Here is a 67,604-nt window from a genome sequence, read left to right on the forward strand (position 1 = left end):
CACCCAGACAACTGTTCATGAGGGACGGGTTAACCTCTGGTCTACAACAATACACCCAGATAACTGTTCATGAGGGACGGGTTAACCTCTCGTCTACAACAATACACCCAACTGTTCATGAGGGACGGGTTAACCTCTCGTCTACAACAATACACCCAGTCAACTGTTCATGAGGGACGGGTTAACCTCTCGTCTACAACAATACACCCAGTCAACTGTTCATGAGGGACGGGTTAACCTCTCGTCTACAACAATACACCCAGATAGTCTGTTCATGAGGGACGGGTTAACCTCTCGTCTACAACAATACACCCAGTCAACTGTTCATGAGGGACGGGTTAACGGTAACCTCTCGTCTACAACAATACAACCACATATGGACGGGTTAACCTCTCGTCTACAACAATACACCCAGCGACGAGCCAATTCAACCCCACCAACGTTCTAGGGTAGACCCGCCTCACCATGTGTCTGATTGGCTCCCGGGAAGGCATAGTTTTACTGAGGTTAGGCCGTGCAGGTTAGGTTTAGGGGGGGGGGGGGGGGGGGTGCATACTTAGTTTAGACTAGTCATTGGTTAGACATAATTTCCTCTTATGAATGGAAGCTGAAAGTGATTTATTGTGTTTAACATCCTCTTAGCAAACCTTGCAAACTGTTAAAAAAGTATTCAATCCATAAATTCTAGGATAATATTAGAACAGACAGATGGAGAATATATATAGTAATAACAGTATATGATATTGTGCCAATAGGGAGTTAAGGCAGCATTATCCTTCCCTCCAGTCCCCTGTAGAGAGTGCAAAGCAGCACACATACTCGAAGCTATAAATAGATGCCTGTTGAGAAAGCAAGTGCACTTTACATGAAAAAAAGGTCATAGTATGAATGGCTGACTGCCCAGACCTACAGTACCAATACAACATTGAATAATTAGCACATCGTTACTTGAAAGTGATTTTTTTCCCTTCTCTCTCAATGGAGAAACAGTCAAATTACATTTTATTACACAGCACTAGGCTATACTGGTTAAACTTTTCTGCAGATATTATGCACGCACTTATCTTAATCCCCTAGTACCGGTACTATAATACTGCATTTCCCAACTTCTTTATTTATATATTTTTTACATTTTTGAAACAATAGCTAATACCCATTCTGGGCGGGAACCCCTTTTGATGTTTTAAACATTGTTATAATTTAGCTATTGAAAACAATCGTGAAAATATTTATTTCAGAAAACTGGAGGATTTAGAAGATTTTTTTTTTTAAATGTTGAGGTCAGGCCTAAATGGGTTAACATGTGGTACTTGGGTTGTATTATGTATCAGTCTCCATCAGCCCCAGGCCATCTCTCATTCCACCCATCAACCAGTCAGCTTTTTACTCCCCTTTTTTGTCTTTATTATTTACGCAGGGTAGCAGCCGTTACTTAGTGTTGTACTGTATGTAACCTAGATCTGTTAAGTCTATTAGTGTTTGTCCCTTTAAGCTTTTAATTTGTGTAATTATGGGGAAGGACAGGAGAACTATAGGTAAGGTTTGGAGAACCCCCTCTAGCTGGTTTTCTATCATTATGTATTAGTAGTGACAGACACGCATGCAAATGTGGGACAAATGTCAGGGGCACAGCAGTCAGTTTATAATAACGTGGATGAGCCACAGGACACCATCACCCTTCACTTTGAAACGCAGCGGTTGCATTGGAAGTAGAGCGATTCTGTCAGCCTCATCAGTGTGGATGACACAGCGATCACATGCTGCAGTGACTTGCACACAAACACTACTAGAATGAATGTCGCACATCGGCTTTTATTATTTATTCACAGACAGCTCTGCTGCGTCCAGCGTGTTTGTCGAGGATTTCACTCCGTCTGTGTCATCGTCATTCCTCACAATTAGTTTTACGGCATCATTTTCCCCCTGTAAATTAACCCATTCTGACCGGGCACCCATTTTGGTGTTGGCATCATGTTATGCTTTAGCTATTGAAAAATAGCAGATCTACAAGCTCATATCGCGCCACCGAGTGGCGCGATACGAGCTTGTAGGTCTGCTATTTTTTTTTAATTCGAAGAACGACTGACATTTTTTTAATCTGATCTCAGGTCAGAATGGGTTAATCAGACCAGTGTGTGTCCCGTGGAAACCTCATATGAATCTGATCTCAGGTCAGAATGGGTTAAAGCCCTATACTTGACCATACTACAGCGTCGCACAAAAGCATCAGATCCACAAGCTCGAAGCGTGGCGTGAAGGGACACATTTTGAGCTTGTAGATCTTCAACTTTTGCCTTTTTGAATTTGAATCCTGAGAAGTAACAGTTTTGGACATACAAGGTTAGGTTTCCACCCAACAGAGACGATATTTTCCACATACAGTACAATGTGTTTTATGCTTTTGGAAATATTTAACTTTCATTTTAGAATGTAACTCAATTATAAGCAAGCTAAGAACCTAATAATTATAGAGTACTACATATGTAATGTATACTCTACATAAAGTACGTATGTCTACATAAAATGCCATGTGTTGAACCACTAATTTGCTATTTGCAGCTATACTTCTGACATCGACCAGAACTCTGACAATGCATTAAAACACAATATATAACATCACCAAAAACAAGAACAGCAGTCAGTATTTAGGTCAATGAGCCTGAATTTAGAGTGCTCAAGCCAGTCTCAGCCTAGTTGAATGAATTGCATAGTATACCTCACTGAAATGAACACTGTCCAATCGGCATCCTCGCAAATGAAACAAAGCAGGGGGGGGGGGGTGCTTTTGGGAGAAAAGGTCGGCGGTATAACGTCAAGCACACGGTCAGTACTAGATCATTATCAGCACTGGGCAGGATATTGAAGTGGTTTTATGAACACCAAACAGCAAGCTCTGCAGGGAGCCACTCCGCGTCGACTCTGGTTAAAGGGGCAATAATGACAGCAGCAGGCGGCAAGACGCTTAGCAGTGTTTTTTTTTTTTTAATAGCTGATCTACAAACTCACAACACTGCAATGTGAAGCCTTGTGAGCTTGTAGATCATCTATTTTTGGCTGGAATGGCATGCCTAAAAAACAGGGATGTTTTTTCATAAATTAACGCAATACTTGATCGTACTACAGTATCACACAAAAGTATCAAAAGTATCAGATCTGCAAGCTCGAAATGCGGCGCTAAGCTTGTAGATCTGCTTCTTTTGCTATTTTTGAATTTGAATCCTGAAAAGTACCTGTTTTGGACAACATATAATAAAATATTCAACAAATGAAAAGTGTGTGACTAAATAACTAACACAGGTTATTTTCCCCATTTCCTGAAAAGTAACGGTTTTGGACATATAAGGTTTGCCCCCGACAGCAATGATACGACTATGATTCATTTAGTTAATATAATAATATATGATTAATCACATTTTATATCGTTATTATTGGACTAGACTCCACTTTCTTGGCGTTGTAAAACATTCAAGCATTTCCACAGATTCCAACCAGCTGTAGCAACATTTCCTATTATCCACCTGCTCAATATTTGTGGAACGCAATGTCAACATAAAAGCAATCTTCCATTATTGAAATGTAGCTGGTATAATATTAGACTGCTGCCTTACAAAGGCCACTCAGTGACCATTCAGCCATTTCCATTGATGTTGTTAGCAGCACGTCCTGCGTCTTATACATCATTCATAAAAGCGATGAGTCCAGGAGGCAGGGCTTGACGTACACTAACAAAGATAATGCTACATTGTCTATTAACCCATTTGGTGTTTTAAGCATTATGTTATACTTTAGGTATTGAAAAAAATAACAAAATTAATTAAACAAATCATGAAAATGTGTCGCAAATCTTTGAATATATATTCTTTCGGAGCGAAAGTTTTAAACTCAAATCTTTGAGTTAAAAACGAATCTCTCAAGACCTGACGATGTAAACACTAAAGACTTTTTCCGTCCTGGATCAGAACGTGGATCGGTGACATGATAGCCAATCTCCGATACGTGAATTAAATCATATCGGAGCATCTCTAACGTGTCTCACAGCACACCCGGACCTGTCTCACAGCACAGAGCACAGCTGGACCTGTCTCACAGCACAGAGCACAGCTGGACCTGTCTCACAGCACAGAGCACAGCTGGACCTGTCTCACAGCACAGAGCACAGCTGGACCTGTCTCACAGCACAGAGCACAGCTGGACCTGTCTCACAGCACAGAGCACAGCTGGACCTGTCTCACAGCACAGAGCACAGCTCGACCTGTCTCACAGCACAGAGCACAGCTCGACCTGTCTCACAGCACAGAGCACAGCTCGACCTGTCTCACAGCACAGAGAACAGCTGGACCTGTCTCACAACAGACCTGTCAGTGTGCCTCGGCAGGCACACACTTTTCACAACCGCTGGAACAGAACAGATAATATATTGAAGATGAAACACGGGTCCTTACCTCTGGGCGGCACGGGGGAGCCCCGCCCGCTGGACCAGCCTCTGACTGCAGGCGTCCACCAGCCGTTTGAGGATGTACAGACACTCCCTGAAGGTGGAGAAGAACGGGTAGTGGCTGAGGAAGCACAGCGACGTCAACGTGCTGTTGCGGTTCCTATTCGCCAGCTTGGCTGCGTTCCGTTTGTGCCGCGGAGACCTGCCAGCGCCCATCTCGCCACTCTGCGGCCCTCCTCCTCCGGTCTCCGTTCCCGAGGCGGGCGGTTGTGCTGCTGCCGCGGGGTCGGCTCCACCCGCAGGCGGGGCCAAGGCCGAAGCGGGCAAACCGCCGTCCGACGACCCCTCACTGGCCGTTTCCGCGGCCTGCGCGGCGGCCGTGTCACCGGAGGCGTTCTTATCCCGACTGCGGTGGTGCCCGCTGCCACCGCGCTGGAAGGAGCGGTAGAAGTTGACGCAGATGCCATAGCGGGTGATGCCCGAGTCTTTGTCGGTCAGTGTGAACACAAAGGAAGCGTCGTCGCGGAGGCTGACCCTCCGCTGGCGGACGCTGAGGCAGCCCTCTGGCTGGCAGAAGAACACCACGTCCGGGGGGAGGGGGAAGTCCTGGTGGTCCTCCAGAGGGTAGCGGCGCAGCAGCTGGGGAGTCTGGGCCACGGTGTCACTGCTGGGTTGCCTGGGAACATAGGTATAGATATAGGCCTGTCACGGTTACAATGGGAACAAAGGTAGATATAGGCCTGTCACGGTTACAATGGAGACATAGGTAGATATAGGCCTGTCACGGTTACAATGGAGACATAGGTAGATATAGGCCTGTCACGGTTACAATGGAGACATAGGTAGATATAGGCCTGTCACGGTTACAATGGGAACAAAGGTAGATATAGGCCTGTCACGGTTACAATGGAGACATAGGTAGATATAGGCCTGTCACGGTTACAATGGGAACAAAGGTAGATATAGGCCTGTCACGGTTACAATGGGAACAAAGGTAGATATAGGCCTGTCACGGTTACAATGGGAACAAAGGTAGATATAGGCCTGTCACGGTTACAATGGGGACATACAGTAGGTAGGCCTATCACGGTTAGTACATAATCGCCTAATCGTAATTATTTGAGATGATTGCAATTGTTTTGATAATCGTTTCCATGTTTTTCTTTTCTTTTCAGTCCAGAATCTTTTCGCAAAGTAAATAAATTTGGGCTATTTAGGTTGAGCTTACTAGTGGTTATTGGTTCCATCATGTTGGTGTTTCGTTAGCGTAATCAATAAATGCTTTCCTCCTAAAAAGATATACCTTTTAAGCCGTAATAAGGCTCAGATTATTGACGACTTTTCAAGGGCCAGGGAAAGCCGGTAGGAGTGGCCGGCCACACATTTCTCTGCATACGTCAAGACATGTTTGCTAACAAGACATACCGGTAATCTCTACAACAACTACCATTACATTACTACCCTTGGGCAATAAAGCACATAATCCCCAGCAGCACATGTGGGTTTACTTAATGGCCACAAGTATGTGGTCTGGGCAAGTTACACATCAAAATAGAATGAATGTGAGTCACAACAAGTAATCAACTATTTAATTTACCGGGTGAATGTCACGGCTAGAATTTCAGCTCTCACGGAAGTGTCCTTCAGGTGCATAATCCTTCAGATAATAATCATAATGATTATCATCACGATGAGGGAGGCTTGGACCGAAACATGATGGTGATTTACCCGTGCTGATTAAAGGTACCTGAAGGACACTTCCTTTACCGATACAAATCAGTCACAGCTTCAAACCACTACTACCAGAGATTCTCAACCAATTACAAGCAGGGTAAGCACATACATCGATGCAGAGGGACAGTGTAGTGCCTCATTAATCTAGGATCACAGCCAGGCAAACTGAGACCCTATCATCAGCCTAAACAATATACTCTAAAATATATATTATAACCTGGCTGTACATTGAAACTGCAGGATACTAGGTAAAATTTTGTTTAAATAACATGCTGTCAAAATTACATTTTGGTCAAGAAAATAAGCAAACAGGACCCCAAATATGGTATGCATCAGGCTACAGACCACCATTTGATATCTTTTTTCCCCCTTTGGGACCCCAATATAGACTGTAAAATCTGCAGTGCTCATTTAAATCATAGTTTTACGTCGCCTGCCCTTCACACCAGAATGCTTTACTGCGATTAAAACTAATGCTGCTGCGTATTGTCGGAAGGTGCGCTTCGTTTGGCAGGTGTGAAGGCTCATTCGAATCCTGGTGCGGATCAAACAATCGCATTTTAGTTCACCAAAAAACAGGGGTTTCGCTTCGCTTCCAAAAGCTCCTGACTTCGATTCACTGGAAGTGTGAATGCAATCCGCATCAAATAAAATAAATGAAGCAAACAATGTCAATGTGGCAGATGAAGACGGAGAAGATGGAGATGGAGACGGAGAAGGCATATTTTACGCAGCGCAAACATGTCCCGTTAACGTGGATAGAAGTGGTCGAATGAGAAGGAAACACACAAAAACAGAACATTCTGTCTGTCTGTGCATAAACATGGAGCGCTGTCACTGTGTGTGGGGAGTGAGGACTTTCTTCATCTCGTTTTATACATATTTTAAACGTCGGAGGTCGGTTTCATTTTGCGCTGCCGACTCCTCTGTGCCTGCCCTACACCATGTGTCATTACACACACGCATGCACGGATTGCACACACAGACACACGCGTAAACACAGACACACACAATCGCATCGATCTCTACCGAAGTAGAGGTGAGAATGCGACCTTAAGTCAATGAAATCAACACGGATTCAGAATAAGCTAAATGTCAGCCCACCATGGCCCAGGGCCAACCGAAGCTCTTACCTGGCTCCTACTACCACAAGGTAGTCCAGAAGACGAGGGCACGGTTTCTTTTTCTCCATCTTGGATCGATGCTGTATGTGTTGATGTCACGACGGGCATCTAGGACATACAGTACATGCGTCCCTCACTGGGTCAATCACGACAACAGGGTAGGTGTGCACGACAAATGCCGGCCTGTGTCAATCATCGTGGCAGGCACCTGAATACACACACACACACACACACACCATTAAAACAGGGAATTTCAGATTTGAGCTAGCAACATAAAAACTTTTTTTGTTAACTCTTAGGATTTAGAACAGAAAAATGTATCTACAAGCACAGAGCGCTCTATTTTTGACATTTTTTAACAAAGGCTTGAAAAAAAATCAGACAAGGCAACACCAACAATATCTCTGACAATAGTAGTCTCGTATGACAACACATGAGACATGACCAATGTTGATATATATTGCACAACCCTCATGCATCAAAACTGGCATCAAAACACATTCTCAGGAAACACAGAGAGAGCAAAAGGAGTGACATACAGAAAATGGTCTGGCCGGCCAGAAATCTAAACAGGGACTGACTGTGAGGAATTTGAGCCCATGTGATATGCTATGCACCCTAACCAGAAACCAGCTACTGGATCACCCCACACACTCTTTTCTAAGCATGGTTGTGGCGGTTCCCTGTATAATACAGTATGCCTATGCCTATTTGGTTATGAGTTGTGTATTTGCTTAGCCTTTCTCATGTCTCCTTTCTCATTGGTTCCTAACTTCCTAGGACTCGGGGAGAAGTGTGATGATGGCCATCAGAGAGATCTGTGAGCAAGGGCGCTCATGCCGCTATAAAAGCCTGTCCCCATAGTCCTCTCGCTGTTCATTTTGACTTTTGCACCTCATTCAACATTTATGTTAACACTCACCCACACTACACAATCCACTCATGCATTATTTACACTATTAATGACCACTGATTTCCACTGATCCACTCCTCATCTGTTTATTCGTGATTTGTTTAACACGCAGCCTGCCAGAACCGTAGCCTACGTTTTTCAGGGTTTATATTCTTTAATCCATGTTTTGATCCGATCGAATCGTTAGCTGCCGCTCATTAGCATAACAGTCAAAGGACCGTGTCCGTGGCCATTTTGAAGATGCGCGTGCATCCACTTGCACTCTATGTGCTGCTTTCAAAGGCCTGTATCTCCAAATCGGCACAATGAATGTAGTTTCTGGTGAAACCAAGGTTTTTCAACGGCCGACAGCAAGCGCTGCAATATTCGCGGTCAGGTTTTTCCACCACCGACAGAGAGAACAACAACCGGTCAAGACATCACACACATCATTTTGTCATTGTAACATCCGGTTACGGATATTTGGCTCTTCAAAATAAGCGTTGCGCGCGATAAAACCTTGGCAATGCACTGATTATTTAATAAATACCAGGCCATAACAATGTAAGTACATCTTATGGCATACACCCACCTTCACATAATTACAGTAGTATGAGGCCATTTGATTCAAAATTATTTCTTGTTTTCAGGATAGCTTCTCAAAAGCCCATCATTATTCTGTATAGGAGTACCGGTAATAAGACTTTTACATAGAGGCTCTATCTTCATTTAAAAAATCAATAGGCAAACAATTAAGTATTGTGTAAAATGTGGGCGGCCATAGCTGCATGGGTAGAGCGTGGCCACAGCTTTTTCCAACCAGCACGCCCAGTATGTGTGTACTGTACATGTCCCTAGACTAACCCCTGAATACTGACCTGAATGTCCCCTATGGGACCAATCAAGGCATCCTTTTTGTGTGTGTATTGTCTCACTTAGTGGAGCATGTGGCTGGAATCAATAACTTCACAAATACACTGTGTGTGTTGCTTGTTTTCTGAATGGTGTAAGACAATAATTTGCATTGATGGTTTAGCCCAGTGGTTCTCTGTACAGTACAGGACCCCCATCTGGGTCCCCAGATGATTACCTTAATGTGCAACAATGTTTTCTCACTCAGTCCAACATACAGTATGTGTGTGTCTGTATAGTATCTGGACGGCACATTTTTAAAGTGACAATTTAAAGACTTTTTTTTAATACCTCCTAAAATAAATAATAAGACCAAATTAAAAAATATATATTATTATAATCTATTCGGTTTTCGGCCAACTGTTTCCTATATTCGGTATTCGGTTTCGGCCATGAATTTCCATTTCGGTGCATCCCTATTTTTTTCCCCGTCTATTATTTTCACGGAAATGGCTTTATCTCAGGTGTTTCTCCCCGCTGTATTTTTAGCAAGGCGTCAAACAACAACTCGGGAACGGCATGTCCAAATGGATATTTTTTCCATGAACACGGTGAAGGGTAACATGAACTAAAAAAGCCTGGCAAGGGGAGAAAAGGTGGCGAAATAATTGTGGCAGTGTTGCACTGTTGTGTTAAACCTTGTTTTGGAGAGCTACACAGAATGATGCCTTCCTTTATCGTAAGCCTGTTATATACACAGCTCTGGTCTGGAGACCACTTAACGTGCAAAACCATGAGATCCACCGACCAGAAATTCAGAGACAACTCTGACAACATCAAAGCTTCCAGGAAGCAGCAATTAGGCCATGTTCTGAAGCGGCAAATCAAATCCACACAGAACTAGAGGGCAAACACAGGCCAGTCCATCAAAAATAAAGGTCTACTCCGTTACTGTAAAAAATAATAGGAAGGGAAATAAATAATTAATACACAAAATGGTTTGTGGGTGAATGAGATTAGCTGAAATTAACCCAATGTTATAATAGGGGTTAAGGGGAAGGCCGTTTAAAATTGAATACATTTCACACAAGCTAAATAGTGACAGGTTAACGCAACAGCTGAATGTGGTAAGGGTGGTCTACAGGCTGGTTATGCAAGCACAGATGGGAGATATGATTCATACTGAGGTCTCCTAGTCCTACCCTACAGTACAGTACATGCATAACACCTTCTTCCCAGTCACAATGTACAGAGAACAGCAGACTACAGAAAATGTTCCAGAGTGACATACAGTAAGCAAGGTAAACACATGCATCAAATGCAGGGAGACAGTGTAGCGCCTCAGTAATATAAAAATCTAGGACCATAGGTAAACTAGCAGCATCAGTCTAAACAATAATCAATACAATAATATTCTGTATATTGGAACTATAGAAACTATAGGGTGCCAGGTCAACAATTTAACCTAGCATCTGTCTAAATAACATACATTTTAACCTTTGCATAAGACTGCATGGTGGTTAAGGCCAGGTCAAGTGCCACGGGCTAAGGTGGAGTCTGAAGAGGTGAGTCTTCAGATTACGGTGGTATCTAGAGAGGGTAGTTTCAAAAAATATTGGCCGGGAGCCCAACGGTGGCCATGCACACGTGACGGTGGGGTCGCAACTGAATTAACACACGTATCATTAACTGCCAGGTGAAACAAGCGCTCTACGTTGCATTCTTTTGTTGGTTCAAACACTGTGTTTTGTTGTGTAGCTCCGCTGTTGTGAGCTACACAACAAAACAGTGATTGCGATCGCGTTGTGGTCTTTCAGGGCCTAAAGGCACTCCCATTGGCTTATGCAGCGTTTCAGAGGATGGGTTCAGACTCGGGGCAGCCAATCAGGACTAGGTCCTCAAAGCCAACCCGAGCGAAAATAGGCCAGGCTTCACCTGGCAAAAATATATGATCCACTGTATTTTCTTTCCAGATACTGCATGCTTCCATTTAAAAATGTGTACAGAAACACTACTGTTGCTTTTAAACTACACCGATAAGACACAAAATCGGACAGCGCCGAGTCAACAGAAGCAGGCTTCGCACCAGTCGCCACAGGCACTCGCTCGGCTATTGCCTCACACCCAAGGCGTCGATTGTCCCATCCCAACTCTGACACTTGGTCAAATGTGACGCACACCTTATGATGAGAATGTGTCCTAACATCGTCATCTACTCAAACTAAAACGAAGATTATTTGATTGATTACTCAAGACAAGTAAATCAACTAATTACCGGTTGCCACGTGGCTCAGAATAATTTATTATCAGCAAAAGAATAAACGCCAGAATTTACGGAAGTGTCTTTCAGGGACTTTCATTCAGAGACTAGATCAGATAAAGCACAGTGGCGTGCACACGTTGTTTGAAACCTTCCTTGTGTGATAATGAATGAGGAATGCTTTAGGCTGAAATGTGTTCATGGTTTCTTTCCCCATGCATTATCCAAATGAAAGTGCTTAGTGCTGGCATTCTTTCGCTGATCATGTCAAGGATTAAAACAAAATAAAATCTCCCACACACTAGTGCTGTTTCATAATAAACAATTGGCACAATATGTAGAATTATGATGTTTTGGTAAAGCCAGCCATACAGCCAACCAGCTGAAATTGCAGATTGATGCAAAAGTCGGCCATACCAGCCCTGGCAGTCATTTTGGATTTTAAAACCAAATACCAGATGCCAATATCTGACATCATCAGGATTTTCTGGAAGATCGAATGTGCATTCTATTGCTAGTTAACCACTTCAAAAAAAATGAATTACCGATAATAGGCTATCTACAAGCATACAACACGTCTCAGTGGAACGTGTTGTAAGCTTGTACAGTAGATATTGATAACCTATTTCCATAGAAGACATACTGCCATCTATGGAATACAAATGACTGAAGATCAGTCGTGGCGACTGAGAACTCTAGGTTTACTATTAATTATGTTTTAGTTCAACTACCATTAGGGGTGGGCGAATTGGTGATAAATATCGTCAAGACGACGATATGCCTTTTCAGAAATATCATATATATTGTGATACAGTGAATGCACATTCTATGATTTGCAGTTATATACCTAAATTTATACTTCTGTAGAATGACGCTTTCATTCGCCAAAGATAAGTATTTTGGTCTAAATAGTCTGTTACTCCTTTTTCTTTTAGTTTTGTTACCTTGTAGGTGGTTGTACTGTTACGGTAATTAACTTGAAAAAGGACCATAAAAGGCAACATGAAAAAGAATCCTGATAATATCATGAATCAGGATACGGCTTGAAAAATAATTGTGATGGTATATATTTCCACATCGCCCACCCCTATCTACCAGAATACCAATATACATTTTAATTAACATAATAAAATAAGTTCTAAATTGCATCTTTGAAGAACACACTATATGACTTGAAAATAATCCAAACTGGATAAAGCCAAAATCAGAAAATTGACATTATAGGCAAAATGTACAATTTTAAGTCATGTGAACAAGACAGGGACACCATTTTCAATGCCAGGTCTTGTCATTCAATAGCCTTGGATTAAGAGACTGTCAGATGTTTATTTTAACGGGTCTGACATATTTGCCTATAATATGTCAGACTCTGTCAAATAAATCTATGTGCACTTTTTTATGCTATGATGATGAATTGAATAGTTCCACAGTCCCCATGACTTTTTCTGTGATATCCTTTTGTGTCAGTCTTCTTGATACAAGGCTAGTCATTCTAGGCCTACTACTACAAGGTGACACCATGGTGCAATGCCTAATGGATGATGACACCTATAGGTCTGTAACCCAAGTTGAGGCACCATGAAATTCAATCAAATTAGCATTACTGGGCATTAAAGAGTACGAATCCTGCTCATTTATACAAGCATCGTTTCGTTTGTACCATAACTGCTTATAGTATAAGCAGTTCTCTCTCCATATTATGGAGAGATGTGATGCTAGCTACATTACATTGGCTGCTATAGGGTATAACTATGGGGTTTCATTGATATAAAGTGCCAGTGTAAACAGCATGAGCATGCAACAAAACAATTTTATACAATGTCTTTCTGCTGCTGCTAGGAGGAGCTGATGATGGCTGTGTGCAGTCTGGTCTGGTTTATGATCATCTTATTTCATATCATATATCATAACCAAACCAGTGACTTCACCAGTGGTTACCTTAAACCTAGCTATACGTACGAGTCTTAAGAAGCGACAAAAATAACGTAAACGTATTCATGTCCCCCGCAAAAAAACAATAACATTTTTAGGACTGTACAAAAAAGGCCTACGCATTTCCGACCAATAAACATTCTTCTTCTTAAACTGCACAAGTGTCGACATGAGCACACCACCGTCGTCGACACTTGGTTGTTCCGACCGAAAACAGGTCATGTAAGCCGGGGCAGATGAAACGCATCCCTGCCCTCAACAGTACTACTGGTACGTCACGGTGGGTAGATTAGCTAGCATGGTAAGCTAGCTGCTAATAGAAGGACAATTACAGCCAGTTCCTTCTTTCAATTCCACGTTAAAAAACGACCATTTATCCGCCTGTCGTTGCTAGTTGTCCGCGTGCACTCAACACACCACAGCTCGCTGCTGCTGTGCAGCGGCGTGTTGAACTGTAAAGAACACATAGTGAAGAACAGATGATGTTTATATTTATAATGTACCAACCTGTCAGTGGTTTAGCTGCTGCCTGGCGGCTCTCAGAAGACTCAGATGATGATGACGGACGGACTGCCTGCCTATGGCTGCCCTTGCTGGCTGATGATGTCTCTCTCTACCGCTGACTGCTGTAGTGGTGTGGAAATGACATCCTCTGATGATACATCAATTAATTAATACGGTAATAATTCATACAGATATATATATAGCACACAAGCATCCGCATGGGCTCATGTTGGTCCTGGTTGTGAGTGCGTGTGTACTGTGTGTCATTGAACGGGTGTCTCTCCCACTCCCTTCCTCACTAGTAACATCCTCCTCAGATGGTTGTGTGCTCGTGCGTTTCAGAAGGAGTTCCGCATCGTGATTGTGAATGACCAGTCAAGAACCACTACAAGTGAGAAATACTCAAATCATACTAAATCATACACATTTTATATTATATATATATTTTTTTGTATTGATTATTGATGTAGGCATATTGTGTGGTAGATTGGAGAAACACATGCACAGTGCAGTGCTGCAGTTAATACAAAAAGATTGGTATTATTGACACACCGTAGGCTACCGTATATATGCTTGTGAAGATTCCAATGAAACAATAACATCTATTTTGGGAATGTAGTGTGACAAAATGTGGATTGATTTTAACACTATGGTATGGTAAAGTGGTTGTTTTGTTTTGACTAAAATGTTTACATGGTATTTAGTGCATGGTATTTAGTAAAAAAGAAGAAAAAAAGGTAAGCCTAAAAATGTATCTAGGACTAGGCTTATTAACAACCTTCTCTCTACTAAATATCCTATCTCTGAGTCTCAACTATATCCTATCCATTCTAGCAAATGTCCTAATCAGAAACCAAATGTTGTATTGAAGGCCTTCTTGCTATATTATTTGTATATAATTAAAGCCATAATAAGACCTAAGACCTAAGACCATATTAGGTGATGAATCCATTGCAATCCATCCAGCTGGGATATGAACCTGGGTCTGGACCAATAAGATATGTAGTATTTGTCCAGGGCAGTTATTGAGCTTCAGGCAGAACTAAGTTGTTGACCAGCAGGCGTCCTACCCGACACTAGCCCCATCTGTGAGCTGACCCCCCCCCCCTGTAGCTCCAGGACACAGATGGCGATTGGCGACCCCCGGGTCTAAGGAAGACAGAGGAGGGAGACCACCTCAACCACTGTAGATGTATAGGCCTATAGGCTACAAGTAGAAGTAGGGATACAATTTGTCCTTCCTGATACTGATTCCAATACGCAAAACCTTGCGTATTTGTCGATACAGAGTACCGATCCGATACCAGAGTATAATTTGTTTAAATCACACCCATGTGAAGTGACTAAGTGAGGGGCGCTCTTATGATCGTACATCATCATACATCAACATCATCTCATTCTGGCCGATCAGAATTTGCGTCCTCACCTTCGTCTTCAATGTTTGTGTTTACGCAAACACTCAAAGCTGGCCATGCATTGTCAATGGCATTCAATGTGTTTTGGGACATGTAATGCTCAAAGATGGCCATTCATTGTCAATGGCATTTAATGTTTGTGTTTACACAAACCCTCAAAGCTGGACATAGGAAGGGCTAGTGCCCCTCACGATGCGGAAAATAATAATCTAGGAGTGGCTATAATAGTCCATGGACCATCATGTTTCCTTGAGGGCGTTACAAATGGAGCCTTACTGGTCTGGAACTCTGACAGTGTAGCTACAAATGGAGCCAAATGGAACGTACAAAACAGTCTTGGCACATCAACTGAAACATTCAAAATATTACTGTAAATTAAATTGTCATGTGATGAATTACGTGGTATCGGAGTGGCATAGACTGGCATGCTCGCCGATACCGAATTACCAATACCAATACAACTTGGATGTTGGGCAGTGTCGGCAGCTTTTCCAATAGGCCTACTGGTATTAGAATAATATTAATTTGTAACATAATACCATACAGACATCAACATTTTTATTCATTAAAATAAGCTCCAGATTTCTTCTTCAATTAGGGGGGGGGGGGGGGGGAGAGATGGAGAGAGGGAGGGAGATAGAGAGACAAAGGGAGAAATGGGGAGTGAGATAAAGACAGGGAGCAAGATGGAGAGAGAGAGATAGAGACAGGAAGGGAGATAGAGAGAGGAAGATAAATTGAGGGAGGGAGACAGAGAGATGGAGAGAGGGAGAAACAGGGAGAGAGAGGGAGGCAAAGGGAGGGGGAGCGTAAGAGAGCCCGTTTTACCCATGCACACAATAAGTTCCCCAGCATGCAAATCGTATATTTGCATGCTATTAAAGCCTCAGTCAATGATACGAGCATACCATGGTTAGCCCCTAAAACCAAAACATAAATTGTAGTGGTACAGTAAACATATATTTTTTTACTCTGACTTAGGACTTATAGGACAACAGGATAGGCAAATTATATACTTTGTTTACGTTAGTAATATTTTAAACAATAGAAGGAAACAGAACTATATTTTTATTTACGATGCGGTAGGAAACTTCTAAATTAGACATTTTATTTTCTTTCTCCACAATGTAGTCTTTATTATGCCAAAAGATTCCTCCCCATACACTAGTATGTGCTGTCAGTATCACTGTTGTTGTATCCTATACTGACTCACCTGCCAGTGAGTCCCACTCCTTCCATCCTACATTCTGAATCCATTGCAAGCATTTGTTCCGCACGAAAAACCCTCCTTGGCCTAAAAACGGCCATAGCCGTCATCACAAATGTGATGAGGTCAACACATTTGGGCACATTTTGGCAAGTGGCTATGGCCGAATTTAGGCCAAGGAGTGTTTTTCATGCAAATCTAATGCTTGGAATGGATTTAGAATCATGAAAACTAGTTTTATATGTCACAATTGTCACATGCTACTTAAAGCATGATGACATTTGGGAAATGTTGCCTTATATTGGTTGTCTACACTCTACAGTATGGTGTGGTATACAAAAATGGCCGTAACCTTTTGTGGACTTTTGTATCGCATCGCGGGGCCGGGGGGACTTGAATTGACGAGTGTGCGCGTGTGTGTGTGTGTGTGTGTGTGTGTGTGTGTGTGTGTGTGTGTGTGTGCGCGCGAAGAAATAGCTCTGAGGAGAACTAGTAGGGCTATTGAGCTAGGCTCTGGGGGATTAAATAATGTTATGTCAATATTATATAGCCTATAAACAAAAGCAGGATAGGGCCTTTTAAGACGTCCCTGCATCTGGAATATGAATCTATAACTGCTTTGGCGTTCAACAAACGTACCACTTGAATAAAGGTTGATGGGAAAATGAGTGATTTTGATCTCAAATCAACTACTTGAAAAAAGTTGACAGGAAAATGAGATGATTCTGATCTCAAATCAATCATTGGACTAACAGTGTCCATTTTAATTTATACATACAAAGCAGGTCATAAGGCATTACAAGTATTAAAATAGGTTTGCATTTCTATATCAACATTGTTTACAGCATCACCCTGAAGACAGACAGGAATTAAATGGAATCCAAGATGTCACTTTATATACAGGTACAATCAACTGTGATGTCTATAGTGTTAACATTGTATACGGTATGTATTACAAACGACAACAAAAAACACAAATAGACTTAAGATCTAACTATTATTTGCTGTGAAGTTACTGATGATTCGTTCTGACACTAAAGTTCACACAGAGTGCGTTTTTCAGATTTTTAGCTGCGTTTTTCCAAAAAACGCGTCCAGTGTGCAACCTCCTTTAACATGTCATTCATGTGATAATATATGAATCCAAACATTCCTTCGACAAGTTAGGCTACTCAAAGGGAGGGAGGCAAATTCTTGTGTTCAGTGAAAGTGTGACTGATGTTATGACTATGAGCAGCCTCCTCTAGGAGCCATTTTGTGGTTATGTTGTGTATGTTGTGTTAAGCCTCAATAAGCACGATTTATTTACACACGACGGTGTCGAATGCCAAAAATATTTGATCGACAAGGATACAACGCCTTACAGATGCAATGCGTTGTGTGCTTGTAGAGCTGTTGTTTTCGGTCACAAGGCATTGTCTTATGGCAGAGCATTTTGGGGGACGTGTCCAGTGTCCACATAAACCATATCTTAAACTTTGGATATGACATCCAGAGTTAAACGCTTGTCCACCCATCTGCATTCACAAATTGACATTGATGGATTTGGAGCAACTCCTCTCTCCAAAATGTGAACTATTTTCTACTGGAGGCGCCCAAGGCGCTCCACCCACAAAACAACGGATGGTGAGAGCGCTGAAATGTGCAGCACTGGCAACAGGAGCATGTCTTTACCAGAGAAATGCACGGTAGACAGTCTTTAGAAATGTATGGCGGAAAAGCGCTGGCAGCTCAAAAAAAGACACATTGGCCCTAACAGTGTTTAAGTAGTGATGTGAGACCTCAACCCCACAAGCACAAAACCCAATTGTTCACCAGTCCATTAAAAGTTACTGTGAAGGAATGACCCTTAACACAGGTTTCTTTTGATGTAACTGGAGACTTTGGAACAGAGGTTCAAAAAAGAAAGAAACTAAACTTTCACATAACTTTAACATCCCCCTCGTAAAGTTTCAACGTTTCACTCCCTTATTAAGATTCTAGTCAATATTTGCACTTGCACCAACTATAAAATCATTAATTTAGCTACTTTAGCCTCGGAAATCCAGACGTTTTATTTCCACTTTAGGATTAGAACCTGAAAAAACTAATGAGACAAAAAAAACCCCAAAAAACGAATGTTAATTAAAAACTGTAACAAAGCATGTTCCAATAAAACAGACAGAAATAGCTAAGTAAACCTGTAAATTACTAATTTGTAGATGGAAGGTGGTGACATACTGTAACACAGTCTGGTAATATCAGAAAAATGTTTTTAATGACATTTCCAGTGATGTATTTAGAACCATTTAATCTCATTTTTGGGATTGCCCAGTTCCGTTTACGCCAGTCCAATTTGAGCTACCTGCTTTATAGCCAAATATTGCATCAGGAAATATTGTGTGATCATGTGCTAGTATCAAGTTTATTACTTGCAGGCAAATGAATAGATTAGCAATGAGACATTGAGGGGCAACATATATAACTTCAATTTTTCATTATGGTCGATTGTAGCAGGACCTTATACCAGAAATTAATTTCAGCATGGGATGTTTGCTATGAAAAGGTTCAAAAGTTAGCAGCTAGTGGTTCCCAAACCTTTTAGCGAAAGACCCAAAAGATAAATTAGACCTTTGTTGTGAGCTTGTATCTGCTTTTTCACTAATTTTTGTTTTTACGGAAATGTATTAGATTTTTTGAAATACTTTAGAAAATTGTTGGAATTGTTTTTGCATTTGTCAATTGAACAGCTTTGGATATAGGTGGTTTCCACCTGGCAGAGACTGATTAAAAGTTAGGGCCGATTTCAAAACTAGGGGGTATAAGGCTCTGCGATATGGGCAAAATAAAATATTAAAACAAGAATCCTTTAGGACACAACGTGAGTGCTGGTATTAATTTCTACAAAATAAAATATCACAATGTGTGTGAGACAATAAATAGTGTGACAGTAATATTGTTGTTATAAATGCTTTCATTTTTCAAACATATCAAAATATTCTTTCATACTCAAGTGATTAAAACCCACGGAAAAGACAACACTTGGAATATTTATAGTACAATATCCAGACTCATATGGGTATAATAACCAGCCTTACTAGGGAGATTAAAGGTAATGTGTACAGTATATGACATCACTGGACACTGACTATTATGTAAAGAAACACATAAAACCCTGGTGCAAAAATGTTCATTATAATGTCCATGCTCTACTTTTGCCTTCTCCTATTTCAACATTGACTTTGGAAAGCCATGTTGTGCAGACTGAAGCCAGTCACATGCTCAATAAAGCTCATGTCAAGTCCCCTATTCGCCAATCGAACAGACTGAATTAAACTTGGGCCTGCTTGCTCTAATGAGTAATCTAATAGCTGCCCACCAGGGGAAAAAAACAAACTGCCAGTGAGTATCTACTTTGAATAGTTATTCAATTAGGATCGTAGATCCCAAATTTAAACAAATAAGTTAAGGGCCCCCAAAGAATTGTAACCTGTAGTGCCAACAAACAATATTTTTGTTGTGGGCAGGAGAATGTCCACATCAGTGTTGCCATGTCTGGCTTTGGGCTTGTTTTTCTGTAGTTGCTTGTAAAGTATTGATAGTTAAAACCTTTTTGACTACATTTCTCGACTTATTTTCAAATCACCGATGTATGAAAAGTTTAAATGGTTCATGTAGCCTAGTCGCTTCTTTGGGGCTTATTTTCATAGACCTGGTTGCTTATTTTTCTCGCAAAATCTGGTAACACTGTTTCCCATCACTGTTGCCTCGGAATTATGGGCCTGTTTGGGCAAAATTCAACTTCATGCAGGCGGGACTATGGGCGCATTGGGCTGGACCAGTTGAGTGCACGTTCATGTGTGCTGCCTTCATGCACAAACACGTATTTTTTTGCTCTTTTTGTTAACCTTCTCTTTGTGTGTCACAGTCTTTGTTATAACTACAAAATGTTTCACTTGACAAATTTAGATTATGAAGATCGCCTGGCAAGTGTTCAGATACTGAGGTTAATAGATGGTAGTGAATAATGTTCATATGGGACTGAACACCTACACAGGCATCATTATGTGGCCACCAGTTTGTCACCACAACAATAGTACAGTTCAAAAATGAGGAGTCTGGTGCGTTGTATTGCTACAGCTACTGATACACAAAATGGAGGCATCCTAGACAATCTCAAACTGATGTATATTATTGTAATCATTTGATCACAGAGAATAAAAAAACAAGTGCTTTTTTGGAAGATTACATACTTTACATAATTTAAATGAAATCAAAATTAGACCTCTGCTTTTTCAAATCATTTGATCAGGCGATGCTATCTTGCATGTAATTATGCTAACATGTCTGAATTATTCATTCACCATCTGGTAATTAAGTGGACAAATAAAACTAACCACAATAACTTGATCTGACCTAACTTCACACTGAAGGGACACAGGTGAGAAGCCATGACGACTGGAATAATTAGTTATATAATTAGGAATGCAAATCTTGCTGTGGGAATGCCTTCAGACAGCTAATGAGCCAACACATCAGTATTTCCATACTGTAGTCTGTTCAGTGTTTCTGTTGATTAGATTAACCACTTATAAACATGTACAGGAGAACCCCAGGGCTCTATCCTTGGCACCTCTATACAACAAAGGGCCCAATCTTGTGCACCTTATGCCTAAACTTTTTAGGCATTCCTTTTACCATTTTGAGAAAACATTTTAAAATAGTGAAAATAGCCAATCTACATTGGCTTTTTAAATGTTTTTCAAAATAGTAAATAGTAAGGGCCCTTTCAAAAATATCTTTGAGGAAAATGGAGTTGATTTTGAGTTTGGGCCATTTTCGCAGAATGTTTGCCTGTTATGACACGACCAGAATAGGTACACTAGGGTTCAAGTAGTTAACCTAGACAGAGACATCTTTACACAATACAGAGAATGCCAGCGAAATCCCCAATGATGTCGTTTTATCAGCCATTATGTTTCATGTTTACACTGCACAGGTGAAACTGTGGAAAACTATACATCTCTTCCAACAAAAACTTATACGAAAAGGTTTCACCTTGTATGCTCATAAAACTCAGTCCAGACAGATTGCATGATGAGACCATAACAAAGTTAGTTTTACACTGGCAATTAAGCCTTTTGATTTCGTTTACAAATTGCATTGAGGCTATAGGCCTAATACACACAAACAGTATCATCAAAAAAAAAATCTAAACTGAGATGAAATGGTTGAGCTTGTCACAATCCTCCATTGTGTACAAAAAAGAACCTTTATATATCCCCCAACACACACAATCTGAAAGTCCAATATGAAAATAACTTCACTACCTTCTAATCAGAAGAGTAAAATAACCACGCGACACCATTGCATGGACAGAGCATAATTTAGGCATTACACTCACTGTGCACTATATGACATTGCTTTACAGAGAAAACTCGCCAAGTCTGCTTAGACATAGTTAAAGGTGCTGTAAGTGATTTACATTTATTTTTTATTAAAATAGGTGCTCTATATTCTGATAGTAATCATTGCGATAGAGTATTTATTTGTTCAGCAAAATTGCTCTCCTTCCCTCTCCAGCTCTTTATTTAACCTTTCCAGGTTGGGATACAAATTCCATCCAATCAGGACAGAGAATTGCCCATACAGGAAGTGAAATTGTCAGTGATCAAACAAAGGAGAGAGAACAAAACTGTAACTGAAACAGAAGCTGATCAATGATCGTTGTGGGGTTCCTTCTGTTGAATGGATGAATGTGTAAGCCACCTGAAAAATTATTTTCTGTTTACTAAAGAGTTAGACCGACGAGGCCTCATGGCGGACACTAACCACAAGGCCACCAGCTCAGCGGCCTTGTGGTTAAGAGTGTCCGCCCTGAGGAATGGGAGGTCGGGGTTCGATCCCCGGCTGGGTCATATACCAAAGAAAAACGGGACCCAATGCCTCCCTGCATTTCACTCAGTATTCAAGGGTTGGATTGGGGGTAAGTCCCTGCGACGTACTAGCGTCCAGGGATACTGTCCTTGTACATCATGTCCGGGGGACATGCTGTACAAGAGGAGATAGCTCAGCGGTCCAGGCACCTTGGCTGGTAATCCAGTATGACAGTGTGCCGCGGGTTCGACTCCCAATCCTGACAGCCTTTACTGCATGTCCTCACCCATCTCTCTCCCCCCATTCCTGTCAGCCTACTGTCTGTCCCTACATAAAAAAATATAAAATAAAGGCGAAAGCCACAAAAAAACATTAAAAAGAAAATAAACAGGAGATAGGCTCCTGCCCTATGGACCTCATGGCTCGGCAAGGCTTACTATTTAAAGAGCTATAGAGAGATGGTGAGACACCCGTTACTGAATAAATACTATAGCAACGACACCCATCAGAATTAACTTAACAAAACTGTTTCCATCAGAAAAATATATAACTTACAGTACCGTTAAGTGCCATGTCACAGCAATGGCCGTCATCGTTGCCTAGAACTCAGTGCTCTGGTGACAATTAAGGGACAACGTGCCGATTCTTAATCTGAATTCTTAATCTATTGTGCTATTTGATTCTATTTCGACACGATTTATGTAGAACCCATCCGATGCCAGATCTTTGGGTTACGATGCTGATCCCGGTTTAGGAGAGTCCTAGAACAGCGAATAGAGACCAGCTAGGTACCCGGATAGGACCAGAAAAATGAGCTCTTTGGGGACTGGCTGAAGGACACCTGCAGGGCAAATTCGAAACAACAAGGGGACCGCTATGATGGCAGTCTTCATAAATGCTGTGACTCATTCCTGTGAGGCATATATAGACTTTATAAACGTTGTATATTTATTCCGTATAAACTTTGTATATTTATTCTGTATAAACTTTTTAGGCTCCCTGCGACATCATGTGGGTCAATAAATCAGCACACTGTACTTATGCAAGACTCTTGAAACTGTCGGTGTATCCACACTTTTCTAGTTATTCTTTGATCGCATTCACACTTCTAGTTCGGTAGACTCGGTGCGTTTGAGGGGTGATAGTGCATCATCGATGCATTTTGAATTTGCTGCGTTTGTGTTTTTTTTCATATATATATACTGTATATGCTTCAGGTTATGAATCAGCAAAGTGTCCCTTTAACTCCGCCCTCACCATTATCTGTCCCAGGCCAATCACAACTCAGTCTGTGTCCCAATGACGGGCCAATCACAACTCAGTCTGTGTCCCAATGACCGGTCAATCACAACTCAGTCTGTCCCAATGACAGGCCAATCACATCTCAGTCTCAGTATGTCAGTCACATTGCCACCATATCTCACAGACTACCAGTTCCGTGTGCATTGATAAATGATTGTGCAATCTTATTGATATTTCATGTGTGCGCTAAATAATGTTTTTTTTCTTCTTCTTTTCTTGTGAAAATAAAATCAATATTTTTGAAGAATTAAGGGCAGGTAGAAACGACCTGAAAAGGTCCCCTGTGTATTTGGAAGAATAAACTCAAGTAATTGACAACATATATACAAAATGTGTGTATTGTATTGCTCTGCGTTGCATGTCTAACCCTTTATCTTCTCCAAAAGGAACACAAGCCAACTGCTGCCTTATCACAACCGCAATACCAACAAGACATTGCTTAAGATCAGTCAGTAGTCTGTTCATCACCAGCTGTTACCTACTCAATAGCCAAGAACTGCATAAACTACTTCAATTAAACAGTGTTACGTCACAGCCAGAAGCATTGTTAAGAGTACAGAACTGCAGTAGAGGTGGATTTTTAACCACTTAAACCCTATATACTTAGACGACTGGGGTTCCTCAGGGCTCTATACTAGGGTCATTAGTATCCCCCCCCCCCCCTCCAAATATCTTCAGAGCTTAAACATTGTCTAACCCCCCCACCCCCCCCTGTCAGAATATGGACGCCAGGGTTCAAAAGGTTAATGAGTAGGTGTTAGTTAATTCATAGGGTTAAACACTGGCTTGTGAGTCCTGATGGTGTTAATCTCACCCGAAATCAGTCCAAAGCATCATCAACACTTCAGGATGAGTTAGAGCCGTTTGTCCACGTGTGCCAAAACTCCTGTCATCTCGAAAAGCATTCATCAGCAGCAATTTCAAAAATTTAAATAAAATAAAAATGAAAGTGACAAAAAAAAAAAAAAAAGATCTCCAATCTTTAGAACCAATCAGTCCCTGATCATAAAAAGAGCAGACAGGAAGCCTGTTGTTTCCTACTGTTGTTTCCTACTCTTTCACTTCAATGTTCAGTCTTGTTGGAACTGCTCAGAAGATGCTGCGTTATGTCCGTCCTTCCGGGGGCTTTATGATGAACTGCTCAGATGATGCTGCATCTCTCTGTCTGTCTGTCTGTCCCGGGGCTTTGTGAGGCTACACAGTTGTGGGGTCGAACTCGGGGTGCACCTATAGTCATTCGTGAACGTCCCAGATTTCGGACAACAACGGGGGGAGCTTCTTGTCCTGCAGACGCAGCGCAAACACCTGCTCCGAGTGGACACTGCTGAGTGTCCGCAGGCTCACCAGCTTCATCAGCATGCGAGGGAACATCAGGTGATCCTGAAGGAACCAATCAATGGACAAAAACACAGCTTAACGAAGTAGTATCAGTCAATTAAAGGTGAAGAAATGCGGATGAGTAGTTACAATGTACAGCATATATATATATATATATATATATATATATATATATATATATATATATATATATATATATATATATATAGTGTTTTTAATATATTGTTTAGACTGTGATGCTAGGTTCTTGGATTACCTCTGATCATAGATTACTGATGCACTACACTGTCTCTGCATATATTTATACAGTATGCGTTTACCTTGCTTACTGTAAGTGGCTCTGGATAATGAGTTGCTGCTAAATGGCTAAATTATAAATTGGATGAAGTAGGTCTGTTATCAGTTCTGTTATCAGTTCCCAAGCAGGAAATGTCTTGCCCTGGGCGTGTCATAAAGTTCTGCATCTACATGCTTGTGTTGTGAGCTTGTAGATCGGTTATTTTCTCTATGAATACAGTCGCCCATTGGAGTGCCTTGGGCACATTGTCAACTGGTACACTACAAAACAATAGCGTGAATTTACCTACTTTTCAACATGGAAACAATGATGTTAATTATGTCAAATATTTGCGATTAGGTGATGTAATAACTGTGATGAGCCTCTAGAGGGGGACAGTACGTACGTTGGGTCTCTTGATCATGATGTAAGATCGAAGGGCATCAACATACGGCTGTTGGAGCCGCTCCACCAAATCGTGATCCTGCACATTGGGACGATCTGAAATGAACAGGAAAAGGAATAAATAAATGGTAAATGGTGCATCTATATATTGCTTTTATCCAAGGCGCTTTATAGATTTACATTGATCCATTCACATTCATACACTGATGGCAGAGGAAACCATGCACATCGGGAGCAATTAGGGGGTTCAGAGTCTTGCTCAAGGACACGTCGCCACAGACACTGGGGAGCCCGGGATCGAACTGGGAACGTCACGGTTCCCATCCGGCTGCTCTACCGGCCAACTCTACCCCAGAGTCCTGCAACGGGTCGGATACCCGCGGATATCCCGTGGGTACCCGAGTTTGACGGGTGGGAACGGGTGGAAAATATATTTTTATAAGTTAACGGGCGGGACGCAACGAAACACGGGTGGGTAATCTTTTTTAATCAGCAGACCCACACTGCACGGTGTTTCTCAACAGCGGAGACAAGTTAAATCCGTCACATGCCCAAGGACTCGTCAGTGATGTCACATCACTGCAAAATGTTAACCTACAAACTCACAATGAGTCGCGTTGCATTGTGAACTTGTGATGTAGAGGGGAAAAAAGACAGTCCCCTGGGGGATCCAGGGTCAACGAAGGTTTCATGGTTACTTTATATATGCTTCAAGTTTAAGAATTTAAGACTGCTTTAAGTGATACCATACGGAAAATAAAGAATACTAAAATGAAACATCAATGTAATTTGTTCCATTTGTTAGCACAGCTATTCCCAGCTCTATTCAGGTAGCTCATTGAGTAGAGCACTCGTCTTTGAACCACAGGGTTGTGGGTTCAATTCCGGGCACCACCAACTCAGCATGTATGAGATTTTAATAAGATGAAAAACTCATGGAATGGTATTTTATTTTTTAAATCATTGTGATGTCAATAAATAGGGACTTTGCACCGATTGGCTCGATCTACTACTTTTGCTATTCTTGGATTTGGATCCTGAAAAGTAACAGTTTCGAACATTCCACCTGACAGACGACATTATTGAGGATTTCACTATGAGCTCTGACCTGCAGAGAAGATGTTAATAGCGATGAGCAGCGCATATTCAGCCTCGTCCAGGTGGAGGTCGTTCATTCCCTTGGAGAACTCAAAGATGGGGTTGATGAATTCAAACTGAAGCCCTGAAATGAAGAGAGAAGTAGAGATGAAGGAAGAGGCCCCGTGTCCGTTTCAGGAAGGAAATGTGAAAATAACCCTCCCCTGGAGTTTAGGAGCACTCAGCAGAGTGAAGCTTAATTTTTATTCCAGTCATATGGACAGTGTCAACATATATGGGAACGAAAATATAGGGAAGCTCACAAGAACGGCTATTGTCAGAATATGACAAATGGCAAAAGTATCTAAATATTACATGTCGCTGTCGGGAGGAAACCACCTAACTCAATTTTTTATTTTAACTTATTTATTTTTTACATGAATCAATCCGCCTGGAAAGCAGCCAGCTTAGGTGATTCGGGCATCTGGTTAGGATGCCTCTCGGACGTCTCCCTAGGGAGGTCCTCGAGGCATGTCCCACTGGGAGGAGACCATCTGGTTAGGATGCCTCTCGGACGTCTCCCTAGGGAGGTCCTCGAGGCATGTCCCACTGGGAGGAGACCCCGGGGCAGACCAAGGTGCAGTTGGAGGAAACACATGGACTCACTGGCCTTGGAACGTCTCGGGATCCCCCAGGAGGAAGTCACTAATGTTGCCCTGGAGAGGGAAGTCTGGAGTTCTCTGTTGTTGCCCCCGTAAACCAATGAAAGTATTAAAAAGTACTTCGGACAAGACCTATTAACTCCATTGGACCCTCACATTGTCTGCTAAAGCAGCCAACTCCACCACACTCTCCCACTCACAAGTAATTGACCAATTATATAAAGTCACAATACCAACTTTGATGATGCGGTATTGCATTGTTTTAAAAATCACACCTGTGTGAAGTAAGTGATGCAACTCCAGGGGGGGGTTCCAGACCCACAGGAACGCACCGGCCCGACTCCGGCGAGCCGCCCCGTGTCCGAAACGGTTGAGAAATAACAGAGTTACCGTGTGGGGGTCCCTCCACTGTACTGTACTGTACTGTACTGGCACACCCGAAATCACCATATATACAGTTAATATGTGCTTGTGTTAGGTTGCTCACAGGTGGTGAAAAACAACCATGCTGTTTTCGTGCTCAGACACACCCACCCACCCACCCACCCACACACACACACACACACACACCCACACACACACACACACACACACACACACACAGTCACTTAAGGAAGTGGTTGCACCACAAAATATTAGGTTTTCTCCATTTCCTGAAAAATGAACATTTTGCAGTTACTGTAGGTGGTTTCTCCCTGACAGCAGAGATATGCTACTTACAAAGTTATAAAAAACGTTCATAAAAGCCATGTCAAATGAATGCAGACAAGACTAGTGGCTTGTTTGAATGCATTGTTTAGCTTCACAGGAGAAGATGTGGATATGTGCACAGGTTTTTGATTGACAGGGAGCTTCCATTTTTAATGACTTTGGTGAAGAGGTACGTTCCCGTTTCAAACCATCATGCTACCATTTGACAAACCTCTAACATTTATCATTATCAGTCCATCTAGGTTCAACAGGAATCCATTAAGTTCCTTCCTTCAATAAAACTGTCTTTGATCATTATAAATGAGCTACAGGATCAGGGTAGAGGACAGTATACTGCAGAACAGCAAAGGGCCTGGTTTTCAAGATACTCAAGGGATCAACTACCCATGCACCTGTCAAACTACTTCAAAAGAGTGACAAACGCCCACGGGCACAACACCAGAGGGAGCTTCACTGATCTACAAGCGCCATTAAACTACATCTATGCACAGCTTTGTGTGTAGTGTGTGTTTGAGCACGTGTTTGTAGCATGGAATGTGATGATTTGATTGGCTTATGTATGATGAATCTGATGTATGATGATAAGAGCGTCCTCAGTCACTTCACACAAGTGTGATTTTTTGATGACAGCAATTATGCAGACGATTTCAAACATTTTCACCAAAATAGCAGATCTATGAGCTTACACACCTGCTTTGGCGAAGTCCTCCTTGTTGTAGCTGAAGTCTTTCAGGAAAGTGATGCTCTCAATGGCTGGGTTGTATCGCCGAGACGTCTCAAGCAACATTATCTGTGTGGACAAAAACATCTGGGATTGAAATATGAAATCTATATAGTAAGCATCTATATAGTTGCATGCATCCAGAATATTTCCACCATTTCGTGGGGAGAAATTAAGTATGCTCAACAATGTTGACATTTAAAATAGAGATGTCCCGACACTGTATCCAATCTAACCACCGATCCGACACAGGGGTAAGGGGTTGACACTATGGCAGGTAAATAAAATGTTAGTGGGGGCATGTGGAGTTTGCTTTCGAGTTGCCCAAACTGCAAGTGCACATTTGAGTGAGTTGTCTGCTATAAACACGAGATATATAGCATTAGCTAGATAGCTATAAACACAACAAAATTAGATCGTTTTTCTTTTAGTATAATTATAAATATTATTCTCTGGTATCGGTATTTGATATCGGTATCAGCTAACACAGAAATTGGGGTATCGGGATCGGATTGGAAACAAAAAAAGTCGGGACATCCCTAATTTAAAATAGTGCAAGACAGGCTCAGATGCACATTATTTTTGAGTGGTGCAACCACTCCCTTACGGAGCTATGTGTGTGGCTGCCTGACTGGCTGGGTGGGTGCCTGGGTCTGAGCACGAAAACAGCATGGCTGTTTTTCACCAGCTGTGCGCAACCTAACACACACACACAAACGCACATATTAACTGTATATATGATGATTTCAGGTGTGCCAGTACAGTACAGTGACAGTACAGTACAGTAGAGGGACCCCCCCCCCACACACAGTAACTCTGTCATTTCTCAACCGTTTCGGACATGGGACGGCTCGCCGGAAATCGGCCCGCGCCCCTGGGTCAGGAAATTTCCGGGGACCCCCACACGGAGTTGCACCACTCACTTCACATGGGTGTGATTTTCTGTTTTCCACTGTTTTTTTCTATACTCAATTTACACATCAAAATGTGTAAATTGTTCTCAGAAAATAATCTCATAATGTGAATTCTATGGATACAAGGTTTCTGCATGGCAGCGACCGTATCATTGCTGCCGGGCAGAAACTTCTTATCTCGATATTCTACGTTTTTGTGTTTTTTCTTTCCTGTAAATTAACGTCCTACTTTATCATACTACACACTACAGCGTCAGACAAAATCAACCAAAGTAGCAGATCCACAAGCTCCAAACGAGCTGCGAAGCGACTTGTTTGAGCTTGTAGATATGCTACTTTTGCCCGTTTTTTTATTTGAATCCGGAAAAGTAACAGTTTTGGAGGTTTCCACCCGACAGAGACCATATTATCTTACTTCAATAGTGGAAGTCTTGAGTAGAGCGATCTGGTCCTCTCTGGTGAGCTCCAGGAAGCCAGGCAGCTGCTTGGCAAAGTCCACTATCTCCTGGACTGACATGATGGCCAGCTCAGTGAAGTGGGCGAAGCGCTGTTGACGCACCTCTCTGTTCTGTGGGTCCTGACTTTGTGGCCACGGCTGTTAGGAAGATTAAAACAAACAAAAAAATCACTTTTTAGATGCACCTGTATTGGCAGTGTTGCCATGTTATATTATAAGCGATAAACTAGTTTTTCTGTAATGTTGCTTGTAAATATTGGTAGTTGCGGGTTGCACTTTTTTGGGCTCATTTTCTAACGCGGCGTGTTGTGAAAGCAAGCTTGTAGATCGTCCATTTTCAAATAGCCAATATAGGCATGCATCACACTGCAAGACTGGATTACCAGCCAAGGTGCCTGGACCACTGAGCCATGGCCCAGGCCCTGTGTAGTCACTTCTAATCTTTTCATAGACCTGGTTCAGCTGATTTCACTCACTGTGACTTTTGGGCGGTCGATGAAGGACCTCTTGTTGCATTGCTTCTGCATGGACACCAGCTTCTCGATCATGTCCTGCTGCTGTGGAGCCAGAGAGACTAGCTCCGGAGGGGGCGTGGGGGACACGGAGGCCGAGGTGTGGGCCACCTCGTCCTCCTGGGCCTTCTTCAGCTTCTTCACTCTGATCTGCTCCTCTGAGAGGACACCTGCAGCCCGCCACAACACAGCCGCCACACACACACACGTTAGCCATTATTCAATAATGGTATTAATAATAATAATAATAATATCTAGGAAGGTGTGGTTGCACTGACGCATGTCACGAGGAACTGGGAACTGAATTTTTGCTGAATATAAGACCTATTTTACCATTTTCCAATTGAATATAATTTTTTTAGGATAGTGTGTGAACCAGAAACAAAGTTAACAAAAAGCTGGTTCACTTTGACGGCAAAGACATTCTCGGACCGAAAACAATAGTGTTGCCTATAGCAACCACACTATTAATAATAATACAGACTTCACTGCTGTCCTTTCAGTCCAGGATCTACTTAAAGTAAAAAAGATGTGCCCACAGAAGGCATGTTGCACATAGACATGAAAGACGGATCAAGCCCCATGCAAATGGCCCCTCTCCATGCCATACCCCAAGGCAGCATTACAAATGTTGAAATGTAGAAATCCATGCTGTATATCGTACCTCCGAAGCTTGATTACACTTAATTGAGTTCACAATGTAGCCACCCCCCCCCCCTTCTCTTGCCATTTCACAATTTCTTAACTGAATTTGATAAATCACACAATTGCTGATACTTGCAAATGCTTACTACATTACACGAGAAAACTGACTTAAAGAACCACATCACCCCTTTTGTTTAGGACACAAGAAACACTTTCCTGGGGGTTTGTGTGTGGGGGAGGCGTCCTGTGGCACTGAGTGAGTTAATATGTGTTTTTAGATATTTTAGTATTTCAAATGTCTGATGATGCGTCAGACATAGGTCTCACTACACTTCCTTCCTGGACTACAAGTTGTCACCCCTCCACGCCAACCTCCCCCTCTCCACAAGGAGGGGTAGTGCACTAAAGCAACCCTAGTCAAACACACAGACTTCATTATTTTTATGGCCATAGAGTGCAAATTTCAAATTGTGCTACTGTTATCTACTACAAATATTAACATTGAGTGACTGCAGTTTCTTCCAACTGTGAAATGTCCCTTTAATAACTGCAACTGATAATTTCCCTTTGACAACCATTAATTTGCCAGACTGACATTTCAGCCTCTGCCCCTCGCATTTTCTTTTCTCTGTACAGTACAGTAAGATCTCGGTGCACGTTGGTAAGACGACTGGATAATGATCACTCACACTGCTCCAGCATGCCCGCCTCTCTGCACTTGCGCAGGCGGCACTGCTGGCACTTGCGTCGCATGTACATGTCCATCTCACAGCGGCCGTTGTTCTTGCAGGAGTACTGTGCGCTCTTGATGACGCTGCGTCGGAAGAAGCCCTTGCAGCCCTCGCAGCTCAGCACATTGTAGTGGAAGCCCGAGGCCTTGTCGCCACACACGCTGCACACCTCATTGCCCAGCATCTTGGGGGCAGGCCCCTTCTTCCTCTTCACCGGCTGACCATCTGTCACATATAGAAATGAGACAAAGTTGAACGGTATGTCGAGACAAAGTTGAACTGTGTGTTGTGAAAATGGCATTTCCCCTAGTCTCGTGTAGCTAGACAACTATTCCACAATCTCCTATATCGTGTCTGGAACGGCACCTCGCAAAATCTGAGTAAGGAAGCTGCTTTCCTTTTTCTAAAATATATTTAAAATCACACCTGTGTGAACCGAGTAGTGCAACTCCCCTCTATTGGTTCGCTGTGTCGTTCCAATTTCAGTTCCTATTGGTTCTCTGTATCGTTCCAATTTGTATCGTTCCAATTGCTTCTCTGTATCGTTCCAATTTCAGTTCCTACTGGTTCTAACATGATCTCTCTCTCTCTCTCTGTTTCTGGCACAACAGCGCCACTTTTTCCCCTACTGGTACTCTAAACATAGTCCCATAGTGACATTGCTGTTCCCTGGAGTGGTGGCACCACTCAAAAATCAGACGAGTCTGAAGCGAGTGGTGCAACAGCATCCCCTATTGGTACTCTAAACATCGGGACACAGGGACATAGTCTCTGGGACATAGGGACAAAGCTGTTCCTTTTGAGTGGTTGCACCACTCAAAAATATCTAAATTACAAGCAGCAAGCTATATATGCTTAGATGATTTCGATTTATATTAGGATACATTTGTGCAACTGTTATGACGAAACGGATATGGTTTATCACTTACTCATGATCAGAGCTTCCGTTCTCCAGACTGTATGCATTCAATATTTGGGAGAGGCAACAGTCTGGCCACGCAAGACCATATTTCACCCCACAGCTTCCTCGGGTCCCGAGTCTAAATGGCTTCCAACGACTACTTTTACAAGCTACATACTTCAACCAAATGGTATGGGAATATACCCTCTGACGCAGGGGTCTTCAACAGGGGGTCCGGGACCCCTAGGGGGTCCTCAGAGATACTGAAGAGTGGCCATCAAATCTTGTATGTCATATGGTAAATGGTAAAGTAAGTAAAGTACTGTAAAGTACAGTAAAGAAAATGTTGCACAGCAGATGAAACGAAATGAAGCGCTCTTACAGTAACAACTTTTACTAGCTCTGGTGTCACATACCACAAATACTGTATCTATCTACGCCCTGTAAGTAGACATGGCTCTTATTTTGAAGAGGAGGTCCGTTTGGGTTGTAACCAACATGCCATGAAAGTTATGATGAGCTCTAGTCTAACCTCTAGTGCTCTAACCAAGTAAACAAGAACCCACATGGATTAAACACAAGCCTTTAGCCAGAAATAATTATGATATGAAAACCATGCATCTGTGACTTAAACAATGAACACACTTTGGAAGTACGTTACACATGGAACCTCTGCGGCATTAGGTGAGCTGTTCGTTTTATCTGTCTCATGCTGGCTACATAGATTACAGACGTTCCTCTGAGAACTAGCCCAAAAAGGTTATGTGGACCCCTGGTCATAGCACCTTTGACATGGGATTTCTTTTAACCCTCGCATCCCTATTTTGGTGTGAGCACTAGCTGAAAATAGCCAGGCGGAGAGGTTTGGTGTACAGGGCCAAAGGTCAAGTTTACACAGTATTGATTGGTTAGTGATTAAATGGCTGAGAACACACATTTAAGTAATAAAATCTGGTACTTAAGACACGCAATATAGGGCCCTATATCTCTCGCCGAAATAAAACAGACAGTGTTTGACCCTCAGAATACGGAGGCTAGGGTACATCTGGCTTCTCGACAAAATAAAAGGGTTCGTTTGCTTTTCCTGTTTGGCTGTCTCATACTAACCATACTAAGGCCAGTAGCTGCAGAGCTGTCTGATACTAACAAGGCCAGTTGCTGCAGAGCTGTCTGATACTAACAAGGCCAGTAGCTGCAGAGCTGTCTCATACTAACAAGGCTAGTAGCTGCAGAGCTTGTCTCATACTAACACGGCCAGTAGCTGCAGAGCTTGTCTCATACTAACAAGGCCAGTAGCTGCAGAGCTTGTCTCATACTAACAAGGCCAGTAGCTGCAGAGCTTGTCTCATACTAACAAGGCCAGTAGCTGCAGAGCTGTTCGGCTGTCTCATACTAACACGGCCAGTAGCTGCAGAGCTTGTCTCATACTAACAAGGCCAGTAGCTGCAGAGCTTGTCTCATACTAACAAGGCCAGTAGCTGCAGAGCTGTTCGGCTGTCTCATACTAACAAGGCCAGTAGCTGCAGAGCTGTCTGATACTAACAAGGCTAGTAGCTGCAGAGCTTGTCTCATACTAACAAGGCTAGTAGCTGCAGAGCTTGTCTCATACTAACAAGGCCAGTAGCTGCAGAGCTTGTCTCATACTAACAAGGCCAGTAGCTGCAGAGCTTGTCTCATACTAACAAGGCCAGTAGCTGCAGAGCTGTTCGGCTGTCTCATACTAACAAGGCTAGTAGCTGCAGAGCTTGTCTCATACTAACAAGGCCAGTAGCTGCAGAGCTTGTCTCATACTAACAAGGCCAGTAGCTGCAGAGCTGTTCGGCTGTCTCATACTAACAAGGCCAGTAGCTGCAGAGCTTGCTGACTGAAAAAGAGAAGAGAAGTTATTTTTAACTATGGCCGACAGCAATGATCACTGCTGCAGCATTTTTACACAATGAGCTTCGCAATTGTAATTTGTAACACTGGAACCTAAAACTGAAATTCAAAACGTATTTAATGACCAAAACATTATTTTAGAGAATAATATTATCTCTGTCAGGTGGAAACCTCATATGTGAAAGAATGTTACTGTTCAGGATTAAAAAATTATAATAATTAAAAGACGATTTGCACTGCGTTTCAAGCTTGCGCATCTGCTACTTTCGATGCTCATTAATTTACAAAAAATATGAAGATAAGAGGTTTCTGCCTGACAGCAACAATATAAGTTGTCTGCAGTGGCTGGAGGTGGTCTCCTGCTCTTCCATTGAGACTTTTAGATCCTGGTGTCTGGTTCACAAGAGGTACTGTACAGCCTGAATGTCACACGTACAATTTGCCCCCATCCAGGTTAGAAGATGCCCTTCAAACTCCACTTGAAACCAGTTCGACGAAACTCTGTATATCCATCCATATATATTTCATTTCACTTTTTTACCCCTTAACTGAATGCCTGTTAATTATGTTGGTTTTATAAATATTTAACATATGAAAAGTAGACCTAGAACATATTGTTATACCTTTCACCCCCATATTTCCTGAAAATAAATACATTTAGACATATAAGGTTTCAACGCAACAGGTGATGACACACACACACACACACACACACACACACACACACACACACACACACACACACACACACACACACACACACCTGTGTTGTGAGGCATGTCACATGACGCCGGGTCCAGCTTGATGTCCGTGGCCTCTACAGGCAGTGGGCTGCTCATCTCAGGCATGGTGTGGTGGGCGACGGCTGCTGCTGCTGCAGAGAAGTCATCGGCCTGGGGTCGGGGCAGGACGTCCAACGACAGCAGAACGCTGTGCCTCACGTCCGCTCCTCTGCCGCTCTCCTCGACACCGAGGCAGTCCAGCTGCAGCCCTGAGGCCCCGTCAAACACCTTGCTGTCATCTGGGACAACGATTTTACAGTTTATGCATTTATCACAGTGGCTCTCAACCAGAGGTCCGGGGACCACCAGTGGTCCTTAAGTTCCAGGTGGTCCCCAGCTAAATGATGGAGAGTCGGTAAAAATACAAATAAAATATAAAGCAAAATAAAATCTCACTGCAAAATATTTGTTAGGCCATGTCCTAATCTGGAATTTGTGAAACTGCATGAGCCACCGCACACTAGCGCGGTGTTTTAATTTAGCAATACAGCCAACCAGTTTTCTAAATTTTACTTACGTTTTTAACCTTTCCTTTTTATATATCCGAGATCATTAGGGTTTTCTGGAAGGTTGTATTGCCAGTTTACTACTTCATTGCTAGTTTGACCACTTTTTCATCTTAAACATGTTGTAAGCTTGTAGACTCTCGGTGCGCAACATTCTTCCATGGAATACATGCAGACTCTGAAAACTTTAATCCATGGGAGTCTGAAGAGGAGTCTTCAGACTCCCACACAACCACACTAATTCATTATATACGGGTGTACGATATGAAAATACATATTGAAGACTTGCACTAAAAATCTAACTCATGCCTAAAACAAAAAAAACTGCATATCAACACTGTTATTCTAAATAGAAACAAAGGCATACATAAACAAAACATTTATAATATTATGCCCTCCATCTCGCATATAAAAAAAAGACGTTTATTTTTAAATATATTTTTTATCCCACGATTTTTATAACCCATTTGTCAATCATCTAATAATGTGATCCTGGGCTCTACACACCCTCCACCAACCTACCATATATGGGGGACGGACTTGAACTCATGCTTCCTTCATGCCTGAGTGTCCAAGTTGCTCCTTTACACCTGACAGGGGGGAGTTTCCCTGGTTGGACGTAGCGCGTGGAAGCAACACGTTATTCCAACCAGTTCCTTTCCCCTCCATCAGGAGCCCCGGCTGGCCAGGGGGAGGCAGTTTAGAGACCAGGATTACTGCATGTTTTTTGTGAGGGTACCTACCCTAGGGGACACGGGGAGAACATGCAAACTCCGCACAGAAAGGCCTTTTCGCCAACCCCACCTTCAGGTATGGGCACTGATGACGCGGAGGAGGAAACACGCTGCCAGCACCCACAGCGTCCCGAGCGGGAATCGAACCCAGGGGGGGCGACAGCACTACCAACTGTGCCACCGTGCCCCCTTTAAAGGCGTTTAAATAAACAATATAATTTATCTCTGCAGTGGCTGGAGGTAGTCTCCTGCTCTGAGAGACATTTAGATCCTGGTGTCTGGTACATACAGGTATATAATACAGGTTTAGAAGGCATTTGTAGAATTGGCCTCAGGTCTTAACCCATTCTACAAGCTTGTAGATCTGCTATTTTTGAGTGGTGCAACCACTCCCTTATGGAGATATGTGTGTGTGTGTGGGTGGGTGGCTGGCTGGCTGGCTGGCTGGCTGGGTGGGTGTCTGGGTATGAGCACGAAAACAGCATGGTTGTTTTTCACCACCTGTGTGCAACCTAACGCACACACAAACACGTATTAACTGTATATATGATTCTTTCGGGAGTGCCAGTACAGTACAGTAGAGGGACCGCCACACGGTAACTCTGTAATTTCTCAACTGTTTCGGACGCAGGGCCGGTTCCGGCATGCACCGGCCCGGCCCCCTGGCCGCGTTCCTGTGGGTCTCCCCCCCCCCCCCCCCCCCCCACCACTCACTTCACACGGGTATGATTTTTATTTATTTATTTATTTTCATAATTTATCCCAGTGTCAATTATCTAATGTAATCCTTGGCGCTACACTTCCTCTGCCAACCTGGGTGGGCAGCGAACTGACCTCATGCTTCCTTCTATGCATGAGGAGTCCAAGCTGCTTCTTTTCACCCGACAGGGGGGAGTTTCCCCGGCCGGACGTAGCGCGTGGAAGGAACACGTTATTCCAACCAGTTCCTTTCCCTTCCATCAGGCGCCCCGGCTGGCCAGGGGAGGTAGTTTAGAGACCAGGATTACTGCATGTTTTTTGTGATGGTACCACTACCTACCCTAGGGGACACGGGGAGAACATGCAAACTCCACAGAGAAAGGCCCGCCAACCCTGCCTCGGGTATGGGCACGGATGACGCGGAGGAGAGAACACGCCCCCAGCAGGAATCGAACCCAGGACCTTCTAGCTGTAAGGTGACAGCACTACCGACTGTGCCACCGTGCCCCCTGGATCTGCTTTTTTTTCCTTTTTCTTGAAAATGTGGCGCAAATCTTTGAATATATTTTCTTTCAGAGCGAATGTTTTTAACTCAAATCTTTGCTTCTGGGGGGTCCCTGGAACAACATATTTTCAGATTGGGGTCCGCGGGCAAATACAGATAATTCCGGGGGGCCTTGACATGAAAAAGGTTGAACACCACTGACATAGAAACAGAGGTTTTGCTGAGGATTTAGAAGCCTTTCTTTTTTTAGAATCAGCCTCTGGTCTAAATGGGTTAAGGAAGTAGACATGATTCTTACCAGGACCAACATCTGGGATATCAGTCACAGTCAATGTGGACATCTTCTGCACAGCAGCTTGTCATTACGAAATCAACCTAAACCTGCACAGGAACATATGAGTTCATATTAAAATATACTATATACAATACATTGTATTAATACACCACACAGTGTTAACTACATTGAGTCTTGGTACATTAGGTGTAGCAAAGAGGCATGGCCAAGATAAAGCGAATGGGTTAAAAAGCAGAAATGAAATTGGTCATGTGTCACATATGTGGACTTTCTTTCAGGAAAGAGGAAACTGGTGTGGATATACATACGTGCACAATTCTGGGTTACTGTATGCCAGACGGTTATAAAGGAAATCTACAAAAAATTTACAATGTCACTCCTAAAATATGGTCAAATTTCAGTAGAAAGAGGTCGTGAGACTCATGAGATTAAGTCAGAACTGGTAGCTGGTGGACAATTTACAAGGGCTGCAATAGTTAATTGAACAATGTTTTTTAATCGACTCATTGATGTAAAGAAGTTGTCAGTGCATAAATGTTATCATAACACAAAAATCTTTTTAACATCATTGACCGTCTCATCCTACATAATGTTCAAGGGCTGGTGGAGAAGCTTTTCATGGGTGTAGAGCAGAGGTTCCTAACCACCGGTCTGTGGACTAATGCCGGTCCGCGGGACATTTACCACCGGTACGCGAGAAGGGAATTCCAAGTTTTCCCCACCAGTGTTCAGTGTTGCTAAGATACGATCCCACACTATGGGATTTATTCGCCACAACAAACTTGAAAACATGACAATGCGATGACAGTAGCCTACTACCGGCTCAGACATAGATATAAAAAAAAATAGATGCCTCATTGGCCGCTGCAGTTCGTTGGAGCCATGTGTGTCAAAGGAGGGGCGGAACAATTTACACTGGGGGAGGAAGTATGTCGGAAGTGTGGAAGGCACGCTACGTCACGCTGCCACTCAAGTCATTACTGGCCAATCACAGCGCATCTTTTCCGGGACTTAGACCTGAACATGCGCTCTGTGACCCCTAGTGTTGAGGATGACCAGATACAATGCACTAATGCAGAATGCACAATGAGTTAGGGGTATGAGTATAATGAGCTTGACTTTGAAATACACCGATTTGATCACACAGACAGAAACGCCCATAACTGAGGAAAAACATCCATTTTCAAACGGGGAATCCCTGAGGGCAGAGGGGCTAGAAGGGCGAGGGGACTAGAATAGCCTGAATGGGATCCGTTGTAGATCTGTTCTTTTTGGCAAGTGACACCCTTGTGTGAGTGTAACCTTTTGAAAACGTCATAGCTTCCTGGTACAACATTCCCAAACATTACTCATCATCCACACATGGCTTCAAACAGAAACAAATATCCTTAGATTGCAGCCACTTCAAAATTCTGTGAATGAGGCTGACTCGGGCTGCTCAATATTAATAACATTAATATTTTTGAATCCATTAAAACCGGGAAACAATTTGTGTTATATTAGATTTGACCTAGTATATATATCGTCTGTCGGGTGGAACCGACAGACGATATATATACTAGGTTTCCGATATATATACGATTTCCCAAACTGTTATTTTCAGGGAAAACAAAAGGCACTCTGCAACAGTCAAGTAAAAAAGCCTTTATTTAAGCGGCATGGCAAAGAGCATTAAAACGTTTTGTCTGTTATTTTCAGGATCGTTATTTGGCCAGGACTTGCGTTATTAAAATACATCCACATTTATTTACATTTTTTGACAGCAGATCCAACAAGCTCACATGAGCTATTTTCAAATACGTATAGAGGGTGTTTAGATTGATTTTGATGCTATATTAACATTTTGCTGGGGACCATCAGGCAACCCCCTGATCAGTCATAATTTAAGGTGCATACCAGTTAAAGGCCTCGTGGGACCCCTGAGGAATGCTACTTAACAAGGTAAGTTCCATAGAATCCCAAATACCAGGTAAAATTCAGTCAAATCAACTGTGACTTAAGGCAATGCACATGCTCACAACATGTCACAATGTGATGCATGATGAGCTCGTTGTAGCCTGTGTACATCTGCTATGGAAACCCAAAAGGGTCATATTTCACATCATGAAGCAGGTCCAGTTTTTAGCTCAAATCTTTGCTTCTGGGAGGTCCCTGGAACTACCGGTACATATTTTCCCTTGCGGTCCCACAAAGAACCCCAACTCAGTAGGCCTAGAACGCTGCACTGACTGCACAGTGCACACAACAACACTTTAACCTGATTTACAAAATGATAATGTAGGTCAAACTGAAATGGGCGATCCATGTTATTATTCTTTTATCTTCAAGCAATCTAAAAAATAAATAAAAACTCGGGGTAAAACTTTCCCTTTGTAGTAACTGTAGTAATTGTGTAGCTTCATTTAATTTAAAGAAATGTATTGTCTCTGTAGGCTATACCGAGTCTGGCTGAATAGATTTTCCATGACAGAATATCGTCTCTGTCGGTTGGAAATGTCCAAGACTGTTACGTTTCAGGATTCAAATTCAAAGAGCAAAAGTTCAAATGCATTGCCTGCTTCGCTCCACGTTTCGATGCATGTACATCTGCAGCGTTTTATACTTGTGTGACGCTGTAGTATGATCAAGTAGGGCAGGGGTTCTCAACGTTTTTGGCCGGGGACCCCCGAAAATGCTTTGGCAACGTCTCGGGAACCCCGCCCCGCCCCCTCCTGACCCCCAATATAAATTGACTGCTACAATAACCTTAATAATAGAGACAATGCACCATAAATAAATACTGAAACCAGATATAATCATTAGGGAAGGTGTATGCATGTACTATGTGTACTATAATATGTAAACTCTTCATTTCCATTTTCCAACCATTCAGTTGGAAAATGGGTGGGTCGCGACCCCACGCGTTGAGGACCCCTGAAGTAAGGCATACATTTACGAAAAAACACAAAACTTTACAATAAGGAGATAGGTTTCTGCCCGACAGCAACGATGAAAAACAGAGTGGTAAAGAATTTGATTCACTGATGTACTTTTAGTATAAATAATAAATTAAAAAATAGCTTGACTAATCGGCAAGATGGAGTTTCAGCCCTACTGTCTACTACTGTATGTGCGTTTGAACTTACCTCTGAAGTATTGTATTCTTATGGTCTATTCATTGTGTCCATATGAGAGACCACAAACTCACTGATTCAACATCCTCCTCCTCATCATGCTGACAGCAGGACTGTATGGCCCATGGGCCTTGGAGGAGATGATGATGCCCAGACACAATGGAGGAAACTGCACAAAGTATAGTGGACAGAGGACGTTTAGGAGGGAGTCACTACCATCTTGAAGAGAGCAAGAAGAGAACAAGAGGAGAGGAGCAGTTGTCCTGTGGGAGACAAGAGAAGAACCAGAGACGGAGCAGAAAGAGGGGGGTGAGGGGGAGGGGACATGAAGGGAGGGGGGGGGGAAAGAAAAACGGGAACACAAGAGGTTACCATCGGTCGTTTGCACGGCTCTGAAATCCCCACCAGGCTTCCATGGTGCTGCACAGTATTGCCAGGTATTGCGAGAGAAATAAGTCTATGAAAACAAGCCCAATAGAAGGGACTACAAATTTGCGCGTAGACACATTCATACATTCATTTAGGGGGTCTTTCCTAGACATCAAAATGTTTGAGAACCACTGGTTTAAAACGACAAGCCAAATAAATCCTGCAACCCGCAACTACCAATATTTACAAGCAACTTTACAGAAAGCCAAGCACAAAGTTGCTTATAATAAGCAGCAGACATGGCAATAGCGGTGGTGCAGCCTTTCCTGTTTGAGTGTCTAAGCAGACCTTTTTACACAAACACCCACACCACTCTACTGGGTGAAACACCCACAGTGAAATAACTTAGAATTATGATCTACAGTTTTACCTCTATGCGATGTGTTTTATCTATGCTACCAGACGATCAGTGGAGTCATATCAGATCTATAATCTCAAACGTGCCAGACTGCAACACGCTGTGAGCTAGTAGATCGGCTATTTCTATCTAAAAGTCAAGTATTAGTAATTAAACAAAAGTCAAACAAATGTTCAATGTCAAAAAGACACCAACATCATGAATCTTAATCAACCAAGATGTCAGCACGGTCAGTGAATGTTCTGTGACAGAGCCCCAAACAGCCCTTCCACCAATCAGGGACATGTTGAGCACAGCTGTCCACATCACTGGCCTCTGCTGTCTTCTAAACTGTCCGATGGGGGGGGTCACAGAGTCCAGGTTCAAAAGAGGCCTTTTTATTCACACTGAGAGGAAGCTATAAAATCAATATCCCTTCAAACTCAAACAGCCAAACACATTTCACAAATGTGTGTCTGTGACGTGTACACTGTACAGGATAAGTATCAATACTGAATTGAGTGAATTCAACTCTCATCACCTCCTTTCAACAGCCAATATTCCACAATGATGAGAGTTGAATTCACTCAATTCAGCGATTTGATTCATTGAGTTATTATTTTTGTTTAGCTCTGGGCTGGTTCTGCCTATGATGACCTAAAGTAACCCTACACTGTCCTTTTCTATCCAAGTCCAATGTTCTGTACAGCTTATCAGTGAACTACCTTTGTCCGGGGAGCCGCTTCATACAGCTGAAAATTAATCCAACATAAAAAAGGGCCTTCATATGACAGGCTGTAGTCACATAAGGGCTGCCAGTGCCAACTATCCATTATAAAGCCCAAACCACACCAATCGGTCGCTATGAAACTCCTTGCAACAAAACGGTTGAGAGTAGACGCATGTACCGGTAGTTGCAAACAACCATTGAATCACTTGGGTTGAGTTGCGTCGACATGCAACAGGACATATCACACCACCGGGACGAACGCTAAAACCGTTTCGATGATGCATCTCGACAGATTGGTGTGGTTTGGGCATTAGGCACATTTTATACTTGCTCTGTAAAAAAAATAGACATAATTCTCTAGATCTATCATTTTTGCCAAATGTTCACCCGAGAATAGGTTATCTAGGGTTCATGATAATGGTTAAATAAGCAGACGTGCCGCGTGCGACTGACTTTAAATAGATCAGTGGTGGGAAAAGTACACATTTTTACTTAAGTAAAGGCATCAATGCTGCAATTTACTGTGGAGATACTCCGTTACAAGCAATGGTCCAAATTTTAAATTGTGCTCGAGTAAACGTGAAAAAGTATTTGATTGGCATCAAAATGTACTTAAATTACGAAAAAAAATAGCTGATCTACATAGCTGATCTCTTTGCGACGCATTCTGAGCTTGTAGATCGGCTATTTTCAAATGGCCAAAATGTATAGGGCTGAAGTGGTTAATGTATGTTTTGTAATAATAATCAAAATCTACAAAGTAACTAGTAAATAAGTTTTCACATCATTGTAGTGGAGTAAAGAGTACAATATTTGACTGAGATGTAGTGGAGTAGAAGTAAAAGTATTGGAAATAGGAATTACTCAAGTAAAGTACAAATACCTCTACAAATTTTTACTAAAGTACAGTACTTAAGTAAATATCCTTAATTACTTTCCACCACTGAAATAGATATACCGTAAATTCCCCCAATGCAGAAAGCATCTAGTCATTAAGAATTAATGGGTGGAGACTGGGAAGTGTGCATTTCTTACAATCTCACACATTCACCGGATGTAACTTTCCTATAATGCTGTATTCAGCATCAACAGTGTGTGAATCCATGAGTCAAGCTTTTTTGTCATCATATGGTATCATACAGTATAAAATACAACTTTTTCTCAAAGAGAGCGAAAACAGCCGATCTACAACATCAAAACGTGCCACTATTGTTGACAGCATTGTACAACTAAGTATAACATATGGCTTAAGACAAGTGGTTAATCAAACTAATCGATCTAGTTGACTTGGTTTTGATTATTTACAAAGGAAAATAAATTACAATGTTTCGTGTTGATTTGTTGACATATTACAAAATTTAAAACAATACAAAAAAGAAACATGCTTCAAGATCATTTGATTCATCAAAAAAAGTAATAGAATAATAGCTAAAGAAAATTGATAGTCCTAAACACACAATATTGTCTTTTTGTTCTGAATAAGAACCAAAGTTCCCAGAAACACAATCACAAAACAAAGGCCATGTGACTGTGTCATGGAATGAGTGACATCCCCCTGGTCAAGTTAAGTTGACACTAGCAGGGCCAGAAGAGTCCTCGTTGTTTCGCAATCCTCTCTGGTCATATAAAAACCACTGGTTCCCACTGGTTCGAAAGTTGGAACCCATTTTTGTGTCACAGACCAATTTTCATGGGTCACGACTCACGACTCGAGTAAAAATCCCATTGATCATACAACAGCTTCACACAAAAACATCAAAAGTAGCAGATCCTCAAGCTCGAAATTGAGCTACATTTGCAGTTTTTTTAATTGAAAAGTAATAGTTTTGGGCATATGAGGTTTCCAGTTTCCACCAGACAGGGACGACATGCAGTCACTCATAAATCCTTTATTATTATTGTAGTAGTACTAGTAGTCGTCATAGTACCCCCAATCCATTCTACACTGTATAATCCTCAGTGTTCAGTTAACTCTGACAGTGTACCTCTCTCTCTACGGCTCCATTTGGTTCTATTTGTACAACTGTTGTCAGAGTTGACAGTAACAGTCTCTGGACCCACCAGTGAGTAACGGTGACATAATCCATGTTTACTGATCCATAACCTTCCTAAGTATAAACACCACCACACTAACTCTGACGGCGTACTGAAATGTAACCAACTCTGAGCATTTTACTGTTTAACTGCAATTCTGCAAAGGTTTAGCCTAACATCACAGACTTCACACATCAGTTCTATTGTATTTACACACGACCATACAGATGCTCAGTTATTGTATTAACACACTCTACCATACCGATGCACTTAGTTATTAACAACGCACGCCATGCAGATTGGTTAAAATATTCAATTTCATGAGCCAAAATTGTTACCCAACGGGTATTGGATTTGTTTAGACGTAAATGCAGTAAAATAATAAATACATGTACAACATAGAGTAGAATTTGGCTGTTTTTTGTTTATTTTTTGCTTTGTTGGGATGTTATACAAAATTCAGACATTAAAACCTAGCCAGTACAAAACAAGAAACTTACAAAAGCAAATAGCACTGAATCAAATGAAACAAACACATAGGGAAACAGTTGTTTCCAATCATAGCCAACAGTAATGTTCTTGCATTATTGTTTACACACTTTATTCACATGCTCACACACTCCGTCTCCAATGTGTCAACTGTTATTAACGTGTTACAACCAGCTAGACGTGTTTGACACACATACACAGACAAGTGAGCGTAAAATGACAACGACGTTAAATGAATACATTATACCGTTGCGCATCATTATTATTATCGTCATCATCATTAATAGGAATAATTAGTATTATTATGTATTTGTGCCACGCTATAAACAAGGCCAGCCGCAACTGACGTTTGTTAGCATTTTAGCATGAGACACACACACACACACACACACACACACTTAGTCTCTCTCTTCAATACTGAACTGACAAGCTAACATTGTTAGCTCACGCACTTTGTAAAACGCAAACCAACGACAGAACGCTGTTTAGTTATGTCACTCACCTATTAGGGGCTGGTTGGCGGCTTTTGACGTCCAGTTTGTTGACGAACACGATCGTAGCGTCCGCCCGTCCGGTCCAGCGGCGGCTAGTGACTAGCATAGCAAGCTAACTAGCCAACATTGGCATCATCATGTGACCAGTGTTGCCAGATTGCGGGCTGAAAATAAGCAACCTAAAAAAACAAGCCCTCAAAGATCACACATCATGGCTGGGGCCCGGGGCGGTTGAAAAAACATTTTGTAATTGGTATAAGCTATTTTTAACAACACAGATCTGATGTTGGGTTCCCTGGCACTAAATGTTTTAGATGTGGGTCCGTGGACAAATAAATATTAATTTGGGGGTGACGGGGTCCTTCTGGTTTAAACGACATTTAGGATTAGGAAGCAAGCCTTGTGTTGAACTCGTCTGTACTGTGTACTTTCCTGTGCTTTTTATGCAAACTGTTCAATCAATAAATCAATCAATCAATCAATCAATCAATCAATCAATCAATCAATCAATCAATCAATCAATCAATCAATCAATCAATCAATCAAAGCACAAAACCAAGCAGACATGGCCATAGATATATATGGCAACACTGACTGGAAACTGTTGACTTCACTGTGTTTCCGGCTCAAGCCAACGTCACACGACGGTGTCGCGCGTAGAAAATAACCGATCTACAAGCCCACAACGCCTCGCGCGGAAGTGACGCTTTGGTTTGTTGAGCTTGCAGATCGGCTGTTTTGTATGCGCGACACCGTCGTGCGAAGGAGAATAACCTTTAATGGCTCTGCTTGGAGGCCCGTTGGCGCATTGCTGCCCCCAGTCGCCCCCACTGTTGATCTTGGAAACCACTTAGCCTACTATTCATATTCATATTCTATTCTTTCTAGCCTACTATTCATTCATATTCATGAAGCCTAAATAATACAATTTCCCAAATAAAGTATATTTTTCGTATTTTTCACTGGTCAAACTGGCGGTGATGAGGATGGTGATGGAAAGAACAATACGTTCAGTGTATAACAAACCTAATGTCATTTGTACAAAAAGGAGTGGAGAGCCGTGAGAGAACGGCCAATCTTACGCAAGGAACGCATGACTCCCCAGAGAGAGAATCAAGAGAGCGCTCAGAGCGCAACTGGGAACGGAACGGAAAAAAGGAAAACCTACAGCGGCGGCGCTGCCTCGACAGCTGCATTCCATGCTGCGAGTTTCAGAGATGATTAAAAATGCATATTCTGTAATGGTAATCATAAATCCAAGAACTGTACTGAACTGACTGTTGAACTAAGAAGAGAAACACTGAGGAAACAAGGCAGGTGTTTTGTATGTCTGGTAGGCAGGCATGTCGCGCGTAATTGTAGAACGCAGGGCAATCACTGTGAAGAGTGCGGGCGCAGATGCCACAAAACAGTTTGCAATCAAACAGCCATGCAGTAGACTATGAATTAGATTAGAGTACTTTCTCTCAGGCACCGCTGAGAAATCCATTTCAGCCGGTATTTGAGCGACAAAGGGAATTCAATTATTTTATCTGAATTCTGAATAGCCCCAGCCCCCCAGTGAATGGGTTAGTGAAAAGCTTAAAGCATAAATGCTTGTTTGTCTGTCATACAGCGCGCTAGACGCGCCGACCACGGCAACGACAGACAGGTTGACCTGACCACAGTGTTGCAGATGCAGTTAGTATAGTGTAGCAAGCAACTCTGACAATAGTACAGTATTAATGCAGACAGCTACTGCATTTGGATAGATGCACCAACGCAAAGCCAAGTAGCCAGGTGCCTATTAGATGGGGGTAGCACCCGCAGTTTCATTAGAGTCAAAGAGGATATTTCCAGAGCACTTAACCTATAGGTAAAGAAACGTTGAATATGTTTTTGGTTCCAAAACACCCTCCCCAGAGAATTACCTGCAGGAAAGTGAAGGCTCGTTTGAGAAATATTAAGAACAAGCAAAGCATTGTCCATTTAGGCCTGTAGACCATTTCCAGTTCCATCTGTACAATATTCAGAGACAGTTATTATTGCACAATTATTCTCCAAAATTAAATCATGGCCATGTGCATTACGTGCCGCTAGAGGGCAGTCTAATCAGCATCCTCACCGGAAACTGCTGCTGCACCATGCCTCCATGTTTTGCTGGCTCTTCTTTCTCAGTCCGTCAGTTTTTTGTTTAAAGGCTATTTTGAAGAGTTAAAGTAATAAAACCCACCATGCCTGTGATCTGTGCAGCATATGGATGCTCCAACAAGTTCGTCAAGGGTTCTGAGATCAGATTCTACAGGTGAGTTTTTATCCGGAGTGTGAAATAAATACATGGACGATGGAACCGCTGCAATGGCTTAAATTAAAGCTTACCTGGGACTTATTTTAATGAATCAAACATCTATTTTAATAACCGATCTGATTGATTGAAGTATGTATTAACAGTTTGGAGAATTACAGTACATTTCAAGCACAACTCAATACAAAACTGTTAACTGTGGACGACACCATAAAATAAAGCATTACAATTGTCACTTGTTTACAATAGGGTCCACCATGTTCAATTCGTTTGGAAATGCGCACCGGGAGCGCACACGCCTATTAGTTTGCATTGCACAGTGCGTTATTTCCGAACGCGCCCTTAGAGACATGAACATATATCATCATAGAGGAGGTAAAAAGGGGAAAAAAACATATAGTTTCCAGCAACGACGTCATAGATCTCTGATCTCCGCCCCCTCGCCGCGTTGTGGGGCAAACTGAACCAGAGCTGAACGGTTTTGATTGATTGATTGATTGAAATATTTATTAACAGTTTGTAGAATTACAGTACATTTTAAGCACAAACTCGGTGTACAAGTGTCCACGCTTTGCGTTTGTAAAATTACTCATTTGCCGACTAAAGATTGAATGGAAAACTAATGGCAAGACGAGGCTTACGCTCAACAAACGTACAGCTATTAGAAAGAGAGCTTTATCTCGCAAAATCGGGGATATTATGAACACACTCACACACAGAATGGAAAGATGATTTTGACAGCTACTGCCCCACTTTCAAGGCTACAGTCAACAACTGATATCTGATATCTTATACATGTAATTGCTTAGCAAAAAATCTGCAGAAATCTTTCATGCCCCATGTTTATTTTACAACTGCTGGTGGGTGCTCAAATGTTGACAATGTAGGCTACAGTAATGTATTTGATTGCCCATTTGCCTATGATAACACATGGTAGGCTAATAGCCTACCATGTGGGTAATACATTACTGTAGCCATTGTCAACATTTGAGCACCCACCAGCAGTTGTAAAATAAACATGGGGCATGAAATATTTCTGCAGATTTTTTGCTAAGCAATTACATGTATAAGATATCAGATATCAGTTGTTAAGAAGGTAACTGTAATGTAACGTTTACATAGCCTTACACTAAGGCTATGATTCAAGAACACTTATTACTAGCCCTGAAACATGACTGCCATGATGATTATCATGACAGTCATGACGTAACTGCACCCTGTTTTTTGCGCTCGCTACATTTACAAAAAATCCGTATATATAAACATTCGGAATTCAAATATAAAGTACTCACAATTTGTCCCACGGGTGTTTGTTAGTTGCTGCTCCAACGATTAGAATTGCTGCATCCCGCGTTGTTTAATAAAAAGCATTTTTGTCCGAGCGCCCCGGCTACTTTTTTCAAACGGGGTTCGTTTGGGAAATCCACAGTTGCACACCGGGAGCGCACTCGCCTATTAGTCTGTATTGGCAGGGCGGTCAGTGTACCTATATCGAACACACCGAGTGCCACCCTCCTCCCGACCGATAGGGGCGCGTAGTTGAAAGCCAATGGCAAAATAACAGCTCGGATAGAAATGCTTTTTATTAAACAACGCGGGATGCAGCAATTCTAATCGCTGGAGCAGCAACTAACTAACACCCGTGGGACAAATTGTGAGTACTTTATATTTGAATTCCGAATGTTTATATTTACAGATTTTTTGTAAATGTAGCGAGCGAAAAAAACAGGGTGCAGTTACGCCTGAACTCTCGTATGAATACGAGAGTCAAGAACCTGGGCTAACTTATTACACTTAGCAACTGCAAATAGCTGATCTGCACCTCACCAGGGTATATATTGGCTATTTTAATAAGCTTTTTTAAGTTAAATCTTTTCATTGAAAATGGCTGATCTGCAAGCTCGATCACTAAATCTGTTTTAATGGCTCAGAATCGAATATCTGATTGGTATGATGATACTGAGTGGTAGAGGACATAAAAGTTACGGATTGTAGCTTTTGTCTAAACGGGTTAAGAAGATTCTGTGATGTGAAAAGATGTTTTGGTTTCAATTACATGATCTTAATTTCACGATAATTATATTATTCTGCTCTACATTTAGTTCAGTATTATAATAATCTCATGTGAATTGAATGAGTGAAAATCCCAGAAACTCCCAGAAAAATCCCAGAAAAATGAGTGAAAATCCCAGAAATCCCAGAAACTTTTAGAATCAATATCTATCATTATGTTTCAATGAATTGAGTACATAAGGACCCCAATGGAAACAAGCCATAGGCTTTCATGGGTTTAAATTCATCATAGCAGACCTTGTATTGAAGTGTAATTTCATGTGCCTTTTCTTTCCAAACTGCTAATAAAGTATTCAATCAATCAAAATCAGGTTACGGTACAGAGAAATGTGATATGAGTGCACTCCGGTTGCTGGTTCTCTTCTCTTCTGCGAGCTTTAGGCCTATATAGTCCAGTTTTTGGTGAAGAGGTGACTAAAATATGTATCTGAAAACATTATAGGTTAGAAATAAGCCACGTTAGCACACACTGTGAGCTATTGCTGTCTGCCTCAGTCTCTCACTAAACAAATCGTGGATGCTAATGTCCCATGGCCTGAAGGGATGTGACTGGATGATTGGTTCAGAAACACACATCCTGCCGTTTCAGACTGACTCTACAAAAATATAATGCCCAAAAAAAGACATTTCACTGTGTCTTTGACACTGGTCGCTTCTCTTCCACCCAGGTTCCCCCTCAGCAAACCTCAACTTTCCACCCAATGGGTGAATAGTCTGGGCATGAAGGACCTGGTCCCGACCACCAACACGTGCCTGTGCTCCGAGCATTTCCGTTCCGACTGCTTCCGGGACTACAACGGAAAACAGTTTCTGAAGGAGGATGCGGTGCCCACTATATTCTCCTGGAATGATTCATCAAAGGTTTGTTGCTGCCGGTGAATTAAATATGAAGGGCCCCAAAGGAAACTAGCCATTAACTTATTTAGGCCTGACGTCGAAAAAAAGTCAAAAATAGCAGACCTACAAGCTCGTAGCGCGCCACTTGGTGGCGTGCTATGAGCTTGTAGATCTGCTATTTTTCAATAGCTAAAGTATAACATAATGCTTAGATAAACACCAAAAGGTGTTCCTGCCCAAAATGGGTTAAGCTTTCTTGGGTTTTAAATCCGCTTAGCAGAACTTGTATTTAACTGTTGATAATGTAATCAATCAATCAATCAGAATGTACTCTATTAGTGTTTCTCAAACCATCGACGACCCCTGGGGGTCCCTGGACCCTGGCCCCGCAGTAACCCCATTTGAATCATTTAGAATTTTGAACACAAATCTCCTCTTCTGGTAGTCCCTGGCACAAAAAAAAATTCAGATTGGGAATCTGCGGCCAAATGCATACATTGATATCGACCACGGATGCTAAATAGTGCAAATAAACAGGTTTTAAGTCACATTCAAGCAGAGCTGTACAAGGACACGTCTTACATCCTTGCTATCCAACCTACAAAATTAATTGCGATTACCTCATAATTGCTATTATGTAGCACGGTAATTGTGACAGGCCTACGTCTTAATGGGTTAAGAACCAGTGCACACATACACTCACACACTTCATAGTGAGTACTGTTTATTTATTGGCTATGCTTGTGTGTGTAGTCATGCTATCATGTTACCTCTTTGACAGACTCACATTGAACTCCGGAAACGAGGGGTTGCACCCAAGGATGCCAACCCTCCCAGCAAATTCGGGACACAAGCGGACAAAGACAAGGCACGTGAGGCTGCGGGACAACGCAGGGAGAAACGAGGGGGGGTGAGGGTGAGTTATTAATAATAACGTGATTGATTAATAATTGCCCAGTATCCCACACTGTTGGACATTGTTCAATACACACACACCTCTGTAGCTGACTGGAAACTTCCCACAGTCTGTTTTTCACTTGGTATTTGATTACTTTTCACTAAGAAAAACATATACCGGTATATATATTTTGTAAGTATTCCCATGAAAAGATAATTACTAATTGGACAATAAATTCACTTTATATGCACTTTTAATTAAGCTAAAAAGAAAAAAGACTACTATCTTAAGTTCAACAACTTTGAATTGGACAAGCCGTTCTAACAGGATGATTATTATAACAGTACAAGTACTGAAAGTCAGGATGTCGAAATGCAGCTTGATGTTTTAAGAGTGGCTTAGAGCAGTCATTTTGTAACGGAAAGGTTTCAGGTTCGATCCCCAGCTCCCGCTCATGTCTTTGAGCAAGGCACTGAACCACTAACTGCTCCCGATGAGCACATTGGTGCATTGCATGACTACCTCCACCATCTGTGTGTGAATGGGGAGTTGTAATGCAGGGGTCTTCAACAGTGGGTTTGGTGTACATGGAAAAAAGAGCAGACCAAGTACCGAGCCAAAGGTCAAGTTTACCTTTGGGGTTTTAATTTAAGTAATTCAATATCTGAAAATGCACATTAACATAAAACAATATGTAGTGGGGGTGTTCAGTGCTGTAGCCTAGGTTTTTCAGTACAGTATACCATAATTATTCCTTGCGCCACATAGGCTGCACGTATAGGCTATATTTGCGGTGCCGTGTCATTAGTCAGAAGGTTCATTGTTCCGAAATTACTATCCCCATCTCTAACCCTAACCTAAACGTAACCGCAAGCATGGGAGCAGTGCATGTTCGCCAATCTTAATGCATTGTTCGCAGAGGTTTCAAGCACAAGATGAGAAATAGAGTCAAAGCTGACAAGTCTAGTCTGTGGTGTTCAATTTATTATAAAGTAATTAAAATGTGTACAAGTGATAACATTTTGAGATCTCTCTCTGAATGTAAAGAGAGGTCGAACAGACATGAAGACAAAATGGACATTTGTGAGTATATAAAGGCGCAGAATCAGCAGATAGGGCGTGTCCTGACATGACAAGTTCTGAGATACTGGGCAACAACTGGTTGAAACCAGTTGCGTTCACTGGCCCATTGATGAATGTAGCAAGATATAGCAGTGTCGAGACCTTGGGGAAAGCAGGGGAGTGTGCACTTTGTGAGTTATGCACACAGCTGTGCCTCTCCAAAGCAAGCATTATGGAGTTTAGGAACATTGTGAGAGCAACATGTTAAAATGAAAAATAAGGGATTTGTATATGAAATTATGAACAGAGAATATAATATTCTCCAATCAGCGTGTTCGGACTAACGGGACTTCAGATCTATGGGCAGTTCCCATATTTGTGTGTGGTCAATGCATGAAAGGATTAGCAGACATTTGTTTTCTTTTTTTCCTCCCTAAACTTCGGCACGGCATACTACATATAGCGTTTAACGGTAGACTACACCACTGGGGATGTCTCTCCTTCATCTCTCTTAGCTAAGGGATCCTTGGCCTGAGAAACGACGAAGACCCCTGTTGAAATTCTTTGGATGAAGGTTGCAGAGTTGGGGAGCGCATGCCACATATAGGCTTTGGCCTGACGGCGCATCACGTGTTCGAGTCCCGTTCCTGACGACCTTTGCTGCATGTCTCTCCCTCTTTACTGTCTATCGTCACTTGATACTATCAATAAAGGCAGAAAAGCTAAAGAAAAACAAATCTCTAGAGAAACTAAAAAAAGGTTGCAGAGTTGCAGACGGTTTACGACTAAACCTCACCACAACGTGTTTGAATGTTTTTGCCTCAGGGGGGCCGAGGTGGAGGACGGGGAGCAAAGATCCCCAATGACAGGTGAGTCTCTGGGTTGGGATGGGATTTTTTAAACCAGTGGTTCTCTGACCTTTTTGTGCCAAGGGTTGATTATATATTTCTCTGTGGTGTGTTGTAAGCTTGAAGATCAAAGTTCTATTTCCGCTATTTTGTAAATGTTTTGGAAAGAAGAAAAAAAGATTGTGTCAGTCCTTTCTTTGCATATTTACCGGTAAGTTATTTGTCATATCTGCCCTGTGCAATTTGTGATTACGAAGCCTAGAACGCAAACAAGAAATAGAAATTGTAACGTTCCACTGTTCAATGCACAAAACACAATTAGCAATTATTTGTGTGACAATTAATCGGCAACTTCAATTTGTAATCCTAGTTTAAGCTAAATACACTATTTTCCCTTTCACTACATGCAGACAGACCATCGCAAACAAGAGCAAAGTGTATGACACAAAGGGCCGGCTGATCACCAGCGGTAAGGACCTGTGTGACTGTCTGGACGTGGACTGTATGGGCTGCTTCTACCCCTGCCCCGATTGTGGCTCGCGCAAGTGTGGCGTCGAGTGCCGCTGCGACCGCAAGTGGCTTTACGAGCAGGTGGAGGTGGAGGGGGGAGAGATCATTCGTAACAAATTCACATGTTAAGGTCGTTTCGGATGGGAAGAAAATGCAGGGTTTTGTATTTTCTTAAAACATTTTGTTTCAGTTCTTTGAAATATATAATGTATTGTCTATATAGGCTATGAGATCTCCTGGCTTCAAGACCTTGTTGTTGTCGGGTTCATGTGTTTGGTTCGACGGAGCATTGGTCCGAACGACAACCTACCTCAAACCCTCACCCTAACCTAAAACAAACCCCAACCCTCTCCCGACCCCCAACGCACCTCGGACCAATGCTCCTTCGAACCAATGCTCCGTCGGACCTGCAGTATGCCTCCCGTTGTTGTCTAGCTGCCTTTTTTGTTTTGTTTTAATGTTTTCTGACATTTATGATTATGTGCCTGTAGGCCTACAGAGTTAGGGGTATGTGATATCTTTGGTTAAATAGTGTTTGTCCGGTAACAGTGGTTTGCCTGACTCTCCAGCTTTTATAAAAAGAAAAATCATTTTCAGGTAGGTGGCAAATCTTCCATCAATCAGGAGAGTGTGCCCATGTATCAGCTTCAATTTTATAGTGTTGTAATGTTGTCTGCCCATTTCTTTGTCATCACTTCACTTGTTTATCCTGTATTGGTTATCTCTCCTGATTGGATACAATTAGTATCTCGGCCATCGTGGAAATGTATTTTATGTTTAAGAAAGAACTGGAGAAATACAGTATGGATACTTGTTGCTGTATCAATGAGTACTACTATCAGAATATAAAGCTATTTGAACAAATATCACTTATCCTACCCTTTTAAGGTAAAACATTGTGCCCAGTTCTTGTGTAAAATAAACACCTTTCTTAAAATGAAATTTTGGAGTATTTTTATTTATTGGAAAATAAGTGGAAAATGGGATAATATTATTATGGATCTTGAGCTCTATGGGAAGGACGTGGCTTCAATGTGGATATGGGACTTCCATCATGTGACCAGCCTGTGACATCAGTCATTACTGCACTGTTTGGGTCGCGGCCCATTTGTGCGTCAATAAATATCAATTATTTGTTCTTAATTATTTCAAAAGATGAAAATATTGATGAAATACTAATTAAAACAGGTTTTCATCAGAATTTCATGAATGAATTATTAAATAAATTCCATAAATTAGGGAGAATAAATACCCAACTGAAAATAGTAAATCTAGAAGCTCACAGCGTGCTGTGTGAGACGTGTTGTAATCTTGTAGTAGATCATCTCTTTTCACTAGTTTGGGTCCCCGGGAGACAACACATTTCTCTTTTGGTTTTCGAGCTAAAAGTTTGAGCTATTGTATGATGTGTTAGGATTTAAAAAGTGTGAAAATGTCCGATCTACAAGCTCACAATGCCTCACGATTGTATGATTAATTTCCAAACTAATCAAAAACATAGGAAGTTGAAATATGGAGTTACAAGGAGTCTTCTTGACAGTGATGTTGGTATATATATATATATATATATATATATATATATGTTTGTGTTTTACATCATACAAGAAAAAGTCACAATAAAGAAAAGTTCCATCCATCCATCTTCAACGCTTATCTGAATTCGACTTCCCTTTCCAGAGCAACATTAGCAGCTTCCTACTGGATGATCCCGGGTGTGGAGATTTATAATCAAATCATTTGTGTGTTTGTTAATGAAGGAATAATCATGTAGGCCTATAATTATCAGTAACACCCCGGATGACCAGATGGGGCTGATCTCTCAATTTGTCCACACTGCAAGTGCATGTGTATAAAATGACGTTATTTCCCGTCATCTCATTTATACTTGACAAAGACCACATGGTCACAACGTCGTATTATTTTTGCCTGCTGCTGTGTTGCTTAACGTTTTTTGGAGCATCTTAAAGTGAATTGCGAGCCCCTGCTGTCTGTTCTAACAGTTAGGCTCAGCACCAATGATGGAGGATGTGGGTTACATATCTTCTTCTGAGAGATATAATCCCCCCCATCTGGTCCTTGGTCTTCTCAGACGTGCAGCGAGCTCCTCCCTGGGAGATGCTCAGGAGGAATCCGTATTAGATGTCCGTAAAAATACCAAGTCAATTAAAAACAAATCCAACAATCTCAATGTACGAATTTCAGTGCAAACTGACAAGTACTATCATATATCATGTTTGAAATGGCTATAAATGTATGACGTATGACTCCAAATTTGGACAAGGTTTCAGCCCAGTCAGGGACCCATTGTCCTCTTTATGAAATTAAAGTGAAATATTTTATAGCCTTATCAATCATGTGCAAATAAAAATGTCCAAAATATGCAAATTACTTACAATGATCAGCAGATTTATTTTCATGAAGAAATGAGTGACAGAAGTGTGTTTGTGTACAACGGCTACAAGGACAAGGTACAAAGGTGTCAATATATTGTACACATATAGCATGATCATACTTCCACTTCCTTTATATTTGAATGCCTGAAATGGGACATTCTGCACAATGAGTACTTTCACTTTTCGGTATACTTTAAGGACATGTTCATGCCAATACTTTTTGAATTCCGGACTTTTACTTGTATTTCTACTGTGCAGTATTGATACTTTTACTTAAGTAAAACATTTGAGTACTATTTCCAACACTGCCTATCTATAAGGTTGTCTATAAGTTGATGGTCCCAAGGCGTCTGTTCTGCATAGTACAGATGCAGATGCAGCTCCACTCTCCTCAGCATCCCCGCTGCCAGTGCTGCTGCCAGCACTGCTGCCATGACAACTGGCTGCATCCTCAGCCGTGTGCAGTACCGCAGCTGTACCACAAGGGGGGGTAGTTTTCACTTCACATAGCATAGTCACAAGACAACCAATCTGAGAACCCATCGTCCAAAGAAATAAAGGAAAAACAGCTCCCTCAACAGTCTGTATCTACAAGGTATTATAGTATGGCTGTGAATGTCTAATTAGTTCATAAGGGCCCAGTCATTGTCAGTAGACCCGTTTAAATGCTTATGCTCATTGAGTCCCTAACATGGACAGTGTCTTAATTATAATGCAGTGGTTTTCAACCAGTGGTCCGGGTGGTCCTTGAGGGTTCCAGGTGGTCCCCAGCTAAATTAGTTTGTAACCTTATAGAACCTTTAACAGTTACAAGTCCATTTGGTTTCATTTTACGTTCTCAAGAGTTACATTGTTATTATTATTATTATTTTTTTATCCCACGATTTTGTAACCCATTTGTCACCCCTGTGTCAATTATCCAATGTGATCCTGGGATCTACACACCCTCCGCCAACCTGGGGAGAGCAACGGACTTGAACTCATTAGCATGCACTGACGCCATCATAATTAATACTGTAAGTGTGTTGGTAGAATAGGAACATGTGAAGGAATGTCATACAAAGATGGCATGCAGTGAGTGAAGGAGGAGCAGCAGCGTTAGCGTACAGTATCTATCCTTGGTTCTGACGGACGTCCTTTCTTGGAACACTAACACAAATCCTTCTGTTCTGCTGCATGCATCATCCCCCATGGACTGGAAGTCTCTCTCAGATCTGCTAAAAATAGTAGCTATACGTACTGCTGCTATGTATAGTTTCTGTAGACTGCTTTTACGGATCAAAACGCTATTGTATGCTGTTGCTGGGTGTGTGTGTGTGTGTGTGTGTGTGTGTGTGTGTGTGTGTGTGTGCAGTGCACTGTACGGTATATGCTACGTTTTCCAGCAACAAGCTATTCCTGTGTACATTGTCATATTACTGTATATCAATTTACAATTTACAATTTAGGCATTTAGCAGACGCTCTTAATCCAGAGCGACTTACATTAAGCAAGAACAAACAGCATGGGGAATACATCACATAAAAACATTTATCATGAAACATGCGTAAGCTAAGAAAGTAACAGTGGAATATCTATAATGAAATAAGCTATACATCTATACTACTATGATATACATTATGTACTATGACGTGCTATGACTACATACAATGCACTTATGCTGTTTACATAACATGCTATAAGTCTGTATCAAATGCTATCTAAGTCTACAGAATTGCTATCTAAGGGGGTGGGGTAAGTGCTATGGGCCATGATGGAGTTTGAATAGGTGGGTTTTCAAACTACGGCGGAAGATTGGGAGTGATGCTGCAGTTCTGACTGCAATGGGAAGTGCATTCCACAGTTTTGGAGCCAGAAGGGAGAAGAGTTTGGGACGTGTGGAGCGTTGTCCCGGCGTTTTTAGTGAGGGTACTTCCAGCTTCCCTGCGTTGGCTGATCTGAGTGAGCGGGAGGGTTTGTAGGGTTCGATCATACTTGCAAGATATGGGGGAGCCATACCTTTGGTTGCTTTGAATGCCAGCATCAGAGTTTTGTATTCTGTGCGGGCAGCGACCGGGAGCCAGTGGAGGGAGCGGAGCAGGGGGGAGACATGTGAGAATTTTGGCTGGTTGAAGACCAAGCGAGCTGCGGCATTTTGGATCAATATCAAGTATAATATTATCACTGGAAAGATTACTTTCGCTCTGCTACACTAATGTCTTACCTTAAGATTTGCCGATCTACAAGCTCACAAAACAATGCACTGTGACACGTTCTGTTTTAAACCAGTTTCATACATCTACATATCTGCAGTATATGTTAATACATTATTACACGCAAAAAGGCAGATAGCCCTATAGGGTTCCTTAGGAGGCAAAAATCCAATGCAAAAATAGGAGCTGAGAGAGATCACTCTATTGCAAGAAATATAATATTGTAATGCCTTTAAACGGCTATTTTAAAACATGAACCACTTAAACCCCAGCATCCATATTGTGGGGAAACGTTAACAGCTTGTTGATCAGCTATTTTAAGCAAAGACATTCAATCTAGAGCCAAAACAGAAGCCATGAGGGACTCCACTCAACAATGTATGGGGTTTAAGGGGTTAACATCTTGCAGAATACTTAGCTATTATATTTTTGAGCAGTGCTAGCCGCTCCCAAGAACAGGCGTGTGTGTATGTCTGTGTATGTATGTCTGTCTGTCTTTCTGAGCACGGAATGTCTGTCTGTAGCACGACCTATTGACCCTTGCAGATGGGGTCACATGTGTCAAACGCACACGCACGCACATACACCAGGACAGGAATGAGGCCATGAGGGGTCATTACAACCCTTGTGCTTCAAGGCCTCGACAGAGTCTGTTTTTGCCTTGCGGAGGGGTGAGTCAACACACACAAACAAACGCAAATTTCATTGCATCGCTATTGTAGGCTTGTGTCGGTAATAATAATTGCGTTTAGGCGATTATGTAATAATTGTGACAGGCCTACAGGGGACTACAGCATACGGTATACACATTATACAGTTACAATGCACCTGTAGCACTCTGCCCGGTTTAGGAGTACATTTCCAAGTCTCCTCTCTTCTTCTTGGCAAACAACTTTAATTCCCAATGGATTTTTCCTCATTGCACCACTTAAATAGGGCCAGCTGCAACAACATAAATCTTTTAATCTCCACAGCCTTGACACGGTCCCATTTCTTTTACCTGTTTAAATGTAAATGAAAAGGTCTTCTCAATTCCCCCACAGATAAGCAAAGGACAATGGCCCAAGGTTGTTATCCTCCAACATACACCGCACGCGTGCGCGTATACACACGCACACACACACACACACACGCACACATGCACACACACACACACGCACACACACACAAAGAGGAGCCGCCGAGCCGGTCTGATGTGGAAAGTGATGCAGGAGACATGGAGAGTGGAAGGATTAGATGAACTAGCCAAAAATATTTTCTCCCCCACACTGAGAAGGAAAGTTTGTGGAAAACATGCATGTGAACAGAATATCTGATAGCACAGTGGTTCTCCAGGAGGTCCCCAGCAAACGGTTAAGCCAATTAAGTTCTATTGAAATATACTCAGTCTACATTAGTATTGGGTGCTTTGCTTGTGCATTGCTACTTTTGCTATTTCTGACTAAGGTTGCGGCAACATGCCCAAAATAGGGTGTGAAAGTGATTAATTTCCGTATCATTTAACCACCTAGAAGGTAATCCAATGAGAGGATGTATTAAGAATGAGTGTTCAGATAAGTGCTTTCCCGCTCTCTCCACCTACAGTTTATAGAATTCGATTTGAATCCAAAGATATCCTCTTACAGGGATCCCACTTCCTGGCATCAAACCACGATGGAAATACTCTCTTGTGCTTTTTTGTGTTTTACTTTTTGTATACTATGTATTATGTTCATGTGGATTTTAGTCAACGACTAGAAAATGTGCCCCTCGGGGCACAGGTGTCTACCAGGCCAGGTCAGGTTATTGTGGCCTCCTGTTGGCGCTATAACAGGCCAATGTGAAAAGGGTGCTATTTGATGGCAATTGAATGTGTTTTGCAAAAGTCCACCTGTTGGAGGCCAATGTGAAAAGGGTGGGATTTATTCCTCAGCCTAGTAGGAAAGTGCATGAAACATTTCACGTAAATTGCACGCTGCGTTCATGATTTGAGACTTTTTGTTCAAAATTGTCTCTGTTAAATGCAGAGCGACTTCACTGTTTTAATTCATAACTAGATTTTGACTGTTTTAAATTTTAATTATCATCTGTTTTTATTGTATACATTTTTGTGTGGACCCCAGGAAGACTAGCGAGCACTTTGTGGAAGCTATGGGGATCCTAATAAAGAATAAAGATTCCCTCTGCATTGCTTTAGGATTACTGTCATTATGATCACATTTCATATCACATACATGTAACTTCCACTAGCCCCAAAACATTTGTTTTAATTAATTGTTAACTGTTTAATTTAATCAGATAATTCTTTAACTGCAATTAATCAATTTTCGATTAATTGTCCCTAACGTGACACTCATCATACGGTTGTTAGGCCTACAGATGTAAACCAGTGAGTATCTCATCTCATAGGGGGCGTTGTCATGACAACCACATTTCATTTCAGGAACTAAACTCCCAGGCCACGATGAAGGGATGATGTAATCCTTCTGGGAGTTTCTGTAGACACATGGAAATGAATGCATGGAACAACACACACACACACACACACACACACACACACACACACACGCACACGCACACGCACACGCACACAAGTAAGCAAAAATGCACATCACATACATATTCACCCCAACACACTACCATACGTTCATTAACCCATTAAAACTAGGAAAGCATCTGTATCACAGATATTGGTTATAGCCTATAGCAAGTTCTCAAAAATGGCAGATACCGCCGGTAATACAAGCTCAGTCACTTCATGCTGCACTCAGCTTGTACTGTACATCTGCTATTGTTGAATTTAATTATTATTATTTTGTATTTTTTTCATATGGGGGTCTGCTGCCAAATATATATCCATTGGTGAAAGTACAAAGGTTTGAGAAGTACTGACTTTGAAGGCATTTTGTAGAATCAGCCTCAGGTCTTAATGACGGTTCGTAGGGCGTTCCCCTTAATGACGGTTGGTAGGGCGTTCCACCTTTTTTGTGGCAAAGGAGGAGAAAAAAATGTAACCCCTTGTTTGAGCCAAATGTGGGTTGAACGTGAATGTGGAGCTCCATGGTGTTGTGATTGTGGTCGGCGTTGACGTTTTAGAGGTACATGGGTGTCTTTGTGGTGTAGAGTATCTGTAGACCAGGCCCATTGCAAGTTGCTGTACTCTGTCCTCTACCCTGAGCCATCCCAAAATATCAAAGTGAGCCGGCGTAAGGTGAGTTGTAGGAGTAAGGCCCGACCAGTTTATTTTGGGATGTCTGGAGCCTTGCTTTTAGAGCCTTTGTGGTGCTATGGTAACATAAGGTGCATGCAGAGTTGAAGAAACCTTGAATGAGTGCTCCTGTTAAGAGTCCTCAATGTCAATTTCTTACTGACCAGTGAAGAGATTCTGTACATTAATCTTCTTTTGTTCACTTTGTTTTATTATATTGCCATTTTATCACTGGAAAGATTTGTCTCTAAGATGAAACCCAGGTAGGTAACTTTTCTTGTGATAACATTCTCACCCACATTAACTGTGAGGCCGTTGATGTTAAGAGAATGGATTCAGTTTTACAGAGGTGTAATGATAGTTTGTTATCAGCTAGCCATGATTCAAATAACAGATCCTTGTTACTGAACAAATGCTATCAATGATTGCTATCAGAATATAGATTTTTAACCAAAGAATCTCACTTCTTACAACACCGGTAAAATTACACTATATATTCTAGACTCTGCATTTTATATATTATATCGTCTCTGTCGGGTGGAAACCTCTACTTTAACGGATCTACAAGCTCAAAATGTGTCGCTTCGTGCCACATTTCGAACTTGAGGATCTGCTACTTTTGTTACTTTTGTTTGATGCTCATAGTATGATCAAGTAGGCTACTATTTACGAAAAAAATTAAGAAAAAAGCAATGCTATTATGTCAAGATAATTTATAAATAACATGTTTCAGTTTTTTATGTGTGGCACAATCACACATTAGTGTCCTTGTAATCTGTAATTTAGGGATTAATGCAAAAAACATTAGAATATTTCCTGCACTGCATTATGTGACTATCTGGACAAAACGTGAATCTATCTCCATGTAGTTTGTGCTCTTTACATGTGACATGTCTGACTTCTTCTGGGTGGAGAGGCGTATTAATTCTGTGCGAGGACAAGGATGCTTGTCCATTTGCATTAACGTCACAGAGTGTGTAGGAGCTCGCTCTCCCCATGGGATCAAACCTGAGGCAGAAGTGAGAGAATGATGTTGACACAATGGCTTAGAGGAGGGCTCACTAGAATCTAGCGGCTAGATAACCAACCAAATGTGTGTTTGCGCCGGTGATAGATGGAGAAGATGGCTGCAGACTTTGCCAATTTCTTATCGTTACTTCCAGTTTATGTATAGCTCTGGTGGTGTATAGTGGAGGCCATTTTAAACTTTTTTTAGGCCTATACCCCTTAGCTGAGTGAGAAAGACAAAGAAGGGAAAACAATATAATTATTGTTAATAATAATGTTATATGACCGAATAGTGTCTGTTCCTTGAGTCCCCCTTTTCACGTTGTAATTAAAACAATATTTTTTTTATCTCAACGTCCTTCTGTCAGTGAGCCTTTTTAGATTAATTAATGAACCCTATCCATGTTATGTAATAATAATCTAAATTTATAAAGTAACTAGTAACTAATGTTTTCAAATAATTTCAGTGGAGTAAAAGTTGGATCTGAGATGTAGCAAAGTAGAAAATGTAAATACTCAAGTACAGTACAAATACCTCACATTTTTTACTTAAGTACAGTAACTTGAGTACCGGTAAATGTACATGTTGTGCCCAAGACGTCCACAGATGTCCTGGGAATTACCGCTATGTGGTGCCAGGACGTCTGTGGACGTCTTTGAATAAAAAAAAAAAACAAACAAAAAAACAATGGGCACCCTGGGTCACTATTTAGAAAATGTTGAAAGGGCACACAAAGCGTTACTTTACACCACTGCCTCATGCTATACAGAAACAGGAAATGGGCTCCTGCCACATGGTTCAGCAAGGCTTATACAATAATCACCCATTTCTTCAGTACACCATCAGCTATTGGGATTGTCTGAAAGGTGTCTTTCTCATCAGAGAAGTATCTACTCCCAATAATTCATGGGACTCCTGACTCAAAGGCACTCAAGATTATATAGGATTCTTATTAATTAAGGAGAGGCTTTTCTTTGAGCCCCTAAAATGTACAACTTTAGAGGGGATAAGTATCAGGCCTATAGGTTGTTCTATATGTCAGTGGCTCTCAAACTTGTCAGGCAGCGACGCCGGAAAATAATCATATTCGACCTATGATAAATAGTTTCTTTACAGAAATGACATAAACATCATCATATTTACCACTTCCGTTTTCATGCTAGCGGCGCTTGTTGACTCTGTTTGTTTGGTTAGCAAATGGCAACCGGGTTAACCATAGCCACATGTGTCAGGCTAGAGCTGACCTGTCCTGATTTTCCATAATGTTGATCTGACCTCATCAAACCCTGTACACTCAAGACACGCTCCATATGGCCAGCACAGAATTCATTCCATATGTTGATCGTGCCATGCCAAAGCACTAGCGCTCGCCCAGAAGTCTGCACGCAATCCCTTTAGTTTAGGGTGTCTTACTGGTAATAATCATCTAAAACATAAATATACGAATTAACTAAGTTTTCATATAATTGCATTGGAGTAAAAAGTACAACATATATGTAATAGAGTAGAAGTAAATTAATAAAGTAATGCAAACTGGAAATCCTCACGTTACGTAAAAGTACATCAAACTAAAGTTGTACTCGAGTTCAGTACTTCATATATACTTAGACTTAGTTACTTTCCACCACTGTGTACCTGCTCCGCAGCTCCACAGGCCTACAAAGACTGTTACGGAGTGTCATCCTCGACCTCTGAGGCGGCACATCTATTTAGGGAACAAAAAAAACTAAACAAAAAAAAGCATCATTGTTAGTGTGTGTCTTCTTCCCTAATGAACAGAAGGGATAGTTGATTCGTCCGGTAGCCAGAGCTGAATGCATCATTAATCATTTATGTTAGGCCTATTTCGTTTATGAACCCACTATAACAGCATCAGGTATAATGCTTCTCAGAATTAATGATGGGTGAAAGATTGCTATTGTTGCCTGTGAGATGCTAATTTTAGAATCGTCTGAATGAAGAGGTTTGCAGTCTTTGCGTTGTTCTGGACACAGACCATGCAGCCCACATGGGTCTAAGGCTAGCACAGTGAATGAGCTTCTTCTTTTATGTAACTTCTTCATAATTATTAGGGTTGTCCCGATCGGATCGGGTGATCGGAAATCAGGGTCGAACATTTTCAAATAATCGGATTGGGAGCCAAAAAACATGATCGGGACATCCCTCCCTAGTATCAATATTATATCCATATCATGATATTAGACTGGATATTGTCTGGATATTTGGGATATTTTATCAGATCGGGAAAAATCGGTATCGGCCGATGCTCAAAATAAAATGATCGAATCGGATTGGGAGCAAAAAAAAGAGATCGGGACAATAATTATGTATGTTAATACAACATAATTTAATGGTGGTGGTTGTATTTTGCCTCTATCAAGACATTTAAAGACATGGTTAAAATATTCTATCAGGTGTAAAAGCCCATAAATAGGTATGAATTGACACCTTGTTCCATTTTGTGTATACAGTGTATACTACATACACTAGCTGTACAGTGGTTCTCAAACTTTTTAATTTCAAGGACCCCCATAACCTGAGAGAGTTCATTTGTACAGTACACACATATCGACCTGCTGGTGGCGCTATAACAGGCCAATGTGAAACCGGTGGCATTTCTTCCTCTGCCTATAGTGGGAATCTGTACGTGCAACATTAACTGGAACTATAGTTGGCTGACTTTCCCAGCTCATCTGGACAGGTAACAACTCAATATGTCCAGTTAAAATGTATTCAAAATATTGACTGTGCAATGATGCTGTGCAAATACCTAAAGTGCCAATAATATGCTGTGCCAATATCAATCCAATCAATCAGGTTCAAATGTGCAAAGATAGGTAATATAGGACCTGCACTCTGTTACACTTAACTGTCATAATAACTTTATTTATTTATATAGCACCTTTCTATGCATGAGCCACAAAGTGCTATCATAATGAACGTAATAAACAAGAAATACCTAAACATTAAACAAATCAAGATAACACAAGATCAGTAAAAAGCAGGGAAAAACAAAAACAGTTATTTATAGGAATGCTTTTGAAACAAATGGGTTTTTAATAGGGATTTAAAACGTGTGAGGTAGTCAGTGAGGCGAAACAATTCTGGAAGCTCATTCCAGAGCTTTGGTGCTCGGACGGCGAAGGCCTGTTTGTGACGTAGTTCGCAGTACGGATTTTTAGGAGCCCCTTGCCTACAGACCTCAGGCTGCGAGGAGGGTCGTGAGGGGGCAAGAGCTCCGCGATATAGCTAGGGGCAAGACCTCATGGCCTGTAATAATGGCTGTAGCCACTTGTGTTGTGACCTACAATAAATACAAAAAAGGGGAGTTTGAACTACTTCAGTAATTTGTGATGAGCTGATTCTCACAATAAGGAGACATTTAATGAACAGATGCAACTGAACACCAGTGTGCTCCCAGAGTGTGCTTCCTAGAATGTCTCAGATAGTGGGCGGGATCCCAGACTAAGAATATCTATGAGTAGAGCCTTTAAAGTATAGCACATTTTCATATAATTGGGTCTCACTCATTTTCCCTTTTTTCAAGATATTTTGGGCCTTTTCTGTCTTTATTGAATACTAGAGTGTCAGTTTTAGAATGACAGGACACATGGGAGATAGATGGGGAGTGATGCGCAGCAACGATCATCTGGCTTGGGAATCGAACGTGTGTCTTGCTGCCAGCTGCATTAGAGCCTGCATTGGCCTGCAATTACTGTCATGTTAATGTGAAAGAGAGCTAGTACTGTAGCTCTACTTAACCAAGCTGTGTCAATCAATGTTAACCAAACAGACAGAAAGACCTTGCACATCTGATTACATTTGGTAATGTTAAATAAGGCTGTTTTGTTCACAGCACACCTGACAAAAGACCATTGATATTTGATATTGATTAAATAAAGTTGTTGAAATGCAATGCATTTGTATGTGTTTTCTAATTTGGCCCCCTTTGAAAAAACACACATGGGACCCTGCTCTTCTAGTCCATCAGTGCCGCAGCCTCACCAATATTCATTATAAGATTGCACCATTCCTGTCTACTCGCAACTCCTCGCTGTGTCTCAGAAGAGCCATTGCAAGATGCTGTATTCTGTCGTCAACCCTAAGCCATTCCAGCCTGTCAAAGTGGGCAGGGGTGAGGTGGGTTCGGGGAGTGAGGCCAATTAGTAGCCTGACCAGTTTGTTTTTGGAAGTCTCGTGCCTAGTTTTAAGGGCCTTAGAGGTGCTGTGGTACCAGGAGGTGCATGCATAGTCGAAGAAACCCGAGGGCTCCTGTTAGGGTCTTCAAGGTGTTTTTGTTGACCAGTAGAGATCCTGTATAGGAATCTTGTTCTTTGGTTGACTTCTTTGATTATGTTGGTGGCCATTTTATCACCGGAAAGATTTGCCTCCAGGATGGAACCTAGGTATAGGTCATTTCAT

The 67,604-nt window shown here is 41.7% G+C and overlaps 3 protein-coding genes across 12 annotated transcripts in view; 1 reads left to right on the top strand and 2 right to left on the bottom strand.

Annotated features, from left to right (window-relative positions):
• Positions 1 to 14,012, bottom strand: part of madd (MAP-kinase activating death domain) — an 83,947-nt gene extending 69,935 nt beyond the window's left edge. For all 9 annotated transcript variants that reach the window (XM_080765723.1, XM_080765722.1, XM_080765718.1 and 6 more), the window contains exons 1-3: positions 13,737 to 14,012; positions 7,303 to 7,501; positions 4,443 to 5,111 (exon numbers count right to left, since the gene is read on the bottom strand). In XM_080765723.1, coding sequence (XP_080621849.1) covers positions 4,443 to 5,111; positions 7,303 to 7,361 — 728 coding nt within the window. In that variant the 5' untranslated portion in view covers positions 7,362 to 7,501; positions 13,737 to 14,012. The remainder of the gene's footprint in view (positions 1 to 4,442; positions 5,112 to 7,302; positions 7,502 to 13,736) is intronic.
• A 10,212-nt stretch (positions 14,013 to 24,224) lies between these two features.
• Positions 24,225 to 46,019, bottom strand: nr1h3 (nuclear receptor subfamily 1, group H, member 3). Of its 2 annotated transcripts, none has more exons than XM_080765807.1 (11): positions 45,898 to 46,019; positions 41,389 to 41,639; positions 38,267 to 38,349; positions 35,506 to 35,763; positions 31,922 to 32,188; positions 30,552 to 30,757; positions 30,034 to 30,213; positions 28,674 to 28,773; positions 26,642 to 26,755; positions 25,535 to 25,629; positions 24,225 to 24,893 (listed from the first exon to the last, which is right to left on the bottom strand). In XM_080765807.1, the coding sequence occupies exons 3-11, from the start codon at positions 38,307 to 38,309 to the stop codon at positions 24,747 to 24,749; spliced, it is 1,410 nt and encodes a 469-aa protein (XP_080621933.1). In that variant the 5' UTR covers positions 38,310 to 38,349; positions 41,389 to 41,639; positions 45,898 to 46,019; the 3' UTR covers positions 24,225 to 24,746. The 2 variants fall into 2 exon arrangements, with proteins under 2 accessions (XP_080621933.1, XP_080621934.1); XM_080765808.1 differs by having other exon boundaries at positions 41,389 to 41,545; positions 45,898 to 45,975.
• Positions 46,020 to 48,018: 1,999 nt separating this feature from the next.
• On the top strand, positions 48,019 to 55,326 carry arl14ep (ADP-ribosylation factor-like 14 effector protein). The gene is made up of 5 exons (XM_080765826.1): positions 48,019 to 48,173; positions 50,915 to 51,107; positions 51,865 to 51,999; positions 53,869 to 53,912; positions 54,302 to 55,326. The coding sequence occupies exons 1-5, from the start codon at positions 48,103 to 48,105 to the stop codon at positions 54,528 to 54,530; spliced, it is 672 nt and encodes a 223-aa protein (XP_080621952.1). The 5' UTR covers positions 48,019 to 48,102; the 3' UTR covers positions 54,531 to 55,326.
• The last annotated feature ends 12,278 nt before the right edge of the window (positions 55,327 to 67,604 follow it).

Source organism: Protomyctophum bolini (genome assembly GCF_963924005.1).
Source record: "Protomyctophum bolini genome assembly, chromosome: 1".
Classification (NCBI taxonomy): Eukaryota; Metazoa; Chordata; class Actinopteri; order Myctophiformes; family Myctophidae; genus Protomyctophum; species Protomyctophum bolini.

What these genes read in the sequence shown, in the direction of transcription:
- nr1h3 (XM_080765807.1), bottom strand. Translation starts at nt 38,309, where the DNA reads ATGTCCACATTGACTGTGACTGATATCCCAGATGTTGGTCCTG. An exon ending in TCGACCGCCCAAAAGTCACA is followed by an intron (nt 30,214 to 30,551) that starts GTGAGTGAAATC and finishes TCTTCCTAACAG; the next exon opens with CCGTGGCCACAAAGTCAGGA. An exon ending in TCATGATCAAGAGACCCAAC is followed by an intron (nt 24,894 to 25,534) that starts GTACGTACTGTC and finishes TGGTTCCTTCAG; the next exon opens with GATCACCTGATGTTCCCTCG.
- arl14ep (XM_080765826.1), top strand. Translation starts at nt 48,103, where the DNA reads ATGCCTGTGATCTGTGCAGCATATGGATGCTCCAACAAGTTCGTCAAG. An exon ending in TCTGAGATCAGATTCTACAG is followed by an intron (nt 48,174 to 50,914) that starts GTGAGTTTTTAT and finishes TCTTCCACCCAG; the next exon opens with GTTCCCCCTCAGCAAACCTC. An exon ending in GCAAAGATCCCCAATGACAG is followed by an intron (nt 53,913 to 54,301) that starts GTGAGTCTCTGG and finishes CACTACATGCAG; the next exon opens with ACAGACCATCGCAAACAAGA.